We start from the raw sequence: 72,089 nt of genomic DNA on the forward strand, positions 1-72,089 counted from the left end.
CTTGTTCGAATAATTGACTCTACGAAATGTTCTCGTTGTGTGCCTTACAAGTACAACCTTACCCACATATCGTTGTCACTAAAATAGTTTCCAAGAGGATGATGGTCAGCTGGGAAAGTACTCAAAAGTATTAACAAAAACAAATTACCAAAAAAAAAAAAAAATGGAAGTTGGATCGGATAACAGCAGGTCCATAATGTTAGCTCGAACAAATATCAGTGGTTTCAGTTTTCCAGTTACCGAAATATAAGGAATGGACTAGAATAATGTGGAAACTTCCACTGTTTATCTGCGAGTATCTGCTTTTATCGTGTTTAAAAAAGCATCAGATACGTTTCATTAATTGCTTTTATAGGATGGTAGAGTATGATATATAGATCAGTGTCTGAAATGCATTTGAGACATATTAATTTTATTTCCTTATTCATTGGTATTGGAAATTCGTGTGATTACGCATTGGTTGTCGCCTGGAAAAGCATATTCGGGGACGCAAAAACGAAACCCAGGTCATTTGAAACACATTCCAAAAGCACGGGTTTTCAAATTTTTGGTGTTATGGTGCCAGTGAAGCGGTTGGCTATTATTTACGGAATGCATTAAAATAAAAACAAAAAAACACATTGTTATTATCCGAATAAATTAAAGCAAGGCGTTAACATTCAGACGCTGCCATTGTCAAATTTTATCAATGCCGATATTGTTTCTTTGGACATTCACAAAAATAACCAAGTCGATAATAAGTAAACGAATAGCTCGTTTTTCTCACGGATCTCTGAGGCTCCGTATGCAGTACTTTGAATACCTATGTTCTAGATTATGATGCGGTACGTTTTTGTCGGTGGGCCATATCACCAATTTTCAGACATCGAGTTGGGTCACACAAAAAAATTATTTCTTTTGCTTACACAACGAATTACAGTAATAAAGGTATCGGGCAAAATTACGAAAGATTTAACGCAGCGAAAAGAGCAAAAAAATGTACTTTTACCCATATGCCCTATGGGGGGGGGGGGGGGGGATCTGAGTTTTGAGAGGGACCACACAATACGGCTTGGCGAATTGAGTCGTGGCCCACGGGCCGCCTGTTGTCCTGTTCTTATTGGAAAAGAACTTTCGTACTAAGCGTCCTAGATTACCAAAACTTTTGGGTACAATCATAGAAAAAAAGAGTTCAAGTGTTTAGAGAAGTTCATTTTAGTAATAAAAGTATAGGTTCTATTTTTGATAACCCCGTACATAAATTTCACAGCATTTTTTTTTCACAGCACTTTCTTTCCGTGAAATGATAAATCTGCATTGGAAGAACGGGCACAAAAATTTTTATGAATCCATATGAATATATTAGTAATTATACCGGGCTTCTTTATTATATTAATTCAGCCACGCCCATAATAAATCGTTAACAACCTTGTCCTCGATCGTCTTATATTTAAACTCATTACAGCCTTTCCCTGTCTCCAATAATAAAACGTGATATGTAATTAAGCTCATTTCATCAAGATTGTTTCATAGGAAGTACAGTAAAACTAACTATAAAATATTCAGTGTTAAATTATACAATTGTACTTATGTAGGTTATAAAATCACCACGTCGAAAGCATACACTAAACCCGGAGAGAATCGACTCCAACCACTTCTGTGCAACCCACATATTCCATATCCACCGCATTCTCTGGGATATCAAATCAGTTTCAGGATACGTCCGTTGATCGCTTACTCACTATAGTTTTTGGAATTTTACTCGGCATAGTTTTGATGGTTTTGCTTTGGTTGCCGTGAGGTGTTGGTATATTATCAATTTTCGGATCTTTTGCACCAATCCCCCGACAACGCTCAAACTAATAAATTAAGTAATTATCCAGTTACCGTTATGAATGGAGATTGCTCTGGAAATTCAAATGTTTAAATCATTCCCATCCCAATTGGATAATTACTAATTTGTTATTTTAAAACGTTGGGTGGGGGTGGGGGGTGTTTTTCTCAAATCTCACATTTTTGCATTGGTGCCGGGGGCTTTGTACAAAAGATCCCGCTGTTCTTTTTCCCCAATGATGCTTATCCGTTCAATTCAGGTTCTCAACCAGTGGGCCACAGACCTATTAGAAAATGCTAGAGTTGTTGATAAAGTTAGTTAAAATTGATGATTAGTAACAATTGATGATGATGTTTTTTGTTACAGGGTAGTTTTCCCTTACTTATTATTAAAGTGAAAGTGTCTATTTTTGCAGGAGGAATTCTATGTTTTTCTTAAAGTTTTTTTCCAAACTCGAAAGAGTTAGTTGGCCACAGAATTTTTGTCCAACGAAAATGGGACACGAAAGAAAAAGGTTGAGAACCACTGCTAGTTTTAAGTAATTGGAACTAGTATATGATATACGGTGCTATATTTTGCCAACATTATAGGATCAAATAACATCGCATTAATATTGTTGTTTCTGTAACTTACCTGTACGGTGATTATGCCTTACTTTAATTAAGCAAAGTTTGATTGAAACCCGAATATCAGATTTTGATGTTGGGCGTTTTTTCTTTAAAGGAGTAAAAGGTGTTATATCTATTATTAAGAACAGGATTGTTTTAAATATCATATTGTAAAATTAACATTCTCTATCATACGTATGAATAGCAATCAGATATTCTTGAATTGAATTAGCAACTAACCTTGAAAGCGTGTGCTGTGTGTTGCAATAAAATTACTATTTCTTTATTCAGATGCCAAATGGTCAATCGCCAATTACAAATACTGCAAAATGAGAAGCATGGACAATCTACAAATATGGAAACAACGGAAGAAGGTGAAAATCGGCACTCATTCAAATTAGCCTGACCCACTGGTAGAATAAACTGCTCCGAAACCAGCAACGTTACAAACCAAAGAAACGAACATACAATTTATAGTGTTATTAATAAACAAGCAAAACAAAACAACGTGAAATCTGAGCAAAAGATTGTTGTCAACGAAATATATAATATGTAGTGAGGCTGGGTGATCGCAACAAAACACCATAAATTAGAGGTGCACAAAATGTGGCACTCGTGTCCAATATGGCGGGCCATATTTTAGAACGTGGCACGCCACATGTTCGAACGTGGCACGCAAACGGCTTGGTAAAAAATCATTCTAGTATTTATAAAAAAAATCCTATTATCTCACGTTTATACCAAAATAAACTTATATCACCATCAAAAACGTTTTTAAGGCAATAGTTTTAGAGGACATCGAAACTACCGGAGTGATGGTAATTCGTTTTTGTTTGTTCGTGTTTTACGGAAATCCGTATGCAATACGAACAATTATTCAAACGTGGCGTGGCACGCAACAAGATAGTTTTAAATAATAATAAATCTAAATCCCCCGAACTATATGCGGATTGAAGTCAAACAGTAATTTGAATAATTGGCGAAGTGGAATTATTAAAATTTTATGTATATTGTTACAGTTCAATTTTAAAAGTTGGTAAGCGTAATATCGGACTATGCATGGTTGCCCTAAACGTCAGTTTCAAATATATGAGTCAGCGGGACATGCGATGAATATCATTCTCATTATATTGTTTGCGCATCTTTCCTGAAACACAATTGCCTCATATTTTGAAGTTGCAATACCAAAATGTTGAATTACCATGCTATAAATTCAAGGGCCTACTACTTGCAAAAGAGCTAAGAATTAGGTAACTCAATTACAAACCATCTGTATAACATGTGAAACATATCAAAGACATTAGTGAATAAATGTTATATATTGACTTGAATATGAACAATTATCTTGCATTTCTCTTCTATTAATTACAATTTTATAAGCAGGTGGAGTTTGTGAGCAGTTGGGTTTATTCATTTTCATTTCACATGCTTCTTTGGCACGAAATGTATATTTGGATAGTTTTTTATTAGTTTGTTTTGCTGTTAGTATTTTACTTCTTATTGTTATAAAAATATTTTCTCTTCAACTACTGGGGTGATTGCTTTAAAATTTTTAGTGGTTTAGGATCATATTTCTCGCTAAAGGGCTATTATTTTCATTTATTTCAAAAATTTCTGTGGTCTCTATGGATTCAGTTTTATGTGTAAGATGATCGAAATTAAAAATTGCGCACCTTGTGGCGTTCCGCTTTCGCGAAAGTTGATATCTGGTACCGGTAGTCTACTGTGACAGATTGCATACCCGTATTACTTCGTTTTGGGGTTTCGTGTCCATAAATTTGAGCATCGCTCTCTTGTTTACAACGACTGCTATAACACTTTAATGCAAATCACATTATCTGCTCATTACTTTCTATGTATTTTTTTACAAGTATACTGTGAATCATTTTTGCAAGAATCTGGAACGCTCAATTGAGGACGAATTTTTTCCTCAGGAGATCTGACACTGGCTGCTAGCTAAATGTATAAATATTCCAAACATTTAATTCTGGTTCTATGGCACACACACTAGAGATGCTATATTAAGTTGATGGCATTCATTTTACAGTTTTATAGATTGCTATGTTTTATCGAGCAAAATTCTACTTTGCGTATATTTAATGAGAGCCTACGGTGGAAGTGGAACGCAGTGTATTATACGAACATTCGAATCCAATAGGTGACGAATTTGATCTATTATATTTCCATAGACACAACATCCACATGAACTGTGAATGACTTCCACGTATCGCAAACTTCCTTGTGTGATGCCACCGCTCAACGTTTCTAGTGTTCTCATTTTACTCGTTATATTGATATTCGTTGTATTCCAGTGGTAAGGTTAAGAGATGTAATATGTTTTTGATTTATATCCAAGGGAAAATGGTACCAATAAGACAAATAGAGGAGCACTGTATTTTGTCGGCTTACGAATTCGTCCGAGTATAGCATTATCGCAATAGTTGAGCTTTATAGTTTCGTAGGCGTAAGAGCTGTACTTTCATTTTTTGAAACGGGTAATGGCACAAATTGATGGCTTACCAATTTGTCCGGATATAGCAAGAACTAAATCATAGAACATTACAGTTTCATAGACGTATTGTACCTTCATTTTTGAAAGGAGTCCTAGTATCACTAACAGTGTTGACCAGTTTTGCAAATAAAAAATGTCGGAGCCAAACTTTATGGAAATGGCAACTACCGTGTTTCCCCGAAACTAAGACTTGCCTAAACTTTAAAAATGATTTTATTATTATAAGTCCTCTCCTAAAAATAAGACCTAGTCGATAACGCGATTTTTTTTTAAATAAAACTCGTAATTATCTACTTTTTAATTTTAAATTTGATAAATGAAAATAAAAAGCCATCCCCTAAATTAAGCCCTAGTGTTATGTTTCCGAAGAAAATTGAAATAAGACTTGAAGTGTCTTTCGGGGAAACACGGTATGTCGGTCACATGATTTAACAAATCGTAAAAGGCTTGTGCACTAGATTCGTAAATTATCAAAAAGAATGTTACAAACCAATGATTGTTACTGTTTTGCTATCAAAATATCAGAACCGGATACCGCGCGTGAGGTGACATCCACGAAGAATAATCTCACCTAAAAGGCGGCAATAGCTTTTTGTTTTATTGTTTTAATTAATATACGTTTATATAGGATGTCCATGAGGTCCTGAAAAATTTTAAAATAGCAAAGGGTATTTATCCATACTATATATTGTTTTGGCCTTCACAGATGTATTAAATGAATTAAAAATACTTTAACAATTACTGATTAAAAAACAACAAACCTGGTTAAGATAAATGGAGAACTGACTTCGTAACAAAATTTGAGTTCAAAAGGGACTTTATAGACACTCTGTATTTATTACTAAAGCTGTTTCAGTGCGTTGAAAAACAAAACAGGGTGCTTCGGATAGTTTTCATGGTCTGTAAATTGTATATTGGACACGATTTTACCGAACAGTAACTAATGGACTAGTGGTTCCCAACTGACACACATGCTACCTCAGGGATCGACAGAAGCATTTTGGGGTTCATGAGCTGGTACTCCCGAAGTGTGTGTACCAGGTTAGGGTTAGTGCAGTTCTATGACGAGTTCGGGTATGGTTTGTGTTAGCCAAGTGAAATATACCCCCTATCCATATGTTTCAGTCCCTTTACACAATTTGATGTAATATAGGCAAACAAAATTAGTTACCTCCATATTGATACACACCTTTCTGGAGAGCCCTTATTCACGAGAAACAACATATATATATATATATATATATATATGAACGAACAGTTTTAAGCACTTGAAAGATTATAGGTTATCATATGATTGTTCTTGAATATATTACATTGGGGCCCATCTTGTTTCGTTCTCTATCTAGCTTTACGGGTTCTCAACACATGACTCGACATAACCAACTTATATTATCAGTTAACATAAAAAGCACCGCACAGTAGAACAGTTACAAAATGACTACCACGTTTTACAAGGACAATCAAAGACATCAAACACAGGTGGCGCTATAGGGTACATTACGTCATATCGTAACACATCTATGAGCTCCGAAAATGTATTATGAAAACAGATAGCAAAATGAAACTATTCTCTGTTGTTTTCTAATTTAGACGGCAAAACAAATCCGACTCTAGAAATCAGAGCATTGGGCAACACGATATCTCATCATATAAACGAATGGTTTTAATCACTTATTCAAAAATTATTCAAGTTTTTGACCAAGTTTAATTGGACATTTGACACTGGATTGTTCTTGAGTATATTGGATGTGTGAGTAATTTTTGACAGAGTATTTCACATCATCCTACAAAGACGGTCAAGAGTGCAGTTTATGAGAAGCATTGTCCCGAGTACATAACACCATTAAGTGGTACAGTTCAAAGCAATCAATAGGGGGCGCTCCAGAAGTGTGTGTGTACCAATATGGAGGGAACTAATTTTGTTCGCCTACTTCACATCAAGTTGTATAAAGGGACTGAATCCTATCGGCAGGGGGTATGTTCATTTGGCTAACACAGACAGTCCCCGAACTCGTAAATGAACTAAAAAAAAAAGGAAAATCGGAATAAAATTATGACCTAACACACATTACGGGAGTACGCAATAGGATTTATGACCCGGGTTGAGAAATTTGGGAACAACTGTCATAAACGAAACTCGTCCAATACTATATTTAGTGACAGTACACATTGTACTGATACTGAAACGCGGGTATATGAAACATTCGAATTCAGTAGCTGACTATACTCATACTCCTATTGCTTACACCCGACTACATTGAGCGCCTATGACGCATTCTATTATTGCGCATTGCAAAGGATGAGCATTATATTACCGCAAACACTCCCCGTTTGATTTTGAAAACCGATGCACATAGTATTGTCGCATTATTCAGAGCGCTTGTACCACAGGAGGTATTTGGTTATGCGATCTAAGTGGTTGTGTTATTTTAGTTAAACTAGGATCGGAATTCTATGAGGATATCTTTATAAACAAGTGAACACTTTGAGCAAGTGAGGTCGCGTACCAAAGTGACACTCTATCGATACTATAGTATATACTGGGGAAAATAAAGAGGATATGATTTTATGTTTACCTAGAGGAGAGAAAAACCGCTAGAGAAGCCAGATAATTTGGCAATCACCTGTCTACTGTTGTTTTACTAATTCCGAATCGGAAGAGATACATAGTTGAATTGCCCCTTTTGTCGCGGTAATATAATTCTTCGTAAACTATGTAGATCTTCGTGTGTCCATAGGTGGATTAATTAAATATTCCAACACTTACAAGGCAAAGATTTTTCACGATAAAAGTGCCTAAAAGCAAGTAAATATTCTTTTTAAAGGTTAATACCAACTAAATATTGACGCGTTGACTAACTGCTCCGACGACCCGAGTGATTCTACCTTCATAACTTCGCTGTCGTGAAACAAGGGTCATACTTCTGCATTCTCCGATTTGAACGATGCAACCACCGTTGGATAAAATGCTTGCGATGATTCTCTTGATAAGTAAGCATTCGTTTTTATTATTTGTCGCGCATATACCCCGACAAATTTTAATACAATGTCGCTAAGTGAGCCCGCACATAAAATAGGTCTGATGAATGATCGATTACAAATTTGCTATGCTGCCCATAGCTCTCTAACTGTAAATAAGAAATATATATATTTAATTGTATCGGAAAATATAATAATTTTTTAATATTTAGAGAATATAAATATTATCATTTATTTTGTCATTTACATTTATCCATTCCTTCTATTTTGGCGCAGTGGCAAATGCTTGTCTGGGTGGCGATATTGATAAAACAATTGATATGTGCGAGAACAACCGTGAAGAAATCAGTCACAAATATGTAAGATGGACATCGACCGCAACATGGACTTTGAGGGGAAATGACTGTGCTTACCCAAATAGCATGCTTTTACTGAAACTCACCGAGATGGATCTTTACAAGACTTCATATTGTTACGGTTATTTGCAGATATCAGGTGAAATAATTATAACTTGACCTATTTTTGTATTACACATTATTTCATCCACATTGATAGCAGTCCATGTAAGCAAAGACATGGTCATATTTTATGCGGTACATGTAAGCTTTTGAAAACCTAATATATCCCAATGTCTACTGTGAATCAGAGATAAATGAAGCTGAAATAAGTGAATATGTTTATTGATTAATAAAACTATCTCTCTAATACTTCGTCATATCAACATTGTAACTGGAATAGTTGAACAAATTTTTCACGAAAAATCATCTGAATTTCAGCATTTCGCTCAAACATAAATATTTGCGCCGTATATGCGGGCTGTTGCTTCCTAATAACAGCAAACTCTTCATCTATAAACGGTTTCTTCGTGCAAATGTCTGACTGCAAACGGATTTACTGGATTTTTCGTGATGATATATTTCCTGTAACAATTACATACAGTCGATATGAGTTGAATGACCACAGTTTCAAAATAGACGTTAGATATCTTTCACAAAGAACTGAAACTACTACAGCAAGTAAGTGTTTCTATATATTCTTTTAGTCTTCAAGAAAATTTTTTATTAGCGGCATTGGCATTATATTGCTTATTACTTATATTGCCTTTTCGTAAGACTTTTTTATCATTTTTATTTGAGTGATGAAAGTTGGAATATGTTCAGTATGAGAAAAAATCAGAATTTAATTACAAGAGAGCTACGCCCAAATGTATGGACACGTCTGTTCGCAGTACAGTACGGTTTACCGTATCGTCAGATCACAGTCTACAAATATATTCACACCAAGCGAAGCAGTACAGTCGGACACAAAATGGCGTCCGCGAAGCAGTACAGTCGGACACAAAATGGCGTCCGATGTCCGTAGAACGTTTAGTGACGTCATAGAAAACAAATCTCACAGAGCTAACAGAAATATTTGAAATAAATAAAAGTAATAGCCTTCTGGAGAAAAACTTCATCTTTAACCACTAAAAATTTCAAAGCAATTGGTCCAGTAATCAAAAATAATAAGATTTTCCACTAGGTGTCCAAAAAGTGTCAAAGAACAACAAATCGATCGTTATGTCCACTACGTGTCCAATAATTTTAAACTAATGCGTAAATCATCCATTTAGTTGTGAAACTCTTTATTTCCACACGGAAAATATTTATAGTCTTAACTTTATAGTCTGTACTTTCCATTAAAAAATGCTGCATTGTATGTAACACATATTTTCATTTTATTTTACGCGATTGTACCACCGACAACAGCTCCCACACAAAGTTCCCCAATCGAGCGCACTCTCAGCATCATACTTGGAATCCTAACAGGAATTGTGTTGGTTGCTTTATTGGCTGTCATCATAAGGTGAATACAATTATTTGAACTAGGATGTCGTATCTTAACAGAACAATTGGAAAAAATTGACTGATTACTAGACAAAAAAGATAGATACCAGCCAATAATATGTGGCTATCGTAGAGGAATACAATTCGTTAAGAACAAAATTTATTTAAAATAATATTATAATATTATCCCAATTAACTATTAGACATAACGTATTTTGACCGCAAAGTTCCAATTACCTATTTTCGTCCTCGCTGTGTTTCTATGTCCTCTACTCTCCGGCTTGAAGTAAATACCTACCGATACCACATTCAATCTCAAAACAGTAATAAACCTATTATTATTCAAAGGTATCGAAGCATTATACAAAAACTCCATGCAAACTCGGACGCTCTGAACGCAACAGCAACCTTAGAAACCGCAAGGGGAAGTGGCGAACAGAATCCGTACGACTTTGCCAATGAAGAAATCGCAGGAACAAGCAACAACGCTTCCGCAAACGTACCGGATGCGGTTTACAGCGTTGTAAACAAACAAGCAAAAAAGAGCGCGAAGCAACAGTGAGATTGTATCTCACTGAGACAAAACAAACTTGCACAACTTTCTCGGGAGAGAATGAGACAACGAGATAGCGATCGGAGACCGCCGACTTATCGATCTAGTGGCGTGTATCCTTCGCTTTGACTCAATAGCGAAACCGCGTCTCCCATCACTAATTAATTAATAACTCGCTAAATATACGACATAATTCATCCAAAATCAATAGGCACATGCACAATTTGGAGCAGATTCAACCTCGCTTTCGTGAGATATCGCGTGTATCTAACAGACAGACAAACAGACAAATACCTATCAACATACTTACCGATCAAAATCGATGGGTAATAATGGACAAAAAATAACTTGCTGAACTCAAATTTTCTCGAAAACTCACTAAGTATATTTGTGTTTTAAGAACATTATAAATATTTTGCGAACACTTATCTAGTATTTTTGCACTACAAAAATTTTGATATTTGATAATTTTGAAAATGATGATATAAAACAATGTCGGAAGAAAAGTCGTCCAATTGCACGTTTTGTAACCTTTGTTTTGTAATTTAATTTTGATGGGTCTGATGAGTCAAGTTAGAAATGGTTAAATAAGTTCAAAAAGGCTTTTGTAGTCCCTGACTAGATTTAATTTTTAAGTTTTTTTTTTGAGTTTTTTATTTTGACTTGGTGTCGGAATGGCAGTTTTTAGGCTGTTGTTTCGTTACTGCGGCCATAAATTTACAGACTCAAAATGCCATGATGTGGTAAACTTTCTACACATATTGGTTGTTTTCTTGTGCGTGCACAATTTGAAGGTATTTCAACAAATAATTTAAATTTTGACTATCTTGAATTGGCGGGTATTGTACATCCCGAGACATAATCAACTTTTCATTTATTTTATTAATTTTTTCATTATCGAACCCTTATTTGTTAACATTTGTTTCCCATGTAAAATAAAGAATTTATGTATATATGTAAGACCTCATTGTAGTATGACTTTGTGTGGATTTGACGAAACAGGCAAACATTTTTTTTTTACCGGGGAATCTTAATAATAACAGACAGGCATGTGATTACTGTTACTAACAATGTTGGTTGAAATTTCAAAGTCCAAACTTTATAAAAATGCATCGAGATAGCGATCAGAGACCGCCGACTTATCGATCTAGCTGCGTGTATCTTTCGATCTGACTCAATAGCGACACCGCGTGTCCCATCACTAATTAATTAATAACTCACTAATTATACGACATAATTCATCCAAAATCAATAGGCTTCTGGTCCGAGATATGATGAATGCACATGCAAGCAGATTCAACCTCGCTTTTGTGAGATACCGCGTAACATACGAAAGTGTCTAACAGACAGACAAACAAACAAACAGACAAATACCTACCAACATACTTATCAATCAATCAAACTGAAAAAGACTCGCCACACTATAACATCTATTAACATACCGACTGTGGATGGATTTTACGGAAACAGAATTGTTACAAAACTCGACCCCACTACTATTAACGTCCTCAAAATTCAGCATATAAACTAGTGCTTTTAATAGCTTCAAAAAATTATAATTATATGCTATAATGCGATCAATTTTAATTTGACACTGATTGTTCTTGGGTAAATGTTATATGCGAGTAATATTCCATAATCCTACAATTGCCAGGAGGGATTGTATCTGGTAAAGATCACTTGTACATAACACCATTAACTAGTTTTATTCAAAAGGGTCCATTACCCCGAAGAGGTTAGAAACCTCTGTGATAACCGTAACTCGTTCTATACAGTATTTAGTAAGAGTACACAGTGTACTGATACTGAAACACAAGCATCTTGAGCTTTCGAATTCAATAGCGGACCATAGGATAGGATTTATATATTTATCCCGGGGGAGAAAAAATCCGTTAAGACGGCTTAATCATATGACGAATCCCGGCTTCTCATCCGGTTACCAGTCGATGTCGGATATGGTATTAGTTAGTTATTTTCTTTCGCAAGCATGGACTTGACCACATTTCTGCTTCTATTGGTCAAACCTGGGTGAGTTACTGTTGTTGTGAGGGTCTATGACCCTAGTTGAAATGTTCGGGAACCACTGACATAAACGAAACTCGTCATATACTATATTTAGTAAGAGTACACAGTGTACTGATACTTAAACATTCGACTTCAATAGCTAACCATACTTCTATTGATCAAACCCAGATGAGCTATAGTTGCAAGAGTCCATGACCCTAGTTGAGATGTTTGGAAATCACTGACATAAACGGAACTCGTTCTATACTATATTTATTAAGAGTGCACGGTTTACTGTTACTGAAACACGAGCATCTGAAACATTCGAATTCAATAGATGACTATACTCATACTCCTATTGCCTACAACTGGAGATTGTAGACATTGAACGCATATCTATGACGTATTTTATTATTGCGCATTGCAAGGGAAGACGTATTATATTGTCTCCTGGACTTACCGTTTGATTTTGAAAACCGATGCAAGTAGTATTGTTGCTTTATTCAGAGCGCTTGTACTATAAGTGCTATTTCGGTATGTTATCTATGTCTTTTCCGACAGACCGAATTTTTTATCATCCTACACAAAGCGGTCTTAGCGTGCAGTTTTGATGAGAAACATTGTCTTAAATGCGTCGTTGAGCGTCCATGACATATTCTATTATTGCGCATTGCAAAGGAAGGGCATTATATTACCACCTACACTCACCGTTTGATTTTAAACCCGATGCACGTAGTATTGTCGCATTATTCAGAGTGATTGTACTCTTGGTGCGCTACCTCGGTATGCTACTTCAGCGATTGTGTGATCTCGGTAATTTTTGCTCGGGTTAGGATCTGAATTCTATGAGAATGTCTTTATGAATTAAGATTACGTCAAGTGAAGTGAGATTGCGTACCAAAGTGGCACCCTATAGTAAATATAAGGAAAATGAATATGATTTTATATTTACCTAGAGCAGAGGGAAAACGATAGGGAAGCTACTTCATTTTGCCCGTTTATTCCGAGTGAGATGTAGAAAAGCCAAACAGTTAAACATTGCATGAACGGAGACGTATTACATTCACTATGTGTTAGTAGTTGTTTACTTCACTTGCTTATACTATGTAGATCTTCATATGCCCACACACGAGGCAGAAAATATAAATGAGAAAAATGTATAAAAGCAAGTAAATCATCTTCTTTTTAAAGATAATACTAACCAAACATTGACGCGTTGATTTACTGCTTCGACGACTCCACCCATTCCACCTTAATAATATAGCTGTCTTGAAAATCGTGAAGCAAGTCTCTTACTTTTACATTCTCTTATTTGAACGATGCAACTACAATTTGATAAAATGCTTGTAATAATTCTCGTGATTGGTAAGGATTCGTATTTTTTAATCACGTAGAAAGCAAACCCTTTTTAATAAGGCAAACAATGCCAAAGTTGAATATAAATTATCAAGTGAGTCCACATAAAAAAGTCATACAAATTGCCCTGAAAAGGACGACTAAAAAGTGGTTATGGCGCTGAATAACTTCAAATGTGAGGCATAATTTTATATTTACATCTAATAAATCGTACATTTTAAACATATAAAATATAAATATTTCAGTCATTTTGTCGTTTATATTCAACCATTTCTCTTGTTTTGGCAAAGTGACAAATACTTGTCTGGGTCGAGTTACTGAAAAGACAATTGATGTGTGTGCGGAAAATCATGCACATATCAGTCACAATCCTAGTGGATGGGGGACTTGGGATTGGAATTTGGATGGGCATGGCCGTACATACCCTAATAGTATGCTTTTACTCAAACTCACGGAGATGAATCTTTACAACTATCAACATAATTTTTGTTATGGTTCTATGAAGATATCAGGTAAAACAATTATTGATTGTGGTAATTTGAAAGTTGAAGTACGATCTCTGGTATTGTAAACTGATATCGTATGGAAATATTAAGATCGACATGCACTAAGCTTCACCTACAATGATAGAAACAAAGTTACCGTTCACACTTCATACGGTGCATGTAGGCTATAGAAAACTCAATATATACCAATGTCTACCTGGGAATGTCCACACAATTTGTTACAGTAATTTGAAAATACCGATGTTCATAAAATGTACAAAAATTGCTTCAGTGGTTAGAATATTATTAGTGGATAGGCAGGCATCTGTATATGACTGAGAAAATATCGCACTGATGATTTGATCGTGTGCTTTATCCTATCAACATTGCGAATGAGCTACGTACCCAACTGAAGCCAATTTTTAAGTCTCATCATCATTTCAGCCTCTGAAGAAAACACGAACATTTGTTGGTATAGCACAGGCGGTTGCTTTTTAATCACAGCAAACTATCCAACCAATATAAATGTTACCTTCGTACAAATGTTTGAATGCAAATGGATTTACCGAGATGATATATTTCCTGTAACTATTAGCTACAAGAGAACATAGAGTAACCACCACAATTTCACAATGGACGTCAGATATCTTCTAGAAAGAACTGAAACTACTGCAGCAAGTAAGTACTTCTATTATCTTTTATTCCTCGAGACATTTTTGCGTAGATGATTATTTTATTAGTTGCTTTGGTGTATATTACCTTTTCGTAATACTTTTTCAGTATTTTTGAGTGATGAAAGTTGGAATATGCTTAGTATATGAGAAAAAAATCAGAATGTAATCATAATTTTAAACTATTGAGTAAATCATTCATTTAGTTGTGAAACTCGTTATTTCTACTCGAATAATATTTACAGTCTTAAAACACCAATAAAAAATTCTGACTGTCTTCCTTATTAAAAAATGTATTTATCACATATTTTTATTTTACGCAATAGCACCAACGACAACAGTAAAAATCACAACACAAGCCGCAACCAAATCTTCGATCAAAACAACAACAGCCAACGAACTTGTTTCAATTCCTCAGCAAATACCCCAAAGTTCACCCATCGAACGAACGCACTCTCAGCATTATACTTGGAATCCTGCTAGGAATTGTGTTGGTTGCTCTATTGGCTGTCATCATAAGGTGAATAAAATTATTTAAACCAGGATTTCGTATCTAAACAGAACATTGAAGAAATTTGACTGTATACTAGGAAAAAAGAGACAGAGAGCAGCCAAAATCGAACTGGCTAGAATTTGTTAACAACTTGATTTGATATAAATATGATCACAATTCACTATACATCAAAATATTTTGACCTCAAATTCCCAGCTATATATATTTTCGCCCTCGTGACTCTACGACCACTATTCTGCTTTCAGTAGATATCGACCGAAACTACACTCAATCATAACGATAATAACAAACCTATTTTTATTTAAAGGTATCGGAGCATCGTGCGCAAACTCCGTGCAAACCCGGACTCTCAGAACGCAACAGCAACCTTAGAAATAGCAGGTCGAAGTGGCGAACAAAATCCGTACGACTTTGCCAATGAAGAAGTCGCAAGAACAAGCAACAATGCTTCCGCAAACGTATCGGATGCGGTTTACAGCGTTGTCAACAAACAAGCAAAAAAGAGCGCTATGCCGCAGTGAGATTTTAACCAACTGAAAATTTATTTAATTAATGGACAAAAATAACTTACTGAACTTCTTCAACTCTCATTTAGTAACTTTGCGCAACAATAATTCAGCACATATTTGATAATTTTTAAAATAATAATAATATAAAAGTAAGATATTGTCGAACTTTTGTTTCGTAAGTTAATTTTGTTGGGTCAAATTAATAATTTAATGAGTCCAAAACACGCTTCTAAAGACCTATTGACTAGATTCATTTACTACAAATACAAACTAAATACAAACTAAAAATGTCATTTTATTGTAATTCTAAATTTTTGCACAACTTGTTTTTTTGCGCATTCGCAATTCAAAATTATTCAACGAGTTTGAATCTTGGACTATCTTGAGTCGGCTAATATTGTACATAGCTTGAGACATAATCAACTTTGCATTAATTTTATTAATTTTTAATTGGACCATCTTGAGTCTGCGGTTATTGTACATAGCCCGAGCCATAATCAACTTTGCATTTATTTTGTTAAATTTTTTATACTTGCCCTCTTATATGTAACAACAATTGTTGCACTTGTAATAATAAAGATTGAATGATATTATATACATTCTCTTCGTATTATTTTAATGCAATGTATTTGTGTGGGTTTGGCGAAACAGGTTACTCCATGCTGTGATCTGGGCAGGTTAATTTATGGATATCCCTGTTCCGTGGGGATGAGTTTGAAGGGTGGTGTATATTACCTTGTTTAGAAGTAAGTGAATCTTCGGCTAATTCAGAGTAACACCAGAAAAACTATGGAAAAATAGGAGTGACAAATCTTCACCGGAACACGTCCTACAAATGGGAGCTATAGACAGCAGATTTGGTATTCAGGCAGCTTTATAAAGTGTGAACTGACAAATGTGATTTATATCCAGAACTTTACTTCAAGTATCAAGTAGTCTGAATATTTGTTCAATCTCCGGGTAATACATCAATTTGTCTACCAAACCTAGACATTATTCACCTTGTATTATAACGTTGAGCAAATTTTCCTCTTTCGCAGTTTCATAGCTGGAATTTCCATGCGCAATTTCCTATCGCGCGAAACAAAGACAAAGTACCCGAAACTAGCACTTATTAAAACCCTCTTTTGCATTTTGCTAAATCTGCTCGTTGACAAAAACAGACTCGCGTCATTGCGCTTATTTTAACAATGTGACATTGCCAATGCTGACTAGTTGTAACTTTTCATTACTCTACAAAAAGTGTGTCAATATCATATTGTTATTATATTCTATGGACATGGTATTATATTCATATTATATTCTATGGCCATGGTACATAGATAAACTGCACTCAATTTGAACGTTTTACCATGTAACCATACTTGGCGGAATTTATACCATCGCTTGTGCTATCGACTCTATTTAATATATATTTACCTGCTGAAAAAGGTAGCCACGGTATTGTAAAATGTAAACCATAGCGTCAGATAATTTTTCGAGCTTGTTACACAGATAAAATGCGCATAATTTTAACTCGTTATACTTTAACCAAACTTCGCAACAGACTCAGACCCTTCCCTTGAAATTGACGCTGTCGATGGTCTTTTAAAACGCCGATTAATTTGTTCGCCAATAAAATGATAAACTCTTTCAAAAATTGTTAAGTAATTATGTAAGTAAATGTTGGAAACTCGAAAATATATACAACCATAACGCTGAAAATTATCTGACGCAAAAATGTGTGTAAATATGCAAATTTCATTAACTATAGTCCTGAAGGAACGTAATTCGTCTTGCTATGGTATGCAGAATACTATAACATATGGCACAACCGATATGACTGACGTCCATTCTTGTAAAACGGTTAATATGAGCCTTTGATGTTTGATATCGACGCTCAACGATAATTTTTATTCCATCTGTTAAATAGAAATCAAAAATGTATAATACATAAATACAAATATTATAGTATAGGTTGCTTTTACGTCTTCCATTCTTCCCAGGTAATTTGTTTATTAAAGAAAAATGCCCAAAATAATTTAGATCAATTTTAATCAACACTAAAACAAAACTTTCTCGCTTTACTAGACAACTGTGAAATGACAATCATAGACAAATTGTACCTATGTTTACACTATCACGTGGCTTGCATAATTATTGATCTCCAAAACAAGAACTCCAAGTGACTTAATTACTCGAGTATTTGTACTTTTTCAGTGAGAAAATTCTCCGACATCGTAGTATTATAGCGGAAATTCCTTGTTGTTCAAAATGAAGATATATTTTTAGAATTATTCAGCTCGAGAATATGTTATTTTTCATTATCCTCCATCTGTTTGTCTTATGCAATGGGCTATATTTTGCGTCATGGAATTTCATTTTAACAATTTGAAGCCGTAAATACTGACTATTTATAATTTTATTCACCAACACGACCATCATGAATTGATGGGAAAGCTAGATAATTTGGCAATCACTTGTCTTCTGTTGTCCTATTAATGCCGAGTCGGAAGAGATAAATAGTTGAATTGGCTTTGTTTGACGCGTCAGTATAACTGTTTATGTATTTTCTTGCGTATACTATGCAAATCTTTGTGTGCCCTAGATTTCAGTATTTACGACACTCTCGGAAAAGAAATTTTAGAGGAGAAAAATGTGTTAAAGCAAGTAAATCATCTCTTTTTGAATGCTAATGCTTATCAAACATTGACGCGTTGATTAATCGCCCCGACGACTTCCACCGATTCCACCTTTATAATAATCTTGCTCTCGTGAAATATTGTGAAGATAGTTTTTGACTTTCATATTCTCTTATTAAAACGGTGCAAAAATTCTGAAAACGTTGGATAAAATGCTTATAATAATTCTGATAGGTAAGGAGTCGTTTTCTTTTTCTTTATGAAAATAGTATAGTCTTTTTAATAGGGCAAACAATGTCAAAGTTGAATATATGTTATCAAGGGAGTCCACATAAGAAAAGTCATACAAATTGCCCTGAAAAAGACGACTACACAGTTGTTATTCCGCTGAAATACTTTAAATGTGAGGTATAATTATATAATTACATCAAATAAAACATATAAAATATTGCATTTATTTTGTCGTTTATATTCATCCATTTCTCTTGTTTTGGCAAAGTGACAAATACTTGTCTGGGTGGAGTTACTGGAAAGAAAATTGATATCTGTGTTGAAAATCATGAACATATCAGTCACAATCCCACTAGATGGGGGACTTGGAACTGGATTTTGGATGGGAATGGCTGTACATATCCAAGTAGCATGCTTCTACTAAAACTCACGGAGATGAATCTTGAACGTAATTATTGTTCTGGTTCTTTGAAGATATCAGGTAAACAATTATTGATTGTCGTATTGATGTCTGTTTTGTGAGCTGATATCGTATAAAAATATGAGAGTCGAATGTATTACGCAGCACCATCCTTAGTCATATCAACTTTGTCACATGCAACTAGGATACCTAAACGATTGAATCCAAATTTTAATTCTAATAGAAAAAACATCCTTATTACAGCATTTGAAGAAAACACAGAGATTTGTTGGTATAACACAGGCGGTTGCTTTTTAATCACAGCAAACTATCCAACAAATATAAACGTTACCTTCGTACAATTGTCTGAATGCAAACGAATCTACTGGATTTTTCGTAAAAATATATTTCCTGTAACTATTACCTACAAACGATTACGGAATTCTTACAACAGTTTCAAAATGGACGTCAGATATCTTGTACAAAGAACTGAAACTACTACAGCAGGTGAGTGTTTTCATAGCCTTTATTCCTTAAGACATTTTTGCGTAGAGGATTTTTTCATTAGCTACATTGGTATAGAACACTTACATTGCCTTTTCGTAAAAAATTTTCATCATTTTTATTTGAGTAATGAAAGTTTAAGTTTGCTTAGTATATGAGAAAAAAATGCAATCATGATAATAAACTAATAAATAAATCTCACATTCCCACAAGTATTATATTTACAATATTATACACCAATAAAAATTTATGACTGTACTTTCCATTGAAAAATGCTGCATTGTATTTATCACATATTTTTTTTTATTTCACGCATTTGTACTACCGACAACAGTAGAAATCACGACCAAAGCTCTGATCAAAACAACAACCGACATCGAACTTGTTTCAAATCCTCAACAAATACCGCAAAGTTTCCCCATCGAACGCACTCTCAGCATCATACTTGGAATCTTATTAGGAATTGTGTTGGTTGCTTTGTTAGTTGTATTCATAAGGTAAATACCATTATAATATTTAACATAGGGACATATCTTAACAATTAAAGAAATTTGACTGAATTCTAGACAAAAAATATGGATATCAGGCAAAAATATGTGGCTATCGCAGAGGAATACAATTCGTGAAAAACCACCTCAAACAAAAACAGTTGAAAACTGTGAGAAAAAGATAGCAAATCAATTTTCTTGAAATAAGATTATGGTATCTCAATTTCCTACAAGGCAGTAGGCAGCTGACCAACTACTACATTCAATCTCAAAATAGTAACAAACCTAATAATATTTAAAGGTATCGGAGCATCATACGAAAACTTCATGCAAACCCGGTTTCCCAAAACGCAACAGCAACCTTAGAAATTGCAGGAGGAAGTGGCGAACAGAATCCGTACGACTTTGCCAATGAGGGAGTCGCAGTAAAAAGCAACAATGTCTCCGCAAACGTCCCTGATGCGGTTTACAGCGTTGTAAATAAACAAGCAAAAAAGAGTGCGATGCAGTAGTGAGATTATATCTCACCGATACAAAACAAACTTGCTGAACTTTCGGCGCTCCAGAAGTGTGTGTAACAAAATGGAAGTAACTAATTTTATTCGTCTACTTTATTTCAAGCTATGTGTAGGGACTGAAACATATGGGCAGGGGGTATATTCACTTGGCTTACGCAGGCAGTCTCCGAACTCGTAAATTGAACTAAAATGATGAAAACCGGAATAAAAATTATGCCCGAACCTGTTACACACACTACGGGAGTACCGAACTTTCTCAAGAATGGGACATTAATGGACAAAAGTAACTTGCTGAACTTAAATAATCTCGAACACTTATTTGCGTTTTAAGAACATTATAAATATTTCGCGAACACTTATTCAGTGTATTTGCAAATTGAAAACTCGGGTTTTGATAATTCTGAAAACAATAATATATAACAATGTCGAACGATGAGTCGCCCAATTGCGCATTTTACAACTTTCGTTTTGTTAATTTAAATTTGATAGATTAAATTAAAACCGATTTAATAGGTCCATAACACGCTTCTAAAGCCCGATTGGCTAAATTCAGTTAACACCATGGCTTCAATTCAAACTGAAAATGTCATTTTAGGGTAATTCTAATTTTTTTCACAAATTGGTTTTATTTTTTGGATCTTCATAATTCAAAAATATTTAACGAACTTCAATATTACACTATCTCGAGTCTGCGACTAGTGTACATAGCAAGAGACATAATCAACTTTGCATTTATTTTATTAGTTTCTTCATTCTCGAACTCTTGTATGTAATAACATTTGTTGCACTTGTATAATAAACATTGAATGATATCAAGTACATTCTCTTTGTATTATTTTACAGACACTGTGTGGACTTGGGTGAAACAGGTTACTTCATATTGTGATTTGGGCTGTATAATTTATGGATATCACTAAATCGTGGGGATCAGTTTAAAACGTGGTGTATATAACGTTGTTTAGAAATAAGTGATTCTTCGGTCTAGGGTAACACCAAAAAAACTATGGAAAAATAGGAGTAACAAATCCTTACAAATCCACAAGTGTGAACTGAAAATTGAATGTGATTTATATTCAGGACTTTACTTCAAGTATCAAGTAGTTGAAATATTTGTTCAAGGTCCGGGTAATATATCAATTTGTTTACTAAATCTAGACTTTATTCGCTCTGTATTATTACATTGAGAAAATTCGCAATTTCATTGCTGGAATTTTCATGCGCAATTTCCCATTGCGCGAAACAAAGACAACGTACCCGAAACTATCACTCAGTAAAACCCTCTTTTGCATTTTGCTAATACTGCTCGTTGACATAAACAGACTTGCGACATTGCGCTTATTTTAACAATGTGACATTGCCAATGCTGACTGGTTGTAAAATTCCAGTATCCTACAAAACGTGTGTCAATATTATATTCTACGGGTATAGTACATAGATAAAATGCGCTTAATTTGAACGTTTACCATGTATCCATACTTGGCACTCAATCCGTATTTATTTCGGAATTTACCATCGCTTATGCTATCGACTCCATTTAATATATTTACCTTCTGAAAACGGTAGCCACGGTCTTGTGAAATGTAAACCATAGCGTCAGATGGGTTTTCGAGCGTGTTACACAGATAAAATGAGCCTAATTTTAACTCGTTATTACTTTACCAAACTTGGCGAGAGACTCAGATTGACGCTGTCGATGGTCTTTCAAAAGAGTATTTTCATCGTCAATAAAATAATATACTTATTAAAAAATTAAATTTAATTATGAAATTAAGTGTTTGCAACTCGAAACTTTATGAAACCATGACGTTGGAAATTATTGGACGCAAAACTGTGTATAATTATGTAAATTTCAACAATTATGGTCTTGGAGGAACGTAATCCGTTTTGCCTTAGTATGCAGAATACTATAAAATATGACACGGCCAATATGATTTATGACCATTCTGTTAACGCGGTTCATATGAGCCTTTGGTGTTTAATAATCTGCCACAATATCGGCGTTGAACGATAATTGACATTTTATTTGTTAATTTGACATCATAAATGTATGATACATAAATACAAATATTATAGAATAAGCAATAACGGTTTCTGATTACCTATTCCATTCTTCACAGGTATTTTGTTTATTAAAGAAAACCGCCCAAAAATAATTAGGATCAATTTTAATCAATACTCAATAATTATGCTACTTTAAATTATACGCCATCTTTTTGATGTATGCAATGGCAGGCAATATTTTGGACCGTAGAATTAAATTTACTTCAATAAATGGACGCCGCAAATGCTGAGTATTTATAATTAGGCCATTAACATTTCTTAAAAAAAATTCCGAATCATCGTTGGAATTTGACACCACCGATGCCACTTACTTGAAACTTTATCATTTAAAGAATATCTGGACCTCCAGAAGTATGCGCACCAGGATGGCGCACAACATGAAAATGCTATGTGTGTACCGGTTAGGATTCAGGTTGTACGACATCTTGGTGCGCATACTTCTGGAGCACCGGATATCTTGATAGTTACATAAAAACGTCAGATAAACTTTTTCCAATATCATACACAGATAAACAAACCATAGTTAGCACTCGGTTTTAATTTCTTATTCAATTTAATTTTCTTTTCACCGTATTTTGATGAAACTTAAAAATTTAAATTTGCGTGAGCGCAGATAAAGTCCAGCACAAAAGCTTGTGACTGGGTAAAATATTTGTGGCTCATAGCTCATACACATTGCTCAGACTGAACTTATCAATCAAACTCATCAAATACCTGTTCGCTGTAAGTCCAAAGCGTGTCATGACAAATAATAATTTGACGTGGTTACTATACCATACGATTTCGTTCTATATAATTTGACAATTTTTCATTGAAATTTACTTATTGAGAGAAAGCCAAATACGCAAAATACGAAGCGAAATCTAAATGCACACAGTTGAAGAGAGAAGTTTTTAAGTGAATATATCTCATAAAATAGTTGAATAAAAATGTATTTGGATATTTAAAAAGTGTCTCATATGCCGTCGAAGATGACCACATTTCTATAAACTACAAATAGTTTTATCCCCAATAACAAAATATCCCCCCCCCCCCCCCTAGATTTAGACCCCCCCCCCCCTCTAATATCAAAAACTGGTAATATACTGTCTCATGTACATGAGCAGAAAGGCATTCGTAACCGAAAATAATAATTTGTCATTTATTATATGCGCGTGAAACCAGATAAAATCGCGAGAGTTCCTCCACGCGGATAAAACTATGCTCACGTTCTATTTGTATGAAGCAATAGAGGAAACAATACTGCAGTATTGTGAAGGAAGTGGAGTCAGATTACTAACGTGCCAGAACTTCTAACGAATGAGCTAAATCAGTGGTTCTCAAGCCACGCCCCCTGTTTGGAATTTCAAGTCAAGTCTTGCCCCCTTAACTAGCCAACAATAAGCTACAAATAACAGATAGTAAAGCAAAAGTGTGTTTTATTCAAAAAGACGTTGGAAATACGTCGATAGAACGTAAATATTCAAAATACAGAAATGTGAATATTCAAAATAAGGCCGACAAGATCAAATCTAACAATTTTATTATTTTTAATTAGTTTCACGCACTCTCAAAAAAATTGTTTACGCAATTGTGGGACACGAACCACTACTGGAGAACCACTGAGCTAAATATTGCAGGTGACGGATTTTTTTGCGGAAATATTGTATGAGCGAAAGGTACGTAGAAATAACGTTGTACGAGTCTTTTTCATAAAACCGTACCGATAACTGCATTAAAATGGTATTTTTTGTTTGCTATTTGAAGCAGCACAAAGACATATTGAGGTAAGGAGAGATGGGCACGCTCGCGAGGGGACCCCTATCGCGGCTTCATTTTCTAACAAATTAATAGGGGAGTCTGAAAACGATGGATGACTCCGAGAAAAATTTAATTATGCAGTTTTTGTAAATGTTCATTCCCATTTAATTGACTACATTTAAATCTTACTTCCAAACCCTGTGGTTTTCTTTATGAATTTGCAAGATTCTCTAATTTCCATGTTTAATTCGAACGCTGTAAATTGGTTCGGCTTTGTGATTTCAGTTGTCCGTCCCTTATGTGACGTAACAAATTGACTTATGATCAAAAATTTCGCTGTCATTCTGTAGGCTCTTTCAGCAGTTTATGAATTGCAAGAAGGCTGGCAATTTTGGATTTAGTTGTTTATCCTATTTCAGATGAGCCTTGGGCGGTGTAGTTTGCACGATCCCGTTCCGGAAAAGTCGTGATAAACAACAAACCCGTTTTTTTTTATTTAGATGTTGCAAGGCAAGCCGTTTACCAAACTGCAGTTGTACGTCTCAGTTGCAGTCCGATGAGGTAGGCCGAAGCAGAGCTAACCAAAGGCGCTTGTGAGTATCGCCCGCGGTTTGTACGTTTACGTTCAAGGTATTCTACACTAAACTCTAACACAAATATGCAGCTATAGAAACCGCTGGTTAATACAAAATTATAACAGCCCGGAAGTTCAATACATTCGGGTCTCTTATGTTTGATTAGTTCCGGCCCATGCATCGTTTTACTGGGTTTGTGTTTTTTTGTAATTTATTTTTGTATGTGTGCTGGTATGCGGGCACATGATATCTATCATGTTTTAAACTTTTTTAAAGGTATTGCTCGCTCTCCAAAATTCTCCTTTTTAAATTTGTTTATATTATGAAGTATTCAAATAAACTATCTATTTATATATTGTAGCACTCTATCGAAGGCGATACAGTAACACGACATTTCTAAAAAAACGGTAATATCTCGCCTCTGCTTGCAAATTAAGGATGCGCACCCACGTGATATACTAAAAATATGATCATGCGCATGTCTCCGTCGCGTTACACAAAGGACATGTACGTAACTCACCTTTCGTTAATACTAATGCTACCGTGTTTCTTCGAAAATAAAAACAGCGTCCTATTTTTATTTTTTAAAAACAACACAGAGCTTATTTTGGAGGAATGTCTTTTATTTCTATACATAAAAAACAAAATTACAATAGAGAGAATTACAAGATCTTCAAATATACAAAATATAAAAAACCGATATCTATTCAAATTGCTCGTTTTTATTTACTATATCTGCTAAACATAGATTATTAATCCCTTGAAACAAGTGAGAAAGATTTCTGGCTTTCGACTAGGTCAAAAAAAATTTTGCGCTTTCGACTAACGACTGGCCAAAGGGATTTGGAAATCAAAAGAGTCACGCGAGTACAAAAACAGTGCACATGGAATCAAAAACACGTATTCAACAAACGTATGCATTTGGTCATTAGTTGTTAATAATTTGACTTCATACTTGCTCCAAATGACATCAATTCTGTTCAATTAATAGTCGAATATTCAAATCATTTTACATCAACGGCATTAGCAGATTTTCAAATCTCGGTTGGGGTGGGTGTAAGTATAACCCAGTGATATGGTGTTAATTTCGAAATTGTATAGTTACTCCGGGCGAAACTGAAAAAACACGGAAGTGCTGAGTGGTAGAAATTAAAAAACAGACATCAGAACTGCCCAAACCCATTTATTGCGCTCTGCCAATAATAAGATATATATTTGGGATAAGATATATTTAAGTTTTCTGAGTATAACTGAATAATTAATTTCTGATTATGCAGCACGACATCACCCAAGAAATACAACTGTCCGTAACCTCAATAGACAGTTTATATGCCGTATTAACATTAAAATCCTCCGAACGTTCTGGGTTTCAAGTTATAGTGTAAAGTTCATTAAATACAGTTTCACTCTGCGCTGCTTGAGCTGGATTTCCCACGGTGTGGTAGATTGGATCAGAGCCAGCACCATAATTATTTTCGAGAACAGTAGTAGAAGTAACAGTTTTTTCTTTAGTTTTTCGGAAAGCAGATCCTCTTTTTCTGTATCTGTAAATATATACAAAAAATCTGAGTTGTTTTGTTTGACAAGTTTTAGTTCGGAAAGTTTCAAGTCCAGTGCCAACGTTATCTACTGAATCTTTAGTAGGTCGATATATTTTAACCGTAAAGGTGGTACATTTCAGTCATGTAAGTACTTCCCATCGTGATTTGAGCATGCATTATAAAGATGAACGTTGTCACACTATTCGTCTAATTAGTTAGCTTAGGGGTATGCAACCTTTAACTCAGGGAGCCAGATACGAATAACTAGGTGACACCGCGAGCCGCACCTGTATTTAATATATGCTTTCTAGTAGTTGCGGACAGAAAAATTTTATTTATTGGTCCTGGAACATGCGTTGTTTGCCTCGCACAAGCTAGCTGTTGGGAAATTATAACGTCATAGGCGCAGATGATAAATTAGGGATTGGAAATACTCGCACCTACCATATTAACGAGATTTTAAAAAAACTAGTTTCGCGAGCAACAAACTATTTAAAATTTTCATTTTTCTGCGGGCCGCGCCATTTTTTCTCGTGGGCCGCGGGTTGCACACACCTGAGTTGGCTTATTCAAATTTTGCGTTTGTATTCTTGCTTACTGAACGGATAACATATATGCTTAATCTAATTTCCGTGATAAAATATTCCAGCAGGGTTTCAAACGCTCGTTCAGTAAACAAAACTCGCTCCAGAAAAAATCCAGAGTGACTACTGAAGCTCCGTATCAAATAATACCAACCTTCTAACGGCAACTGCAACCAAGAGCAATGCCTCTAGTGCTGAAATAATTCCAAATGCAATTGCAGCACCCACGGAACCGAAACTAGTCTGGTCTTTGCTTCCTGGAATTGGATAGGTTACGAAAAGGTTATTTTCGGAATACGTAATCATTGATAATAACAGAAGAGCAATGTATAAACGAGATATCGTCGGCATCTAACTGACAAACAAACAAACAAGCAAACAGACAAAAACCTAATAACATACTTACCGATCAAGATCAATAGGTAATAAATAGACCTGCAGGTCGCAATTTTATTTTTTTTAAATCACTAGTGAGTTATGTCAGAATTTGACGAAAAATAAGAATTCTAATAACCTTTATCAAAAAACTACAGAAAATTTGTTAGGTTATATTGGTCTAGTAGTTGACCGGAAGACCATTATTCTCACAGCAACAGCCTCAAACCATTTAAAAAACGATTAAATCCATATTTGTATTCAAATCGTACCAAAAACTGTACCAAAACAATATCAGATTACAATTTTCATTCATGTCAATATTTCTTGAGGTAAGATTAAACAAGACTCCCCATGTATATGATGAACCGAAAAGAGAAGGAGTCAAGGTTTCTTGAGTATGAAACACACAGTAAGCTGTTTTAAAATATTGAAGTATTAAAAAACTGTTGGGGGTAAATGGCGTGAACAATCACCTTTCTAGGAATACTAAAGCATACATATATTCATGTTATGGCATACATATATATTTCACAGAAGCGAAAATACCTACAAACTGTTAAATCGGAACATTGAGGGCTTACCGGAGCACAATTTGTATTCATAGCGCAGCTTGAACCGTCTTGGCTTATATTTCATAATATGACTGATGTTGAATGTTATTGTAGGGTCCGAAAGAGCTTCATAATGGTGCAATTTAAACAGGCATTGACTAAAGTTATCCAGATCGTTTGAACAGGTGCGAGATGTTGGGTGAAATATCAAACATTCTCCAGGTGATAGCTGAGCGAGGCTGTGACCTGGATGTAGAAACTTCGATGAATGAGAAATCAAAATCGCAAAAAAAAAGGTGAAATTCAACGCGAGCGCCTAATAATTGTATTATTTGATCAAAATTTTACTTGTAACGAAAATTCGAAGCCTTTATTTTTGATGATACATAATTTCAAAACATTTGTACCTGCGATCGTAAGGTTAGCCAGAGAATACTCGAAGGTTTGATTTGTAATACTTGGCATTTCAGGTGGCATTTTATGTCTCAATATCATGTCAATCACAGATGTCACCAGGGCGTATTTTTTTGAATACTTTTGGTGAGGGAGAATCCACTTTTTGCAATCCGAGGGGTTGAAGTCTTTTGGATACAATGGTGAGCTTATGACGCCACTAGATTTTTTCAGATCTACTTCTTCTGACGCTGTCGCAGGGCATTGCTTCATTGCAACTAAAGGAATTGTCACTGCAAACAAATGAACAATATAAGACCGTGATTTGACAAAAGCTTTTTGCATGTCATCTCTCTTTGGCCAACATATTGCTTTCGCAAGTATAAAAATATTAATCAGTTTAGTTGTTTTTTCTAAAATATAAAAGTTTTGCTTTTTGCTAGATATACAGGATGTCCGTGAAGTACCTTCACAATTTTGATTTTGTTACAAGTCAGTTCTCAATATATCTTAACCAGGTTTGTTGATTTTAATCAGTAATTGTTCAAGTACTTTCACCTCATTTGATACATCTGTGAAGGCCAAAACAATTTATGGTATCAATAAGTTTCTTTTACAATTTAAAAAAAAATTAAGACTTCATGAACACCCTATAAAACTAGTACATAAATACCCTTTGTCGTTAGATTAGAAGTTCCCGAAGTCACTTCCGAAATTGTATTTCAGTCTTCATATTGCCCATGCAGCCAGCAATGATAATACGCTTTCTTGGAAGGGTGTATTTATGTAATTGTAGAAAAATAATATTCTAGTTACTTGCTACTTACCAAGTATTAGAAGTATACTAAAAGCGTAATCCATGACTGTGTGGCGGGACTGGAGTTGTACTATTTTTTATTGCTTATTATTTTATTTATATTTCTTGTCTGGTTATTGCATGTGCATTGGTGTGTGGAGTCTGAGCCCTAATTCGCCCGATAGTTAGATTCGGTTACTCGACTCCAACCACCACTGCATATGTGTACTGCGCTTCGGATTCGCAGTGTCCCTCTTCTTGCTTCTGCTGGCGCTGGATGTGAACCGTATTTTGTCACTCTTATTTTATCTGCTTTAAGCGTGGATTTTACACCATTTTAAAAAAGTCTCTTCGTTTGCATCGTGAACTTCGAACCTATTAATGTGTCTTTGCAGCACACTGGATCTTCTGAACTAATTGTTACAGTATTACTCGACTGTATTAGTGGCGGGCACCTACCGGTATTCCGGTTAACCTCTTGAAGCCGGCTTACCGGCTTGTTTGAGTACGCTCTGTGCCCCCGGCAAGCCGGTTTACCGGCTTGTTTTTCGTGTCGGAGGGAATCAACTTTATGATCTCGTATCTCAAGAACCACAATGAGTATTTAAATAAATTTTATATTGCATGAAAGCTTGTTATTGGGACTAATTATATTGTAAATATCGGTGCTCTAATATACGATGTTTTAGTAAAATTGGCAATTTAAAAGTGCGTATGAAATTATTATATGATAACAAATATTCAATATAAAGAATTTCGACTTCTTGCCTAAATAGCCACATATTCGATCGACAGTATATGTGGAGAATTTGAATAGCTTTTTATATACGTATCCAAAACGATTTTACGATGAGCCATTCAAATTTTATGGCCAAATATATTAGATTATCTGTAGATTTAACAGCGACGCTGCGTCAAAATGATACTCTCATTGAAGAGAGGCTACGTCTCGTCACGCACAACTTTACGTATATTACCCAAATGCAACAAAACGTTGTGATATCCGCAATAACGTTACGTCGAGATGTTATTATTTAAATGTCCGCAGGAAGTAACTAATTAACCCGATGATACGCATTTAAAATTCGCACTACGCTTTGACTGCCTGCTCAAGCCCCATTAAGTTGTGGTTACGTGTACGCAATATGAACAAGATTGTGATTTTTTTAGCAAATAACGGAACAATAAAGACCATGAAAAATGTATGTACATAAAAGACTGCTTGCTAAAAATTTTAAATTGAATATTGCACTTTGTTGTGCCCGGAACAATGAAGAACATGAAAATATTTTGCAGATAAAAGACACATTCTAAATCCAATATTGCACTTTGTTGTACCAGTTATACCAATGGTTGTTGGTTTCGTTACCTATACATAGATACTCATTACAGTATTTCCACTTATATACGGTCTCGCATCGTTTCAGCAACGCTTTGTCTTTAGCAGCTGGATTGTTTTTTTGGCAATAATGTAAATTTTGCTGCATACATCGCATCTATTATTAGAACTGGCGTTTTGCGGTGGGGTATCTAGTTCTGGCGACGCATAAGATCTTGTTGGAATAGGAGGTTGATCTTTCTGCATTATTAGTTCTCTCAGATATTGATTCATGCACTTGCTTCGCCTAACATTCGTACAATCAGATATTTTGATCTGCAGAGCACGCAAGTACTTATTTTGGTTGATATTTGGACAAATACTGATGGGCGAATAAAACATTTCCCACGTGAAATTTTATATGACGATATTAACTTCCCTTCACTTCGCTATTACTGCACGCATTACTCGACGTCGGACTTCAATTCATACAGAGTTGATATCATATCGCAACTCGGCGACCGATGTCCGGCTGAGAACGTCGTCGTGAAAGGTATCTTGCGCATTTTGCCACGCAATACGTTTCGAACGTACTTATCAACATCTTCATGACGTTAGTCACGTGATCGGCTTTTGTGTAACTGCGTAATCAGTGCGTCATGGCCGTTTATCGAAGTTGTTCACCCGACACAATGATACACAATCGAATATTTAAATATAAAATTGGTTATATGGCAGCCACAATAGTAATTCGAATATCAACAAAAAGCTTATATAAATCTCTTTATGAACATCAATTATTGGCAGTATATTTTGTACCAAAATAACAAAATTTCAAGCCAAAACTCACGTACATGCAGAAAAATCACTGTTAGATTAGGGTCAATTTTATTAATTTTGACAAAATGTATTTCGAAAGGGAAAATACATTCTGAATGCAAGATAAAATTTCCTTTCGATTGAAATGCCACACAACGTGCTACCTATAATTGGTAAAAAGTTATAAGCGTGCCAAATAGCCAGTATTTAGACTTATTTTATTGTTCTACCAATACGGCGCCGCGAACCTTCAGGGTGAACGAGTAACTTCGCTCAGAGCCGTCAGAGTTCAAAGTGTTAAGTCGTACTGTTGCACCTGTCTGTTACATTTTTTCTCAAATCTCAGCTAGCGATTATATTCCAGTGAATTCAAGACTGGAGCATTCAAATTATACAGCTACTGTACGTTATGTCGCTTATACTAACATAGCAGTATTGCATTATGTATTGCAGTGCATTGCTATTATGAGGAAATTACCATACGTACGTTGTTTCACAAACAGAGCAGGTAGCAGGATTATACACACACTCACCTCCCACGTTATATTCAGAGGTCAGATGATTAGATAAGAAGCTTTATTGAGTCTCTTTGTTTCCAAACGATGCGCTACCAATCGGCATGTACTGACAAATATGTGTTACCTTGTATAGTTTTGTTGGCGCTCCCAAAAATATGTGAACCAAGATGGCGTTCACCGTAGTATGTGTACCAAGTTAGGGTTAGACCATAATTTTATTCCAATTTTAGCTCTCGAGTATCTCACGTAGTATATGTACCTGAAATTACTCGGTATAACTCTAAGCTGGTACACGCACTGCGTTCAGGTTCGCGAATACAGTTTTGTTGGCGCTCCCGAAATATGTGCACCAAGATAGCGTGCACCGTAGTATGTGTACCTGGTTAGGGTTAGACCATAATTTTATTCCAATTTTTCTCATTTTAGTTCTCAAGTGACTCACGTAGTATATGTATATACCTGAAATTATGACATAACCCTAACCTAGTAAACGTAATGCGTTCAGGTGTACGGTTAGGTGAAGATGACCCATTGCACAGTTTTAACACCTCGACTCGAAAGAGTTTTACACGAGCATGCAAGATTCTGGAAGCACCGCTTTTGATTCAGCCGAACAGCGCATACTTCTTTTTCTTTAAATTGTCATGGTAATCTACTAAGGATGTTTATCACAACATCATAACGAGGAAAGAATACCGAGCAGGCAATGAACTATGAGACGTCAAACGCACAAATACACGACCTTTGCTCAGTGATGAGCTGGGAAAATCGTAACAACCGGAACGCAGCTAATTCGTGAAAATTCGTAATATATATTTACATCACGACGCAGACACTACCACAAATTTTTGTCTGTCCTAAGATAGAGCCGAAGGACTACAATGAAATATAAAGAAATTATCTGGTATATGTCTGTTTAAAATTACAAGAATATTTTTACCAATTCAATACGAATGTGTATATTAGAAAGACGGGGTCAAAGCTCGGCGAAACATCCATTACACGTTATTGCTGTGCACTAAATATTTGTCTGCTGTAATGTAAAAAGAATTATGGCGTAAAAAAACGCAAGTTAATAGGTAAGTTCACAAGATGTACTAGAACTAGACTTTCTATGACATAATTTTATTTCAACAACCGGAACGCAAATGCAATAAAATGTCTAACAACCGGAACGCCGTTCCGGTTCGTTCCGGGTACAGCTCATCAATGCCTTTGCTTGAATAATAGCGAAACGCTCACTCAGATAAGGATCATGTGCGCCACTCATAGGTTAAAGGAAGGACGTATTCGTAACGTGTCTTTCGTTCATATTAAAGTACAGTAGTATTATTGAATATATAGTTAGTACTGGTTGAGATGATTCCTGGTTCACTTGAAATCTTTTCCTGGGAATAACAATCCTACAAAGTACATGGGATCAAAAACATTTTTTTCAGTAATTGAAAGGCTTTTATACTTGATCATTATATGCTGATTTGTGATCTGATAACCGATTGAATAGCATTGGTACATTCAGGCCCCCTCTCCAAATGTTTTCAACATTTTTTTTCAAATGCAGTTTTACGGCATTACGCCCCCCCCCCCCCCCCAATTTGAGGGCTGACCGCGGTCTTGCTTAATAAAATAATTTCCACTTAGTTTAGAGTCTAAGCATTTGGATTAACTTTCAATCCCTTTACTATTAGATGAGCTTAGGCGACACAGAGCACTTTTCCCTCCTTCTTTGTGCTTGTTTAAGTATGCTATGGCGAGAATGAAGATGATTAATTTATTTGATACAAAACTCTTGCTGCAAACCAACTTACCGCACGTGTGCAGTAGACTTCTGAATTAAATAAAACTAATAATTTTTAATCCTGCCAATACAAAACTCGTTTTGTCGCTTATTTAACTCTAACCTCACATATTTGCTAGCATGACCATACTTTCTTGGTAAAACATAAACAAGTAATACACAGGACTTATATTGCTGACCTGTGATGTAATAATAAACATAATTGAATACGTTACAGATATTTTGAACAATTTAATAACGAATAGCAATTTAAATGATGTTTAATTGATAGACGCACTAAAGGTCGATTAAATATTTTTTCTCTGACGTGTTGACAAGAATTTTTTATTTCAATTTAGATTCTGTGTTTAAACAATTTGACTGCGAAAGACCGAATTATTTTCCAATTGTTCACTTTTAATAAAAGCATGAAATTCAGAGTTCGAAACTGCTTAAACATTCAATAAAAACAATGATTTTCTGATAGAAAAAAAAAAACATACATTTCATCAATTGATCAAAACCAAATTAATTCAGATGATCGGTAAATTAAGATAAAATTTAATAAATTTACATATAAAGTTCACAACCCTCAAACTTTCAATTCATTTGAAGAAAGAACAGCCTTTTAATTTGGGCCAGTTATTAATTGTGTTTGACGGATAATAGTCAAATAGATAGACAATAATAGTCATAGATTATAACTTCCTGTATCGCTTTGGTATTTGTTCAAAAGTCAAAGTGTCAGATAATACTAAGTGTCGGATTATACTATCTTGCGCTTCATGGTATATAATGTAATAAATACACGACTCGGTAGAAACTTCAATTTTTCAGGCTAACTGAGTCTATAATATTTATTAATTTATAATTTCCACTGAAATATTCGGTGTTTAGATAGGCAAACTCACTTCTCAGATTCCCATAAAAAATCGCGTTTTTATCGTTTTAACGGTTAAAATATAGAATACAAAAAATTCTACGATAATAATATAATAAAGAATTGTTTATAGCAAGCTAAAATCACAAAAATTCTATACACATCCTCCTTTTATAAATTGAATTCCTAATTGGAATAAATACGATACTCCCGTAGTTTATCAACCAGGTTAGAATTAAGGCAATATTTTATTCCGATTTTCCTTATTACGAGTTCTATTACGACTGTCTGTGTTAGCCAAGTGAATATACTCCCTGCCCATAAACTTCCGTTCTTATACACAACTTGACGTAAATTGGGCGAACAAAATTAGTTATCTTCATATTGGTACACACACTTGTGGAGCGCCCAAAACTGTTTGAAGCAAAAATAAAATAACCAAAAGTCTATACACGTTCTCTTTTGCTTATCTCAGTATGATAAATTAAACGCTTAATTGGGGTATATACTCATGTCTTTGATGAAAAAGAAGATAGTCTTTGTCTTTCAAAAAAAATGAAAATCTCAAGTCATGGTATAAAGCTCGTTCACAACAGTTTCAGGTTGTCTTTCAGCACGTAGATTTTCAACAGTGTGGTAAACTGGATCAAAATCCAAATCTCCACCACAATCTCTTGCTTCGTGTGTGTTGGTTGGTGGAGCGACAGTTGCATTGTTGCCACAGGCGTCAATGTTTTTTTCTTTTTTGTATCTGTGAATAGTAGTAATACGTGGTGACACAGTCTTCATGGAATATATCATAGCTACCGTATTTTGAGGCGCGCTTTAAATCCTTTTTCCTCAAACATCAACTATGCGCGGTATAAGTCAATGCGCCTAATGTTAGAATCAGATAGTGCTTTATGGACCTGACTAAAAACGTAGGAATCACAGGTATTAGTGACTAAAACGGTAGGTAGCAGTAGTAAAGTAGTTATCACGTTCACATGTATCCTTGACTAGGAAGGTAGGTATCAGTAGTAGATGACTAAAAATGTAGGGTTAGGGTTACTGATATCATGACCCTACCTTTTAGTCATCTACTACTGATATCTACCTTTTTAGTCATTTACCTACCTTTTTAGTCACTGATACCTGTGATTCTTTGTAGTCGGGTCCGTTTGCCGCTTTATTTCCTACACTCAAACCCAGTCCTAGTGCTGAGTGCGCTTTATAGTTCCGGTGCGCCGTATGATCCGTGAAATAGTATATTTGTATATTGCCTTACAATAACTGTATACCGAAGAATGGGTCTTCATATAAATCAATTCAAAAGATATCGGACATGAAACTTTTAAATATTACAACAGTATCAGATTTTCAAACAACAACGATTTACGACGCTGGCAATATTATACATTCCGTTTCTATAGATGTTTTAATATCGTTATTTTAGGAGTCGAACATAATAATCAGAAAAAATTATACAATTTAATACTAATATGTATACAATGACTATGTAGAGAATCGTAAGGTATGAATTTCGGTACTCCCGTTGTGTGTGTACTGGGTTAGGGTTAGGCCATATTTTGAACCCGATTTTCCTCTATTTTAGTACTATTACTAGTTAGGGGACTGTCTGTGTTAGCCAAGTGAATATCCCCCATGCTCATAATTTTTATTCTCTATATGCAAATTGATGTAAATGAAGCGAACAAAATTAGTTACTTCCATATTGGTACACACACTTTTGGAGCGCCTGATTTTTTTACTAAAAAAGAACAAATAGTTTTTTCACACATGTTGTATTATACTCTTACTGACTTTAGTGCGACAGCAATCAACGCCAATGCTTCCAATCCAGAAATTATTCCAAATGCAATTGCAGCACCAACTGCGCCAAAGTTTTCCTTTCTGCTATTATATTGATCCGCTGCTGTAGATTGTGTTTCGTTTGAAGTCTTTTCTATGATTCGCATTGAGTTGCATAAATATAAAAAATAAATTATTTGAAATTATAAAGCATATATGAAGACTGGGGGACTGGCATTAAAAAGTGGCGTTTGCTCTAGATCAGTAGTTTTTAACTTTTTTAATTTCGTGACTCAATTTTGGTGCACAAAAGATTCTGTGGGCAATTAACGTTCTCATGCACAGGGTAAAATACAAGAAAAACAAGAAAATTGTTTCGCAAAGATGGAAACTTTAAATCAATAAAATGAGAACTACCACCCAAAGCCAAAATGCAGCAGCATGATTTATTTCAATTCATCAATAACTCTTGCAATTTCTATTAGGTTTGTGGCCCATCTGAAAACGTTTTTGTGGCCCAGAATTCGGCCATAGTCGACTGGGTGATAATCGGTTGTGGACAGTTGGGTGGAGAAAGCGAAGCTAGGACTATATAATTTTCCAAGTGTTACTTGGTATATAAAAGACTGCTGTTCATAGCAGGTGATAATACATGTCAAGTCATCGAAGGCTGAATTAATAAACATTGAAGTTTAAATTTGCACGTGTGAAGAATGCCCGTACCTTGACATTTTATGTATTCATATTTGATTTTGAAACCCCATATCGCGGAATTTCTGTTGTTCTCCCTCGAAGGCTTGTACTCGATTTTGACATTGTCGCCTATATCCCCATGACGATGCCAAATTGATTTGCACTGCGTCAATATTTCTCCAGAAACGGAACAGTGACTCGCTTGGGGATGATAAATATGGCAATCACCAGTGGAATTATCTGCCACGTTTCCGCCTGTAGAATTGTAAATTGATTGATAGCTGTTTTCTAAATTTCAATTACCGTATTGTACAAACCATAAGTCTATAAATTGCTTGGGATGTTTTTTTTAATTATATATAAGGCGCATCAGGCTTTTCGACGCAACGATTTTTGAAGCAATACCGGTATTGGAGTGTTGGCACTGTCCAATCCATACATACCATACATTGGACCTATGCCGCACAAAATCGATTTTTGAGAAAACTTAAGTATTTATAGTGCGCCTGATGGTACGTAAAATACGGCCAGGGTGTTAAAAAAGTTACGCAAAATTAAGATGAAATTTTCGTCATGACAACGTTGAAAATGTAACTGTTAAAAAGCGTCAGTCGTGAAATGTTTTAAGTAGCATTTCATCTTAACTTCTGTTCATTTTCCGTTACTTTTTTTAACACCCTGATATAATCTATTAACTTAATAGTCAAGAGCCGAAATTAAATGTTCTCAATACTTTCAGCAGCCGCATGCATATTTGTGACTGCTTGTCCAACGTATGTTTGCCGAGAGTTTGAAACAATTCGAAAGAATTTCAGTCACATATCCATATTCTTTCTGTACACACACTTTCATGAGTTCATGAAAATTTGTAATGTATTTTACGCTTACCAGCAACAGTGATAAGGCCCGCTGATTGGTACGTTATGCCACTTGTCCAATATCCCAAATTTAGCTTTACCATTCGTATAACGAGCGCGTAGTTTTTTCCATATTTCGAGTGTGGGAGAATCCATTCAGCACAATCATAATATCCATCCCTGTGCTTATCAGGTCGTTCAATCAGGTCAGAAATAGCTCCACTTGGATATTTATTTTTGCAGTTGCACAATACTCCGTGGACGAATAAACAACCTGTAAAAAACGAGTTGTTGTGCAGTCTTTAATTAAATTTGGCGCAAATTATTGCTCGGGGAAGTGAATTTAACGGTTTTTTTCCCGACAAAAACACTTGTTTCAACGCATTGGGGTTGACGGTAACGACGTTTTCTATTGTTTTTTTTTTGTGTGCGATTGTAAAATTACTACAGCTAATTTTTGATCGAAATTTGATTGTTCTAATTTGTTTTAGTACTGGTTTCATTGTATTAAAATCATTGTATTATAGCTTTTATCTAGAAAATTCGGTACTCCCGAAGTATGTGAACCAAGATGGCGGACATCGGAACGTAGTATGTGTACCGGGTTAGGGTTAGGCCATATTATTATTCTAATTTCCATTATTCCAGTTTTATAAAAATATGACCACAAAAAGGATGATTGCAGCCTACATAAAAAAATGTATTTACTGATCTTCATTAGTCTATAATAGTTTTTATAAAAATTATTATGAGTCTACGAATAATAATTCATTTTAAAGTATACCTTATGCCAAAAGCAATTTTTTAACATTAAATTAAATATCAATAAATAAAAGACTCGAATGTTTCAACTCTAATTGCTTGCTAAGTGGGTTGCTTAAACATGATCAATCCTTTTGAATCCAAGCCATTCCAAATATTCAAAATAGCTCTAAATTATATCATATTCTGTCACTTTACTTGCGTCATAATATTTTCATCTGTGAGTGTTTGTTACAATATATTTCATAACTATAATTTGTACATTTTACTTACCGAATAGTAATACTAAAAGGTAAGTGTAATCCATTCCGTCTTTTTTACTTTTATCTCAGATAGTTAACCTAGTATTCAACTGTGATGAAACGAGAACTCAAATTATATGGCTAATATTTGCCACGCAGCATGTAACCTTTACTAATATAACAGCATTGCAGCATTAGCTATCATGAGGTAATTACCATACGTGCGCTGTACACACCTCAACTCCCACGTTATATTCAGAGGTCAGATGATTGAAGCTCTATTGAGTCTTTTTGTTTCGAAACAATGATCTGCCAATCGGCATGTACTGACATCTATGTTACCTCGTCTACAGTTTTGTTTGCGTTATCCTAACATTTAATGTTTAGTCAAGTATCCAAAAAATATTCGGTGCTAATATATTGAAAAACGAATTTGGTAACGAAACTGCCTGATATTTATCCAATTGGCCAAGTTTGTATGAGTGACCGTGGGGTGCAGATGTCCTGTTACACAGTCGTAACACCTCGCCTCACAAGATTCTGGAAGCTTTGCTTTTGATTTAGCAGAAAAGCGCATACTTCTTATTCTTTCCATTACCATGGAAATTTATTTAGAATGTTTATCACAGCATCAAAACGTCGAAACGACGCTATAGAAGTTTGTGTACCAATAGAAAGGTAACTAATTTTGTTCGCCTACTTCATATCGAGTTGTGTAAAGGGACTTGAAACCTATGGGTGGGGGGTATATTCACTTGGCTAACACAGACAGTCCCAGAACTCGTTATTGAACTAAAATAAGGAAAATCGGAATAAAATTATGGCCTAACCCTAACCTGATAAACACACTACGGGAGTACCGAGAAAATAATACCAAACAGGGAATGAACTATGAGTCAATAATCGCACAAACGTATGACCTTTGCTTGAATAATAGCCTCTAACGCGCACTCAGATAAGGATCATATGCTCCACTCATAGGTTACACGAAGGACGTATCTGTAACATATCTCTCGTTAGTTTTAAAGTAATATTATTGAAAATATCATATAATAAGGACTGGTTGGATAGATCCCAAAATCACATGAAATCTTCCCCTAAAGATAAAAATCCCTGGTTTTTCAATTACAGCAACAAAGTACTTGGAATCAAAAACGTGTTTCCAAAAATGGAAAAACCTATTGTGATATAATAACTTATTATGATATGATATAATAACTTATTATTATGTATTTGGTCATTGAAGGTTGATTTGTGATCTGATAACCCACTGAATAGCATGGCGTAGCCAGCAAAACCAATATTTTCAGATTTTTTCCAATGCAATTTTGCGGCATTTGCAGGGAGACATAAATTTCTACGTCTCCTCCAACATCATTTTACTCTATTCTTTAACTATTTACTGAAAACTGACTTTTCCTGGCTGGCTTATCCAGCCGAGATAGATGAAAATGCGCGCTTGTACATCTTGGATAACTTCAAAGGCGAATGAGAGATCTTTTGAGATATTGTAAGATATATGTGGCTCCTTTTATCTAGCCTTGTTCGGAGCAAAATGCACGAAGTAGCGACGTATTACGTCATTATACAAAGAATGAAGATGAATATTTTTTTTGATTTACGATCTTGCTGCAGACTAACTTACAGTATGTGTGCAGTACACTCTTGAATCAAATAAAACGTTAAATAAATAGTTTACAAATTCACGACACAACCTGTCAACAATTTAACGCTAACCTCGTGTGTTTGCTGTCGTAGGGATGTAAGTTTCAGAATTTCGAATCGAATCAACATCAATTCGAATCGATTCGGAGCAATTTAAGAAAAAAGGGCTTGATTCTATTTGAAAAAACATTAATAGATACCAGCACGACACAGCGGCGTTACCGTTATATCGACCAAAAGTGTTTATTATCCTTGCGTTTAGAGCTTTCCAAAGCCGGGACACTCCCAGGGTCGTCGTATTTCATATTGGTAGCAGCTTTCGAGGGACCAATGGTTTCGCTCAATTTTGTTCCACTATTTAAAATGTTACAAAGTTTCACAAATATTTTGAACGTTTCTTCAAATTATCTCCATAATATTATTATAATAAAACACCATTGCTTCATACCTTATTAAAACATGTATGTCTGCGATGCTTGCCTCGCCATCATTGCTTCTTTTAAAATCATGGCGCATACGGTACTAACTAGCGATTATAATTTGGATGAATTTTGAAGGTCAATTTTAGAAAAAACAATCGTTATACACCCGCTATTATTTGTAAACATAATTGTATGTGAGTGAATATCTAACTGAGTATACCTTTATGTGACAAAAAATAAATCTTAGCCGTAATATATTTGGTAGTTGATACATCTTCTGGTAACTTTCTTAATTCTTCAAGCTCATTATTGTTACTTTATCAAAATTTATACTATATTTCTTCCAAATTTGAGAAAAGTTAACACTAATATGATTATATACTAAATAGAATCAAATTCGGAAATATTCGAATCGGAACATTGTAATTGGATTCGAAAAAAAAATATTCGAAACACACATCCCTAGACAAGACCAAGACCATACTTTCTTGGTAAAACAAAGACAAGTAATACACGGGACATATATTGCTGTGATGTGATAATAACAAGCATAAATAAATACGTTACAGATATGTTAAACATTCTAATGGAGTTTTCTTTCATTGAGATAAGATAGCAATTGAAATATATGTTGAATTGATAGACGAACCAAAGGTCGATTAAAAATTTGTTCTCTAACGTGTTGACAAAAATTCTTGATTTTAATTTTGATTCCGGGTTTAAGAAAATTTGACTACGGAAGACTGAATTTCTATCCAGATAGTTCACTTTGATAAAAGCATGAAATATAGAGTTCAAAACTGGTTAAACGTTCAATAAAAAAAGATTTTCTGATGAAAAAATAAAACACACATTTTATCAATTAATCAAAACCAAATTAATCCAGATGACAAGGAAATTGAGATAAAATATAACAAATTTACATATAGAGTTCACAACCCTCAATTGTGGGTTTAATTGTGTTTGTCGGATAATAGTCGATTATACCTTCCTGCGTCGATCTGGTATTTGTTCAAAAGTCAAAGTGTCAGATTATACTAAGTGTCGGATTATACTATCTTGTGCCTCATGGTATATAATGTAATAAATACACGACTCGGTACCCCCTTAAATTTTTCAGACTAACTGAGTCTATAATATATATTAATTTATAATTTCTACTGGAACATTGGGTGTTTAAATAGGCTACCTCACTTCTAGGATTCTCATAAAAAATTGCGTTTTCAACGTTTTAACGGTTAAAATATAGAATACAAAAAATTCTACGATATTAATATAATAAAGAATTGTTTATAGCAAGCTAAAATCACAAAAATTCTATACACATCCTCCTTTTCTTATCTCAGAATGATAAATTGAATTCCTAATTGGAATAAATACGATACTCCCGTAGTGTATCAACCAGGTTAGGGTTAAGGCAATATTTTATTCCGATTTTCCTTATTTTAATTCTATTACGAGTTCGGGGACTGTCTGTGTTAGCCAAGTCAATATACTCCCTGCCCATAGACTTCCGTTCTTTTACACAACTTACGTAAATTGGGCGAACAAAATTAATTTGGAGCAAAATAAAATCACAAAATTCTATACACGTTCTCGTTTCCTTATCTCAATATGATAAATTAAACGCTTGATTGGGCTATATACGGGATATATTATGTCTTTCATGAAAAAGATGGTCTTTGTCTTTTAAATAAATTAAATCTCAAGTCATGGTATAAAGCTCTTTCACCACAGTTTCACGTTGTCTTTCTGCACGTGGATTTTCAACAGTGTGGTAAACTGGATCAGGATTCAAATCTCCACCACAATCTCTTGCTTCGTGTGTGTTGGTTGGTGGAGCGACAGTTGCATTGTCGCCACGGGCGTCAATGTTTCTTTTTTTGTATCTGTTAACAGTAGTAATACGTGGTGACACAGTTTTGGAATGGAATATATCATAGCTACCGTATTTAAGGCGCGCTTTAAATACTTTTTCCTCAAAAATCGACTTAGCGCAATATAAGCCAATGCGCCTAATGTATAAATCAAATAGTGCTTTATGGACCTAACTAAAAAGGTAGGAATCACGGGTATCAGTGACTAAAAAGGTTAGTATCAGTAGTAAATGACTAAAAAGGTAGGTATCACATGTATCCTTGACTAAAAAGGTAGGTGTCAGTAGTAGATGACTAAAAAGGTAGGTGTCAGTAGTAGTTGACTAAAAAGGTAGGGTTACTGATACCCTAACCCTACCTTTTTAGTCATCTACTACTGATACCTACCTTTTTAGTCAAGGATACATGTGATAACCTAACCCTATATTTTTGGTCATCTGCTACTGATACCTACTTTTTTACTCATCTACTACTGATACCTACCTTTTTAGTCTGATCCGTGTTTTATTGCTTACACTCGAACCCTATCCTAGTGCTGGGTGCGCTTTATAGCCCCGGTGCGCCGTATGGTCCGTAAAATATTATATTTATATTGCCTTACAGTGACTGTATACCGAGGAATGGGTCTACCTATAAATCAATTCAAGAGATATCGGACATGAAACTTTTAACTATAACAGCAGTATCAGATTTTCAAACGACAATAATTTACGACGCTGGCAGTATTATACATTCCGTTTTTATGGACATAAGCATAAGTTTTAATATCGTTATTTTAGGAGTCGAACAAAATAAACAGAAAAAATTATACAATTTAATACTGATATGTATATTATGTAGAGAATCGTATGGTTTGCATTTCGGTACTCCCGTTGTGTGTGTACTAGGATAGGGTTAGGCCATAATTTTTATCCGATTTTCCTCATTTTAGTTATATTACGAGTTAGGGGACTGACTGTGTTAGCCAAGTGAATATACCCCATGCTCATAGTTTTTATTCCCTTTATGCAAATTAAGCGAACAAAATTAGTTACCTCGATATTGGTACACACACTTTTGGAGCGCCTGATTATTTACTAAAAAAGAACAAATAGTTTTTTCACACATGTTGTATTATACTCTTACTGACTTTAGTGCGACAGCAATCAACGCCAATGCTTCCAATCCAGAAATTATTCCAAATGCAATTGCGGCACCAACTGCGCCAAAGTTTTTCTTGTTGCTTTTATATTGATCCGCTGCTGTAGATTGTGTTTCGTTTGAAGTCTTTTCTATGATTCGCATCGAGTTGCATAAATATAAAAAATAAATTATTTGAAATTATAAAGCATATATGAAGACTGGGGGACTGGCATTAAAAAGTGGCGTTTGCTCTAGATCAGTAGTTCTTAACTTTTTTTAATTTCGCGACTGAATTTTGGTGCACAAAAGATTCTGTGGTCCATTAACTTTCTCATGCACAGGGTAAAAATACAATGAAAACAAGAAAATTTTTCTCGCAAAGATGGAAACTTCAAATCAATAAAATGAGAACTACCACCCAAAGCCAAAATGCAGCAGCATGATTTATTTCAATTCATCAATAACTCTTGCAATTTTTATTAGGTTTGTGGCCCATCTGAAAACGATTCTGTGGCCGAGAATTCGGCCATAGCCGACTGGATGATAATCGGTTGTGGACAGTTGGGTGGATAAAGCGAATCTAGGAGTATATAATTTTCCATAGTGTTACTTGGTATATAAAAAACTGCTGTTCATAGCAGGTGAGGTTCAATTACATTTGAACCCACGTACATTTGAACCCATGACAATTGCACCTGTATGCTATTGCACCTATGGAATTTTTTTTGTTTCACGTATAGTTAAACCCATACTAACCCTAACCCATGGGTTTTAGCAGCCGCATATAGATTGAACCGTGGATATACGCATGAGTTCAAATGTACACGGGTTCAAATGTACGTATAGATTGAACCCGTGGATATACGCATGGGTTCAAATGTACATGGGTTCAAATGTACGGTCACCAGCAGGTGATGATACATGTCAAGTCATCGGAGGCTGAATTAATAAACATTGAAGTTTAAATTTGCACGTGTGAAGAATGCCCGTACCTTGACATTTTATGTACTCATATTTGATTTTGAAACCCCATATCGCGGAATTTCTGCTGTTCTCCCTCGAAGGCTTGTACTCGATTTTGACATTGTCTCCTATATCCCCATGACGATGCCAAATTGATTTGCACGGCGTCAATATTTCTCCGGAAACGGAACAGCGACTCGCTTGGGGATGATAAATATGACAATCACCAGTCGAATTATCTGCCACGTTTCCGCCTGTGGAATTGTAAATTTATTGATAGCTGCTTTCTAAATTTCAATTACCGTATTGTACGAACCATAAGTCTTTAAATTGCTTAGGATGTTTTTTTAATTATATATAAGACGCATCAGGTTTTTCGACGCAACGATTTTTAAAGCAATACCGGTATTGGAGTGTTGGCACTGTTCAATCCATACATACCATACATTGGAACTATGCCGCACAAAATCGTCGTGAAATGTTTTAAGTAGCATTTCATCTTAACTTCTGTTCATTTTGCGTTACTTTTTTAACACCCTGATATAATCTATTAACTTAGTAGTCAAGTGCCGAAATTAAATGTTCCCAATACCTTCAGCAGCCGCATGCATATTTGGACTGCTTGTCCAACGTATGTTTGCCGAGAGTGTGAAACAATTCGAAAGAATTTCAGTCACATATTCATATTTTTTCTGTGCACACACTTTCATGAGTTCATGAAAATTTGTAATGTATTTTACGCTTACCAGCAACAGTAATAAGGCCCGCTGATTGGTAATTTATGCCGGTCAACCAATATCCCAAATCCAGTTTCACCATTCGTATAACGAGCGCGTGATATTTTCCATATTTCGAGTGTGGGAGAATCCATTCAGCACAATCATAATATCCATCCGTATGCCTATCAGGTCGTTCAATCAGGTCAGAAATAGCTTCACGCGGATATTTATTTTTGCAGTTGCACAATACTCCGTGGACTAATAAACAACCTGTGAAAAACGAGTTGTTGTGCAATCTTCAATTATATTTGGCGCAAATTTTTGCTCGAGGAAGTGAATTCGAACGGTTTGTTTCCCGACAAAAAGACCTATTTCAACGCATTGGGGTTGATGGTAACGGCCTATTCTATTATTTTTCTGTGCGATTGCAAAATTACTACAGCTAATTTTTGATCGAAATTTGATTGTTCTAATTTGTTTTATTACTGGTTTCATTGTATTATAGCTTTTATCTAGAAAATTCGTTACTCCCGAAGTATGTGAACCAAGATGGCGGACACCGGAACGTGGTATGTGTACCAGGTTAGGGTTAGGCCATAATATTATTCTAATTTCAATTATTTCATTTCTTTATAAATATGACCACAAAAAGGATGATAGCAGCCTACATAAAAAAAATGTATTTACTGATCTTCATTAGCCTATAATAGTTCGTATAAATTACTATGAGTCTACGAATAATAAATTCATTTCAAAGTATACCTTGTGCCAAAAGCACTTTTTTAACATTAAATTAAATATCAATAAATACAAGACTCGAATGTTTCAACTCTAATTGCTCGCTAGGTGGGTTGCTTAAACATGATCAATCCTTTTGAATCCAAGCCATTCCGAATATTCAAAATAGCTCTAAATTATATAATATTTTGTCACTTTACTTGCGTCATAATATATTCATCTGTGAGTGTTTGTGACAATATATTTCATAAGTCCTATAATTTGTACATTTTACTTACCGAATAGTACTACTAAAATGTAAGTGTAATCCATTCCGTCTCTTTTACTTTTATCTCAGATAGTTAACCTAGTATTCAACTGTGATGAAACAAGAACTCAAATTATAGGGCTACTATTTGTCATGCAGCATGTAACTCTTACTAATATAACAGTATTGCATTAGCTATTATGAGGAAATTACCATGCGTGCGTTGTTTCACAAACAGATAGCAGGATTATACACACACTCACCTCCCGCGTTATATTCAGAGGTCAGATGATTAGGTAGGAAGCTCTATTGAGTCTCTTCGTTTGGAATGCGCTGCCAATCGGCATGTACTGGCATCTATGTTACCTCGTTACAGTTTTGTTTGCGTTAACCAAGCAATTAATGTTTAGTCAAGTACCCAAACAATATTAGGCGCTAAGTTATTGAAAAAAAAAATTTAGAAACGAAACTGCCTAATATTTATCCGATTGGCCAAGTTTGTATGAGTGACCGTTAGGTGCAGATGGCCTGTTGCACAGTCGTAACACCTCGTCTCAATGATCTTCGTGATAAGAATACAAGATACAATTGGAGCAGATTCAACCTCGCTTTCGTGAGATATCTAACAGACAAATACCGATCAAGACCGCTAAGTAATGAGAAAAATCGGAATAAAATTATGACCTAACCCAACACGATACACACACTACGGGAGTATCGAGGAAACAATACCAAACAGGCAATCAACTATGAATAATTATTCGCACAAACGTATGACCCTAGCTTGAATAATACCGAAACGCGCAGTTATATAAGGATCATATGCTTCACTCATAGGTTACACGAAAGACGTATTAGTAACATACCTTTCGTTCATTTTAAAGTGATATTATTGAAAATATCATATAATAAAGACTGGTTGGAAAATCACATGAAATCTTACCCTAGAGATAAAAGTCCCCAGTTTTTCAATTACAGCGACAAAGTACTTGGAGTCAAAAACGTGTTTCCGAAAATGGAAAAACTTATCATGATATAATAATTAAACTTATTATTATGTATTTGGTCATTGAAGGTTGATTTGTGATCTGATAACTCACCGAATAGCTTAAAAGTAGCCAGCAAAGCCAATATTTTCAATTTTTTTTAATGCAATTTTTTGCGGCATTTGCAGTGAGACATAAATTCTTACGCCTTCTCCAACATCATTTTACTCTATTCTTTAACTATTTACTGAAAACTGACTTTTCCTGTCTGGCTTATCCAGCCGAGATAGATGAAAATGCGCGCTTGTACACCTTGAATAACTTCAAAGGCGAAGAGTGATCTTATGAGATATTGTAAGATATAAGTGGATGCTTTTATCTAGCCTTGTTCGGAGCAAAATGCACGAAGTAGCGACGTATTACGTCATTATACAAAGACGGAAGTTGAATATTCTTTTTGATTTACGATCTTGCTGCAAACTAACTTACAGTATGTGAGCAGTACACTCTGGAATCGAATAAAACGATGTTCAGTTTACAAATTCACGACCCAACCTGTCAACAATTTAATGCTAACCTCGTGTGTTTGCTGGCAAGACCATACTTTCTGGAAGAAATAAAGACAAGTAATACACGGGACATATATTGCTGTGATGTGATAATAACGAACAAAATTAAATACGTTACAGGTATTTTGAACCGTGTTGACAAAAATTTTACATTTTAATTTTGATTCCAGTTTTAAGCAAATTTGACTGCGGAAGACTGAATTTTTATCCCAATCGCTCACTTTTAAAATCATGAAATTTAGAGTTCTAAACTGTTAGGCATTGGTTAAACATTCAATTAAAAAATGATTTTATGATAGAAAAAAACACACATTTCATCAATTGATTCAAAAGCAAATTAATATAGATGACATGATATTTAAGTTAAAAATAATAAATTTGCATATAGAGTTCACAAGCTCAAACATCCAATGCCTTGACACAGGCAAACTACAGCCCGCGGGCCAAATTCGGTCCGTTCGGTAATTCAATCTGGCCCACCTGATGCTGCCACAACCAAACTAAAACCAAATTACAATGTTTTAGCCAAAAAAGGAATTTGTTGATATCGCGATAAAATTTAGTTTTGACACGAGGTTTATTGTTTTCCCCGTTTTGATCTTGTGACACTGTATATAAAATTCTGTTGTAAATTGTTAAACTTTTTACGTCACACTTTCATGGCCCGCCTGTCTAGGTGGGCAAAATTTTTGGCGTGTAGTCCAATAACCTATCCCACCACTGCTTTAAAAGAACGGAGTAAAGAACAGCTCCTTGATTTGAATCAGTTATTAATTGTGTTTGACGGATACGAATCGATTATAACTTCCTGTATCGCTCTGGTATTTGTTCAAAAGTCAAAGTGTCAGATTATACTAAGTGTCGGATTATACTATCTTGTGCTTTATGGTATATAATGTAATAAATACACGACTCCGTCAAACTTTACATTTTCAGGCAAACTGAGTCTATACTTTCAATCATTTAGATTTTTTACTGGAATTTTTGATTTTCTAAATATAGGCAAACCTCACTCGTGGGGTTCCCACGAATAAAAATGGAAAAAACTTTTTTTTATCATTTTAACGGTTGAGATACGGGGAGTGCTAGGATATTAGTATGATACGAAATTGTTTAGATCACAAAACGTTTATACACATTCTCGTTTGCTCATCTCAAAATGATAAATTGAATTATTAATTGGAATAAATACATTACTCCCGTATTGTATGTACCAGGTTAGGGTTAGTGCATAATTCTATTCCGGATTTCCTTATTTAAGTTCTATTACGAGTACGGGGACTGTCTGTGTTAGCCAAGTGAATATACTCCTTGCCCATAGACTTCCGTTCTTTTACACAACTTGGCGTAAAGTGGACGAACAAAATTAGTTATCTTCGTACATACACTTCTGGAGTGCCCAAAATTGTTTGAAGCAAAATAAAAATCACAATAAGTCACACATTCTCGTTTTCTTCCCTCAATATGATAAATTAAACGCTTAATTGTGATATATACTTATGTCGTTGGTGAAAAAGAAGATGGTCTTTGTCTTTTAAATAAATTAAATCTCAAGTCATGGTATAAAGCTCGTTCACAACAATTTCAGGTTGCATTTCTGCACGTGGATGTTCAACAGAGTGGTAAACTGGATCAGGACCCAAATCTCCATCACAATCTCTTGCTTCGTGTGTGTTGGTTGATGGAGCGACAGTTGCGTTGTTGCCACGGGCGTCAATGTTTCTTCCTTTTTTTTATCTGTGAATAGTAGCAGTACGTGGTGACATAGTCTACATGGAATATATCATAGCTACCGTATAAGGCGCGCTTTAAATACTTTTTCCTCAAACATCGACTATGCACCTTATAAGGCAATGCGCCTAATGTAAATATCAAATAGTGCTTTATGGACCTAACTAAAAAGGTAGGAATCACGGGTATCAGTGACTAAAAAGGTGGGTATCAGTAGTGAATGACTAAAAAGGTAGGTATCACATTCACATGTATCCTTGACTAGAAAGTTAGGTATCAGTAGAAGATGACTAAAAATGTAGGGTTAGGGTTACTGATACCATGATCCATGACCCTACCTTTTAGTCATCTACTACTGATACCTACCTTTTTAGTCATTCACCTACCGTATTAGTCACTGATACCTGTGATCCTTTGTAGTCGGGTCCGTTTGCCGCTCTATTTCCTACACTCAAACCCAGTCCTAGTGCTGGGTGCGCTTTATAGTTCCGGTGCGCCGTATGATCCGTGAAATAGTATATTTTTATATTGCCTTACAATAACTGTATACCGAAGAATGGGTCTTCATATGAATCAATTCAAGAGATATCGGACATGAAACTTTTAACTATAACAGCAGTATCAGATTTTCAAACGACAATGATTTACGACGCTGGCAGTATTATAAATTCCGTTTCTATAGACGTTTTAATATCGTTATTTTAGGAGTCGAACGAAATAAACAGAAAAAATCATACAATTTAATACTAATATGTATACAATGACTATGTAGAGAATCGTAAGGTATGAATTTTGGTACTCCCGTTGTGTGTGTACTAGGTTAGGGTCAGGCCATAATTTGAATCCGATTTCCTTTATTTAAGTTCTATTACTAGTTAGAGGACTCTGTGTTAGCCAAGTGAATATACCCCATGCTCATAGTTTTCAATCCCTTTATGCAAATTGATGTAAATGAAGCGAACAAAATTAGTTACTTCCATATTGGTACACACACTTTTGGAGCGCCTGATTTTTTTATTAAAAAAGAACAAATAGTTTTTTCACACATGTTGTATTATACTCTTACTGACTTTAGTGCGACAGCAATCAACGCCAATGCTTCCAATCCAGAAATTATTCCAAATGCAATTGCAGCACCAACTGCGCCAAAGTTTTCCTTGCTGCTATTATATTGATCCGCTGCTGTAGATTGTGTTTCGTTTAAGTCTTTTCTATGATTCGCATTGGGTTGCATAAATATAAAAAATAAATTATTTGAAAATATAAAGCATATATAAAGACTGGGGGACTGCCATTAAAAAGTGGCGTTTGCTCTAGATCAGTAGTTTTTAACCTTTTTAATTTCGTGACTCAGTTTTGGTGCACAAAAGATTCTGTGGTCCATTAACTTTCTCATGCACAGGGTAAAAATACAAGAAAAACAAGAAAATTGTTCTTGCAAAGATGGAAGCTTTAAATCAATAAAATGAGAACTACCACCCAAAGCCAAAATGAAGCAGCATGATTTATTTCAATTCATCAATAACTCTTGCAATTTTTATTAGGTTTGTGGCCCAGAAGTCGGCCAAGCTAGGAGTGTATAATTTTCCATACTGTTACTTGATATATAAAAGACTGCTGTTCACAACAGGTGATGTCACATGTTAAGTCATCGAAGGCTGATTTAATAAACATTGAAGTTTAAATTTGCACGTGTGAAGAATGCCCGTACCTTGACATTTTATGTATTCATATTTAATTCTAAATCCCCATCTCGCGGACTTTCTGCTGTCCTCCCTCGAAGGCTTGTACTCGATTTTGACATTGTCTCCTATATCCCCATAACGATGCCAAATTGATTTGCACGGCGTCAATATTTCTCCGGAAACGGAACAGTGACTCGCTTGGGGATGATAAATATGGCAATCACCAGTAGAATTATCTGCCACGTTTCCGCCTGTGGAATTGTAAATTTATTGATAGCTGTTTTCTAAATTTCAATTACCGTATTGTGCAAACCATAAGTCTATAAATTGCTTGGGATGTTTTTTTTAATTATATATAAGGCGCATCGGGCTTTTCGACGCATTGATTTTTAAAGCAATACCGGTATTGGTTTTGAGTGTTGGCACTGCCCAATCCATACATACCATTGGACCTATGCCGCACAAAATCGATTTTTGAGAAAACTTAAGTATTTAAAGTGCGCCTGATGGTACGTAAAATACGGCCAGGGTATTAAAAAAGTTACGCAAAATTAAGATAAAATTTTTTGTCATGGCAACGTTGAAAATGTAACTGTTAAAAAGCGTCAGTCGTGAAATGTTTTAAGTTTTTTTTCTGTTCATTTTGCGTTACTTTTTTAACACCCTGATATAATCTATTAACTTAGTAGTCAAGAGCCGAAATTAAATGTTCTCAATACCTTCAGCAGCCGCATGCATATTTGTGACTGCTTGTCCAACGTATGTTTGCCGAGAGTTTGAAACAATTCGAAAGAATTTCAGTCACATATCCATATTCTTTCTGTGCACACACTTTCATGAGTTCATGAAAATTTGTAATGTATTTTACGCTTACCAGCAACAGTGATAAGGCCCGCTGATTGGTACGTTATGCCACTTGTCCAATATCCCAAATTTAGCTTTACCATTCGTATAACGAGCGCGTAATTTTTTCCATATTTCGAGTGTGGGAGAATCCATTCAGCACAATCATAATATCCATCCCTATGCTTATCAGGTCGTTCAATCAGGTCAGAAATAGCTCCACTTTGATATTTATTTTTGCAGTTGCACAATACTCCGTGGACGAATAAACAACCTGTAAAAAACGACTTGTTGTGCAGTCTTTAATTAAATTTGGCGCAAATTATTGCTCGAGGAAGTGAATTTGAAGGGTTTTTTTTCCGACAAAAACACTTGTTTCAACGCATTGGGGTTGACGGTAACGGCGTTTTCTATTATTTTGTTTTTGTGTGCGATTGTAAAATTACTACAGCTCATTTTTGATCAAAATTTGATTGTTCTAATTTGTTTTAGTACTGGTTTCATTGTATAGCTTTTATCTAGAAAATTCAGTACTCCCGAAGTATGTGAACCAAGATGGCGGACATAGGAACGTAGTATGTGTACCGGGTTAGGGTTAGGCCATAATATTATTCTAATTTCCATTATTCCAGTTTTATAAAAATATGACCACAAAAAGGATGATTGCAGCCTACATAAAAAAATGTATTTACTGATCTTCATTAGTCTATAATAGTTTTTATAAAAATTATTATGAGTCTACGAATAATAATTCATTTTAAAGTATACCTTATGCCAAAAGCATTTTTTTAACATTAAATTAAATATCAATAAATAAAAGACTCGAATGTTTCAACTCTAATTGCTTGCTAGGTGGGTTGCTTAAACATGATCAATCCTTTTGAATCCAAGCCATTCCAAATATTCAAAATAGCTCTAATTATATCATATTCTGTCACTTTACTTGCGTCATAATATTTTCATCTGTGAGTGTTTGTTACAATATATTTCATAACTATAATTTGTACATTTTACTTACCGAATAGTAATACTAAAAGGTAAGTGTAATCCATTCCGTCTTTTTTACTTTTATCTCAGATAGTTAACCTAGTATTTAACTGTGATGAAACGAGAACTCAAATTATAGGGCTAATATTTGCCACGCAGCATGTTTTACTAATATAACAGTATTGCAGCATTAGCTATCATGAGGTAATTACCATACGTGCGCTGTTTCACAAATAGCGGGATTATACACACCTCACCTCCCACGTTATATTCAGAGGTCAGATGATTGAAGCTCTATTGAGTCTTTTTGTTTCGAAACAATGATCTGCCAATCGGCATGTACTGACATCTATGTTACCTCGTCTACAGTTTTGTTTGCGTTCTCCAAGCGTCTAATGTTTAGTCAAGTATCCAAAAAATATTCGGAGCTAACATATTGAAAAAAGAATTTGGTAACGAAACTGCCTGATATTTATCCAACTGGCCAAGTTTGTATGAGTGACCGTTAGGTGCAGATGACCTGTTGCTCAGTCGTAACACCTCGTCTCAATGATCTTTGTGATAAGAATATAAGATTCTGGAAGCATGGTTTTGATTCAGCCGAACAGCGCATAGCCTACTTCGTATTCTTTAAATTACCATGGTAATTAACTTAGAATGTTTATCACAGCATCATAACGTGGAAACGGCGCTATAGAAGTTTGTGTACCAATATGGGGGTAACTAATTTTGTTCGCCTACTTGATATCGAGTCGTGTAAAGGGACCTAAACCTATATTGGGGGGGTGTGGGGGTCTCAGACAGACAGTCCCAGAACTCGATATTAAACTAAAATAAGGAAAATCGGAATAAAATTATGACCTAACCCTAACCTGATACACACACTACGGGAGTACAGAGGAAACAATAACAAACAGGGAATGAACTATGAGTCATTAATCGCTCAAACGTATGACCTTTGCTTGAACAATAGCGAAACGCGCACTCAGATAAGGATCATATGCTCCACTCATAGGTTACACGAAGGACGTATTCGTAACATACCTCTCGTTAATTTTAAAGTAATATTATTGAAAATATCATATAATAAGGACTGGTTGGAAGGATCCCAAAATCACATGAAATCTTCCCCTGGAGATAACAATCCCTGGTTTTTCAATTACAGCGACAAAGTACTTGGAATCAAAAACGTGTTTCCAAAAATGGAAAAACTTATTATGATATAATAACTTATTATTATGTATTTGGTTATTGAAGGTTGATTTGCGATCTGATAACCCATTGAATAGCATGGGCGTAGCCAGCAAAACCAATATTTTCAATTTTTTTCCCAATGCAATTTTGCGGCATTTGTAGTTGGACATAAATTCTTACGCCTTTTCCAACACCATTTTACTCTATTCTTGAACTATTTACTAAAAACTGACTTTTCCTGACTGGCTTATTCAACCGAGATAGATGAAAATGCGCGATGCACACCTCGGGAAACTTCAAAGGCGAATCAGGTCTGTAGAGAGATCTTTTGATATATTGTAAGATATATGTGGCTCCTTTTATCTAGCCTTGTTCCGAGCAAAATGCATGAAGTAGCGACGTATTACGTCATTATACAAATAAAGAAAATGAATATTCTTTTTGATTTACGATCTTTCTGCAGACTAACTTACAGGATGTGTGCAGTAGACTCTGGAATCAATAAAACGATGTTTAGTTTACAATTTCACGACACAACTTGTCAACAATTTAACGCTAACCTCTTGTGTTTTCTGACAAGACCATACTCTCTTGGTGAAACAAAGACAAATAATACACGAGACATATATTACTATGGTGTGATGATAACAAGCATAAATAAATACGTTACAGGTATTTTAAACATTCTAATGAAGTTTTCTTTCATTAAGGTAAGAGAGCAATTGAAATATATGTTGAATTGATAGACGAACCAAAGGTCGAGTAAAAATTTGTTCTGTAACGTGTTGACAAACATTTTTGATTTAATTTTAATTCCGGGTTTAAGAAAATTTGATTACGGAAGACTGAATTCCTACCCAGATTGTTCACTTTTAACAAAAACATGAAATTTAGAGTTCGAAACTGCTTAAACATTCAATAAAAAAAGATTTTATGATGAAAAAAACACACATTTCATCAATTGAAAATTTGTTTTGTAACGTGTTGTCAAAAATTTTCGATTTTAATTCCGGGTTTAAGAAAATTTGGCTGCGGAAGACTGAATTTCTATCCCGATCGTTCATTTTTGTTAAAAGCATGAAATATAGAGTTTGAAACTGTTTAAACATTCAATATAAAAAAAGATTTTCTGATGAACAAAAACACATTTTTTCAATTAATCAAAACCAAATTAATCCAGATGACATGAAAATTAAGGATAAAATATAATAAATTTACATTTAGAGTTCACAAGCTTAAACATTTAACCTTTAAAACAGTGGTTCCCAACCCTTTTATATCGCGACACACTATTGAGCACTTCAAATATTTGCGGCTCACCTATCACAAAACATGAACAGTCCAAGTTCGCTCCCAACAAAAACGAAAAAAATAATTGAAATTATCCGCCCCTGGCGCACACTTGGCTTACTCTCAAGTTATTTCCAAGTTTTAAATTGAAATGCGCGTCTGTAATTCGATATGCTAACTTTCAACTGTCTATTGGAAATTGGAATCACTTGAAACAATTTCAAAAATGAAATCTGTTCGCGACACGGTGGCTGGTAACTTTAAAAGAAAGAATAGCTTCTTGGTTTGAATCAGTTATAAATTGTGTTTGACGGATAATATTCAATTATAACTTCCTGCATTGCTCTGGGAGTGTCGGATTATTATAACCTTTTTTCCTTATGGTATATTATATAATGTATACACGACTCCGTCAAACTTTAAATTTTTAGGCAAACCGAGTCTATAATATTTATTCATTTATAATTTTCATTGAATATTTGGTGTCTGAATAAGCAACCTAACCTCACTTGTAGAATTCCCGCAAAAAAAAGGCGTTTGTATCGTTTCAACGTTTAAAATATAGAATATAGAAAATTCTACGATATTAATATAATGAAGAATTGTTTACAGCAAGATAAAATCACAAAAATTCTGTACACATTCTTCTTTTCTTATCTCAGAATGATAAATTGAATTCTTAATTGTAATAAATACGATACTCCCGTAGTGTATCAACCAGGTTAGGGTTAGGAAACAATTTCATTCCGATTTTCCTCATTTTAGTTCTATTACGAGTTCGGGACAGTCTGTATTAGCCAAGTGAATATACCCTCTACTCATAGCTTTCAGTCCCTTCACACAACCCGATGTAAAGTGGGCGAGCAAAATTAGTCATCTCCATATTAGTACATGCACTTCTGGAGTGCCCACAATTGATTGAAGCAAAATAAAAATCACAAAAAGTCACATTCTCGTTTCTTTATCTCAGTATGATAAACTAAATGCTTAATTGGGATATATACTTTTGCCCTTGTCTTTCATGAAAAATAAGATAGTCGTTGTCTTTTAAAGAAATTAAAATCTTAAGTCATGGTATAAATCTCGTTCACAACAGTTTCAGGTTGCATTTCTGCACGTAGATTTTCAACAGTTTGGTAAACTGGATCAGGGTCCAAATCTCCACCACAATCTCTTGCTTCGTGTGTGTTGGTTGATGGAGCGACAGTTGCATTGTTGCCACGGGCGTCAATGTTTCTTCCTTTTTTGTATCTGTGAATAGTAGTAATACGTGGTGACACAGTCTACATGGAATATATCATAGCTACCATATTTTAAGGCGCGCTTTGAATACTTTTTCCTCAAACATCGACTATGCGCCTTATAAGGCAATGCGCCTGAGGTAAATATCAGATAGTGGTTTATGAATCCGACTAAAAAGGTACGAATCACAGGTATCGGTGACTAAAAAGGTAGGTATCAGTAGTAAATGACTAAAAAGGTAGGGTTAGGGTTACTGATAATAATGACAATGGCAATAATATAGATTCCGTTTCTATGGACAAAATCATAAGTTGTTATTTTAAGAGTCGAACAAAATGAACAGAAAAAAATAATTCAATTTAACACTAAAATGTATATTATTACTATGTAGAGAATCGTAAGGTATAAATTTCGGTACTCCCGTTGTGTGTGTACCAGGTTAGGGTTGGGCCATAATTTGATTCCGATTGTCCTTATATCAGTTCTATTACGAGTTCGGGGACTGTCTCTGTTAGCCAAGTGAATATCCCCCTGTCCATAGGTTTCAGTTAGTTATCTACATACTGGTACACACATTTCTTGAGTTTCTCCACATATGTTGCGGTGTCTCGAAAATGTCGTGTCCCAATTTTTCCAACTCGCCCCACGTGGGATAAGTGAAACACGACATTTTTGAGACAACTGTTGTATTATAACCGACTGACCTCAGAGCAACAGCAATCAGCACCAATGCTTCCAATGCAGAAATCATTCCAAAGGTAATTGCAGCCCCAACTGCGCCAAGGTTTTGTTGATCCGCTGTTGTAGTTGAGTTGCATAAAAAGGTATGAAAAATAAAATATTTAAAAATATAAAGCATATAGATAAAGACCGGGGGTTACTGGCATTAAAAGTGGTCTTACCACAAGATCAGTAAGTCTCAACTTTTTTTTTTCGTGGGCCACTTTTGGTGCACAAAAAAAGCCGGGGCCCATTAACTTTTTCATGAGAGGGAAGATACAAGAAAATTCTTTTCGCAACGATAGAAACTTTGATACTCCCGAAGTTTGTGAACCACGATGGCGGACGTTTGAACGTAGTATATGTACCAGGTCAGGGTTTGGCCATAATTTCAGGTATAAATACTACGAGAGTTACTTGGCTAGTCCCCGAACTCGTAATATAACTAAAATAAGGAAATTTGGAATAAAGTTGTGACCTAACCTGGTAGACATACTAGGTTCCGGTGTCCACCATCTTGGTTCACATACTTCGGGAGCGCCAAATTGAGTACTAACACCCAAAGCCAAAATGCAGCAGCATGAATCATTTCAAATCATCAATAACAATAGGCTCATCTGGAAATGTTTATGTGGCCCAAAAATCGGCCACAGTCGAATGGTTGAGAACCGGTTATGGGCAGATGGGTGTAGAAAGCAAAGCTAGGAGTATATAACTTTTTCGTACTATAGGGCTGGGTTCTTCGAATCGAATCGTGAATAATTCGAATCAATTCAAACAAAAATTTCGAATCTTCGTCATCTTGTTTTTTATTTGGACGCTTAAGGTTGAGGAAAAATTGTAGTAAAGCAATATTTTTGAAATACAATTATGACGTATGACTCGTTTCTTATTAGCCATTTATTGAAATGTGTTTTTTATTGTGTTTAAACACTCAGCGAACTGTCTGAGTGATAGATCCAATGTTTTCAGTAATTTGGGCCTTGAGTTATACAATTACATATCTTTTAAGTATTCGACATTCGATTCGAAAAACTCATTCGATTCGATTCTGAAATCATCAAGTATTCGAAAATGCAGAGCCCTAAGTGTTACTTGGTATATAACAGACTGCTATTCACAGAAGGATGCTACGTGTTAAGTCATCGAAGGCTGAATTATTAAACATTTAGAATTAAATTGCCACGTGTGAAGATTGCTCGTACCTTCACATTTAATGTATTCATATTCAATTGAAAAATTCCATTTCCTCGATCGTCTGCTGTTCTTCCTCGAAGGCTTGTACTCGATTTTGACATCGTCTCCTATATCCCCATAATGATGCCAAACTGATGTACACGGCGTCAATGTTTCTCCGGATACGGAACAGTCACTCCTTTGGGGATGATAAATATGGCAATCACCGGTCGAATTATCTGCCAAGTTTCCGCCTGCGGGATAATAGGATAGAATTTACATATTTATCCCGGGGGAGACGAAAGCCGATAAGACGGCTTAACCATATGGCGAACCACGGCCTCTCGTCCGGTCAGGCAATCTTCTCGCACATACCTACCTCCGCATGGGACTCGAACCTGCGAACCCACGCAGAGTAATCAGAGGTGGCGTGGCGGGGGTATTCCTGACGCTTAGAGCGATGAGTAACATCGCAGCGCCGCGTAAATTTCTCAGTAGCTGTTTTCTAAGTTTCAATTATCGTATTTCAAGGACCATAGGGTGCATTGTCAATAAATTGCTTACATTGGGATTTCATTCATATATAAGGCGCATCAGGCTACACGACACAACGAGTTTTAAAGCAATACCCGTATTGTTTTTGAGTGCACTGCCCGATCCATACATTGGACCCATACCGCACAAAATCAATTTTTGAGAAAATTTAACTATTCATTTAAAGAGCGCTTATAGTATGTAAAATACGACCAGATAGTTAAAAGAGTTACCTAAAATTAAGATAAAATTTTTCGTCATGGCAACGTTAAAAAAGTAACTGTTAAAAAGCGTCAGCCGTCAAATATTTAAATGGTATTTAACCGCAATTCAATATTGTTAAAAGGTGTCAGTCGTTAAATGTTTTAAGTAGCATTTAAATTACTTCTCTTAATTTTGCGTTACTTTTTTAACACCCCGATATAATCTACGAACTTAGTAGTCAAGAGCGGAAATCAAATGTTCCCAATGCCTTCAACAGCACAGTGGCTGCATATCTATTTATGGCCGCTTGCCTTCTTCGGTGAAAGTGTGAAACAACCCATGAGAATCTCAGTTACATATCCATATTTTTCTAGTGCACACACTTTCGTGATTTAAGAAAATTATTAATATACTGTATATAGGGAGTCCATGAAGTCCTTTTTTTTTTTTTAATTGCAAAGGAAATTTATCGATACCATTTATTGTTTCGGCCCTCGAAGTTGTATTAAATGAAGTAAAAATACTTACAAACAATTACTGATTAAAAAACAGCAAACCTGGTAAAGATATGTTGAGAACTGACTTTCTAAAAAATTGAAACTGTAAGTGACTTTAAGGACACTTTGTATTTTATACGCTTACCCCCAACAGAGATGAGGCCTGCTGATTTGTAATTTGTGTCATTCGTCCAATATCCCAAATTTAGTTCCACCATCTGTATAACGAGCGAATGAGTTTTCCCATATTGTGTGTGTGGAAGAATCCATTCAGCACAATCATAATCCCCTTCAGCATTCTTATCGGGTCTGTCAATCTGGCCAGAAATTGTTTCACGCTGTTTCTTCATGCAGATGGCACATACACCGTCGCTCAATAAATAGCCTGAAAAAAGTGTATATCCTTTTCAGAACAAATATCAATTTTGCTTGAAGTTACTAGCGACGAGAAACTTTCGTGTGACTGAGCGTGAGACGTTCGTGTTTTTTTTAAAACATTTTATCATTATCCCAATTCTATCCTATGGAAACCAATAAAAAGTGTTAACGAAACGCACTTCAATATTTGCAATGACAATAATTAACTTGACATTGGTAACACCACTGTATTGATATCAGAATGTTTTATGTTGCAAAAATAGGAATTTGGATACTTCTTACTTACCAACCATGCCAAGCAAAAGGTATGCGTAGTCCATTATGTCTCTCGTCTTTGTTTCTTCTTATTGCTCTCAAAAATCATCTCTATATTGAGCCAAATAATAATTGGACAGCCTTGCTATCGACTATACCAAATTGCCAGTCGTTTTATCTAAAAAAAAAAAATTAATGTAACAAAGATGAGGGTTATAAACAAAAGACTACATTTCTTTTCATAAGTCAGACGATTTTATTCGAATCTCGTTTCAAAACGCAAATTATCATCGTTTTTGTAGTCTCTAGTTTCTATCAAGTTTTGTCGTACTCTTGGAGAAACAGATTCATAATCTAACGGCATTGCCCATATTTTTTGTTGTCAGATATTGGCGCTCCAGAACTGTGTGTGAGTAATTCACGAGTCTTTCTGCACACTAATACGATTATATTTCTCTTTTTTAACTGACTTGTTAAATCTATCGGCGCCCAGAAGTGTGTGTACCAATAGTGAGCTACCTAATTTTGTTCGCCTTCTTTACATCAAGTTGTGTAATTGGATTGAAACCTATGGGCAAGGGGTATATTCACTTGGCTAAAACAGACAGTCTCCGAACTCGTAATAGAACTAAAATAAGGAAAATCGGAATAAAATTATGGCCCAACCCTAACCTGGTACACGCACTACGGGAGTACCCACGTAGTTGTGAATTATTACTTTAACCCCTGTCCCACATCTTCCCATCGTAATCATGCTAAACAGGTTCACACATTCTTTAGGTTTTTCGACTGTAGAAATACTGAAGCCCGCAATTTTTTTTCAGTCAACACAAACGTACCTGCTTGCACCAGCAGTAACATTGGCTGAATAACAAGGAAATAAAAACGTAATGGAAATTATGCCCAGCAAAAGATAGACTTTGGTAGAGATGCGTTCCAGGTATACGGGGTAATTCACATTGTCATTCAAATGACTGAATGGTAAGGGTTACGCATGGTTGTGCCATATGCGGTGAGTATATAATTCTACTATTTCCCGATCGAGTATCCCCGGAAGCTCTCTTCTGTGTGGTGTTGATGTTGTGTATACTAACGCTATAATTATGAGGATTTGATAATTAAGGCCTTGCTTGGGATACCGATGTAGCCCAGATATGATGCTGATCAGACATGACCGTTTTCAAGTTATAAACAATTACTATTTGTAGGGAACGGCAATATTGTTTTTAGTCCCTTTAGGTACTGTATATATTTTGTATAGTACTTAAATTTTAGTAGTATTTTATGTCAATTCTTCATATTTAAGTCTGTATTTTACCATCTGATTCGAAGTGTTTCTGTAAATTCATCATCATTCACTGATAATTTAAATCAGGGGTGTGCAACCTGCGGACCAAATGCGGCCCACAAGAAAAATTGAGCGGCCCGCAAAGAAGAGCAAATTTTGAATGGTGTACGGCCCGCGAAACGAGTTTTAATTTAATCTAGTACGTGCGACAAATTGGAATCTATTTGTATTGCAAAGCCTTCAAATTATTGTTAACAGCTAGCTTGTGCGAACAACAAATGTCATATAATCAATAACCAAAATTTTTGTGCCTGCAACTACTACGAAGCTTATGTTAATAAAGGTTGCACACCCCTGATTTAAATATTTGTAGGAAACAGATCCATGCTTTATTCAATCAGATAACTATTTGGTAATCTATCATTACAGGTTATGCGCCGTAAACAAATTGCAAGTGTCTTCTATGACCAGAACTAGCGGGCCGATGTCTGACGTTTTTATAAGTTGCTAGTCGTGTCTACAAACTGCCCAATGCTGGAATTTGGAAGTCAAAACTCATGTTCGTATTTATAGGAGTATTTAAGTCGAAATTGTAAACTTCGAATTGGAGCAAAGAGTTGTGTCAGGAGTCAAAAATTTTTAACCCTGTCCGGTGCCAATTTTGTAACAGCGCGGAATCGAAGGTAGAATTTCTCTGGCTTCGCAAAATGATACATTCATAACACGCCTCGTCAGGGCCAGGGCTGGGCATTTGGAATCGAATAGTAAATTATTCGAATCGATTCAAAGGAAAATTTCGAATTGCCGCCCGCTTGTTTTTTACGCCTGTGGTCGAGATGAACTCCCTATTTATTTTATTGCAGCCTTATTTTTTCAACGCAATTTTGACATATGACCATTTTCTTTAGTGAGATTTAGGTGAATTGCGTGTTTTTTATTGTGCGTGAACGCTCGGCAATCCGCCTGAGTGATGTATTCTATGTTTTCAGTAATGCATTTGTTGACAGGACCATTTACAATAAAAATACAATTTTTATACAATACATACAATTTCTTATGCCCCACTGACTCCCAAATATTCAAAATTCGGTTCGAAAAAATATTCGATTCGATTATGAAATCATCAGGTATTCGAAAATGTCCAGCCCTAATTGAGGCAGATCATGACGTAATATCTTATATTTGAATTAAAAAAAAAATTCAATTCGATTTTAAAATTATCAGGTATTCCAAAATGCCCAACCCTAGTCGAGGCAGATCATGACGCAATATTATATATTTATAATACGTGACATATATTGTTCATAGAAAAGCCACTCGATCGAAACTGCAAACTCGAGTACGCGGAATAACATTTTATACATAGCACTGTACAGGCACGAGTATATCGTTGAGTTAATTGTCAAAATTATAGAGTGTCGCTATTGGTCGTAGGCGTCAGCCTTGGTTCCTATTCGGCTATTTATATAATGGACGTGGTCTGTGTTCAAATTGATAGTACATATAACTCATAGAAGTATACTATGTAGACCACGTTCCCATATACTTAGTATAAAGTATATTTCAGAACGTGATAAATTGAACCTGGGAACTAGATGAAGTTACATATAATTTGTGACTTCCTGTGCATCTAAAACAGGGGTGTGCAACATTTTTTGTCGTTGGGCCAAATAACCAACTTCAAACATCTGGCTGGGCCGCACAAAAAATAGTTGTACACCGCGAATTAAAAACTTCTAAGAATCAAGAGAATATTACTTAGCCATACAGTAATAAAGGCACCGGGCAAACGGCGAAAGATTTAACGCAGTGGCAATAGCAAAAAAACATTGTGTATTTTACCAATGGACTTTTAAAACATAAACTGTCTGGTTAGGATTTTATGCTTTATGGGGAGTGTTGGAATGGGTCACACTAAATGACTTGGCGGGCCGGGCCGCTTGTTGCACATCTCTAATTTGAAGGCTTGAGAGAGTTGGTATTACAACTAATTTTTAAAAACATGACGTTGGAAAGGCAAGACTTAAAATGATAATGGAAAATATGAAGCAATAGTATTTCACGAAGACACAAAAAGCTATGATTAACGTACGCCATTTCAGTGTGCTTGCATTATTGTCCAGTTCACTAATTTAATGTAAACGAAAAGCCGTTTGCCAGTTGATAGTTTCAAATACAACTATTGATAAATTCCAATGACAAATTACTTGTCAAAGTTACAAGCTCTATTTGAAATTAAAAATGATGAATGCAAAAAATAAAAAAAACACACATGTGGTGGCGGCGGATCATTCTTTCTTGAAGAAAACCGTACAAGCGGCGATTAGTGGCCATATATGAGCGGTGTACAACAGGCGGCCCGAGGGCCACAACCCGGCCAGCCAAGCAATTTGGTGTGGCCCTTGTTATGTCAAAAATTGTCTCTAATGTATTTGCTGCGGTATTTTGTTATTATATTTTGTTGTGTACTTTAAAAAATCTATTTTTTGTGTGGCCCAGCTAAATGTCTGAAGTTGGTTATATGGCCCACCGACAAAAAATGTTGCACATCTCTGCCATATATTCACCATCTGTATCAATGTCTTTATCAATGAACATACACGAATTATCAGTAATTTGACTATTGTTATTTAAATACCGTCCAACTTTGTCAGAACTTGAATCAAACAGTAAAATTTATTGATATTATCACTCACTACACGCGACCAAATATGGATAAATAATAGCCCGTGGGCTGGATCCGGCCCATCGAAAAGTTTTATCCAACCCATTTGTGTCTGCCTTAATTACGACTATATCGATGAAACTCACGCCATAATGACCCGAATGTTACATTGTGCTTCTTCCTATCATATAAACGTTAACCTAGCTGTTGGGAATGAACTCGTTTTTATAGTTTTTTATTGGGTTGTGAGCCTCCGGCCCAGTAACCAAGTGTAATATCTGTAACCGGCCCACTCAGAAAAAGTAATTTCCCACCCTAAAAAAAGCCAAAAATATAAAAAATTGTGTAATTTTAATACTCATTTAAATGCCGTTCAACTTTGTCGAATAGACTTGCTTATATTTACGGAAGTCAACTCCAGACATGACTGTATATAGATAGCGATGATAAATTTTATAAATAGACACACTTTTGCACGTACTTATAAGTCAAATGCTTTAATGCGAGTTGTCATGTATTTATGTACTAAATGTGCCAGATGGTTTTAGTTATCAGGCAGTACGCCAGGATTTCGTTATATGTCATTATATATTTGCAATAGATTCAGCAATTATTACGTATGGGTAAAACTGTCACTTGTTTCAAGGTTTTGAAGCATGACTTGCAAGTAATTTTGTAGAACGGCTTTGGTATTTAGTCATGTCATTGCGTTTGTTTTGTTTGTTGACACAGCAAGTGCGGTTATAGTTTGGAAGATTTGTGATTTGGGACAGTTACTGAAACTGTCATTTGAGACGCAGAAGTTTATGGCTGTTTCAGGGTCACTAGAAAATTGCCAAAGTTATGTGATAGAAAATGGCTTCCAAAACTGGGGGCGCGCAACGAGTTTTAGGGGTCGCAAAGAGTACACCAATTTCACACAAAGTACTATATATAGTGGTACTTTTTTAGGCTTCTGTGAACGTGAAGCGGAGGTCGCGGAAAATTTTAACTTATTGGAAGGGGTCGCAAGCTTACAGGTTCGGTAAGCCATGTAAAAGAGCACGTTGCACCGTAATGATTGCGAATAGTTTTGATAGCTCCTAGGATTTCAATGACGTTCCCGCGAGTGTTCATTGAGTTCTGTTCCTTTCCGAGTGAGAACATATGACCTGGATTCGAGCAAATTCTTATTAGAATGAAGGATTTATGAAAACAAGGGTCTGAAAATAATATTGTTTTTTAAGTTTCGTGCACGTGCGCGTAGTGTAATGTTAAACATGAACATGTACAACGTATAGGGTGTTCAGGAGGTATTAAAAAAATTTCAAATTGCAAAGGGAATTTATCGATACAATATATATATTGTTTTGGCTCTCGCAGATGTGTTAAATAAAGTATAAATACTCAAAAATCATTATTACTTATCAAAAACCAACAAACCTGGTTAAGATATATTAAGAACTTTATATTAAAATTGAAATTGTAAAGGGGCTTTATGGACAACCTGGTATAACCTTTGGTAAATATGAAGCAAAGCTGATTTGGATCATTTCCGTCATCCAACTTTGATTGACAGAATTGAAAAATAACGATAAATTTCTTCGGAACTAAAACCCACTTAATACATTACACCAGGATAGTAATAGACGGAATATATTGATCTAAATCAAAATAACCCCGCCCCACCTACTCATTAAGTTTGCCCATATTGCATTAATTTCACTTGAATAATAGCACATTATTTTAAAGAATAATAGTCGTACAAAATTACTTCTTCTGATTAGAATGAACGTCAATTCGTAGGCTAATCAGAATTAATCAAGTTTTATTAGTCCACAATAAAACTCGAGTTTTTTTCAGGCGATTCATAGTCAGTCAGGAAATTTAGGCAGCGAACATTCTCAAACTGGAGTCATAATTGTACCCGATCCGTTGCGTTTTACAACTCGAGTTTATTGTGTTTTTGTAGAATGAGTTCTGACAAATTGAACACAATTGCTAGGAGTAATAATTCAATTGAATTGTCTTCATAATTGATTTAAAAGACATCATAACATTAAAATGAGATTGTTTATATCGAAAATTAATTATGCGTAATGTATTTTCTATTGTGTTAAGGCCATTTTAAACGAACAATAAATCAAGTTATAATGATTCATTAGGACCAACGTTATTAATTGTTTCACTGAGGCGTATTAGTCAAAAGGAACAAGTTTTATTCACTATCAGTAGTATATAATGAGTTCTGTAATGTACGGTATATTTGACGTCATCAGACGTGTAAAGGATGGGAAACCCAGGACCGAGAAAGTTAATAAAATCGTTGGTCTTTATTATTACTTCAAATTTCGTCATTCCAATGAGGACAAATGCTATGAATCATATATATTCGGGATGGCAGTTAGACTAGATTATATTATGCTGTTAACACAGTTATAAATAGTTATTTTCAATCATAGAAATAATAATAGATTATTACAGACACTTGAGAATATCTTGAGAACGCGACATTTTTCCTTCATCATATGTTATACCCGGATAGAAGTGAGTTCTTTACTGAAGTTATCAATTTATGGAAGGAAGTTGTGAAACTTTGCTCAACTTTTTGTTAGTTTATTCTGAGTTTTGAATGGACAAAAAAACAATGCTTCAGTGGCAATTAGTAGTAAAAGACTCACTATTCAGTAAATTATACTAGTTGCTTAGTTTGAGTTGTATGCTACAGTGGTCTCATAAATACCCCGTAATTTTCCATTTCTGTTGCATAAACCTAATCAATCAATCACCTATATTCGTAATATTGTTTACGTCAATGATCTCAAAATAGGCGAGGATTTTTTTGATTATTTGTTCCATACTAAGTTGAAACGTGCATTTTCTGTCCGTTGGTACGTTTGTAATAACATTCAATATTAATTATTGATTGGTTACGTAATAGGCAAAATGCAAATCAAACAGAAATAATGCACATATAATATTGTGACACGAAGTTACCTGTTAATCGTTTATACCCGCAATTCTTAAACTTTTCAAGCCTTTTTTATAATTTGTCAAGTCTCGTGGCTCGTGCCCATCTCTAAAATAACTAACTAACAATAAGCTACAAATAACAGATAGCAAAGCGTAAGTATTTTTCAATCAAAAAATAAATGTTGAAAATACGTGGATGGAACGTATATATACAAAATAATGCGGCAAGATCAAATCCACGCCCCTTCACGTCCATTCAAAAAATTGCCTGCGCTCTCTTGTGGGGCGCTCCGCATCGTTTGAGAACCGCTGGTTTATATGATTGTTTTTGTTGTTGTTGGTAGGATGAAAAACGCAATCACTGTCCCAATAATTTTGAATTTCCTGTGAGTAAAGATAGATAAAAATAGATTTTCCATGTCCGTCTAGGCGACCACTAAATTTCGCTGATTTCTGAATACCCCATGACCATGCGACATGATAGAATTTACATATTTATCCCGGGAGAGAGGAAAGGCGATTATGGGACAGCTTATTCACGTGGCAAACCACGGCCTCTCGTCCGGTTACCAATTCCATGTCTTGCATGGGATTAGTTAGACAGTTATTTGTTTCAGATGAATGGACTTGACAGTTTTAGCATTAGGCTCATCTGTTCATGAAGCTAGTGGAAGCAGTCCTTAATTTACGTTCGATCAAATATCAAAACACCACGTTCTTATCTTCAATACGTAATCTTACATGTAAAATTATTTATAACACGCGTACAAACGAAGGTACTTTTGATGATTAGATCATATTAGTTGGCACATAATGTACATTAGTTTATTATAATTAATTGAAACGAAAAGTTATAGCCTTAATTGAACCTAATTTGAATTACGTTTGTAGCATTTAAATCTGCAACACATGTGTTACTGCTAGTTTACTGACGTGATGTTCCATTTCAAATCTTTTAGTAATATTAATATTTCCAATCAACCAATATCAAAACGAATAGTCAATTTTTGCATTTCAGTTAAATGTCATGTTGTACAGCAAAGTAGCCACGTTGATAATTATTTAGTGAATATCAGTTTAAATAGAGGAAACTCTTTTTAGAATATGTTCCGGGATTTCCATGTTTATATCTGAGTGAAAGGCCAAATTTTGAATGCTTAAAGTATTGTCTGTGGTACTGGACATTAATAGAGATTTTTCTTTTTTGTTCGAATGCCTACATTGAACCCATGTATTACAGACAAGCATTTGCTGCAGTTTTATGTCATGAAATGGAAACGTTTCCAGGTTGGCGAAGTTGAGTATGTGAATCGTAATGTGGTATTTTTGGCAATGCTTGCAGTAATATATGTTCCAGGATTTCCATGTTTATGTCTGAGTTATTGGCCAAATTTTGAATGATTGAAGAGCTACGAGTTGTCTGAGGTACTGAATATGAGTTCAAAAATGCGATTTTCATTTTTTGCTATTTTTATTTAGAAAGTTCTGATGCGTACACCAAACCGCATATTCTTTAAACTGTATTTTCTGTAGTTTAATGTCTCAACATAATTTAGACAATGTACCCGAATGAAAATATTTCAAGGATAGTAAGTTTGAGTCTGTTAATCGTATAGAAAGAATCAATATACAGGGTGTCCATAAATTCTCTTTACAATTTCAATTTTGTTGTGAAGTCAGTTCTCAATATATCTTAACCAGGTTTGTTGATTGTTAATCTGTAATTGTATAAGTATATTTACTTCATTTAAAATCATCTGTGAGGGCCAAAGTAATATATGGTATCGATAAATTCCATTTGCAATTTTAAAACTTAAACAATCGACATTCGAATGGTCGCCTTCGTAAAGGGCATATTGGGACGCCATCTAAACAACTAGCTTCTGTAAAGAGTTATTTCAATCAATTTCCTTATTATAAACGTGCGTTGACAGCGTTTTCGGAAGTCATGTATTTGCATTGCTTCCTGTAGGACTATAATACTAATTGGATTATAATATTAAAATAACCCTTATTGATGGATTGCACTACTTGATGATTACGCCGGGTATATGTATAGGGTGTTCCTAAAGTTTTAAAAAAAAATTAATTGCAAAGGGAATTTATCGATACCATATTTTGTTTTGAATTTCACAGATGTATTAAATAAAGGAAAGATACTTGAACAATATTTAACTGATTGAAAAACAACAAACCTGGTTAAGATATATTGAGAACTTACTCTAATAAAATAAAACGATGAAATTGTAAAGGGACTTTATGGACACCCTGTATAATGTATATGTACAGTATATATGTGGGTGTCGGTATATGGAGGTTGAGACGACATCGATAATATCAGCTTAAGTAAAAATAATTATGAGGAAAAAAGTTTGGTGGATGAGAATGCCACTACACAAAAGTTTTAGAATACAGAAAATACTTTTAGAATAGACATTTTGTTGTTGACCCGAGAGAGCATTTTAAAAATAAGTTGCGATGTATATGTTATTATGGCTGTTCGATCAAAACTTTTCATGGATTGTGTAGACTTAAGTGTTCTTGTTGATAACACTAATTTAATCTTATTTTACGTTTAAATTTTTTTTTCAATTTTACAATTATTTAGTTTTTAATAGTCACAAAACGGTGTTCGAAAGTGCAATCGGGTTTGCATGTAATTTCTATTCTTCATATTGACATTACCCGAAGCAAATATTTTGTTCTGTTACGTCATATCGTCACCACAAACATGATTTCTGATGTCAGCTATTTCGAAAATAAAGTTCCATACTTGACATGAAAGCGGTAACCATTGTATACGTGGGAAAATGTTTTAGCATTACATTTATAAAAACAGCATTTCCATTGAATTAGTGGCATTTGCGAAAGGACGCCTAAATTTGAGTAGTCAATTTTATTAGGAGGCGTGACGCCAATTATTTGTTAGATTTGATTTTGCCCGCCTTTTTTTAGATATTTACATTACTTTTCTGTTTAAATAAAAACGTGTTATTTATAAGTAAATGGATATCGGCTTTCATAATTTGTATATAAATTTGAAAATTTCTTGATTATTTACTCCGTGAATTTGTTTTATATAAATGGGAATAAAACATCCTTGGTATCCCCCAAAATGAGCCCTAGTATTATTTTTCGAAAGAAAATTTAAATAAGACCATGTCCACGGTCGGTGATCACATTTAGAAGTTTGCTAATAAATATGTTTATGAATTTTACAACATCATTGCCCAGTTTGAAGAGCTGAAATATCATAGTTTCCTTGTAGTTGAGTCGGAGGGGTAACGTGCGAGATTTCTTCCCTGTGCGTCTGCATATCTACGACCAACGTGCCAAGTCATTGCGTCAAATAAACAAGCCAATCCTAATTCAAGACTCCAGGAAATGCTCTAAACTGCGGTGGACTTGTATCATTAGAATTTGCTTGCACGATTGTAACATTAAATTATACAACACTCAAAGTTTGAATTTACATAACTTGAAATTTGAAAAATTTTCGGAATACTGAAATGGCAACACGATGCACGGATATAGTAACTAGACATCGTTTACTTGAAATTAATAGTACACGTGGTAGAACAGGTTAGTTGTGCCTTTGCTCATCAGCGTTCTCTTGCCCTCATTCGTTAAGCGAACAAATCGTGTGTATCGTTGAAGGAAATATCTTTGGAATTTTTTTCATTGTTATAGAAATTTGTTAGTAAAAACATATGTGGTGACCCAAGCAGTTTGTAGTTAGCACTATCTTTATTGGACACGAAATGCATCTATGTATCGTTTTCATATTATGTTTTATTTCTTGGTATTGTTCTTATAATTGTTGTGAATAAATAGCTTTTCTCTTTAATTACTTGTACCAACTGCTTTGAAATTTTTAGTGGTTAAAGATTGTTGTTGTGTCTAGAAGGTTATTACTTTTATTTATTCTGAAAATGCCTGTATGTATGTATGTTTTTGACGTCACAAAAATAAGTTTGCGAGAGATAGAGACCGCGATTTGTACTTCCCATGTAACAACGGATAACTATGTATATATACTACAGCTATGTTTTTGTGTCTAGAAGGTTATTGCTTTCATTCATTTCATATGTATGTTTTGGACGCCACAGAAATAAGTTTGTGAAAGATTGAGACAGCGATTGGTACGTCCCATCTAGTCAGGAGCGTAGCCAGAAATTTTCAAGAAGGGGGGGGGGGTGTCGTAGTTTTAAAATTTTTCATTTCGCCAAGTCAGATCGAAACAGCTAGCGGGTCCGGCCGAACGCCAGAAAA

At 35.1% G+C, this 72,089-nt stretch overlaps 4 protein-coding genes and 1 long non-coding RNA gene across 6 annotated transcripts; 2 read left to right on the forward strand and 3 right to left on the reverse strand.

Annotated features, from left to right (window-relative positions):
- Nucleotides 1-7,446: 7,446 nt before the first annotated feature.
- On the forward strand, nt 7,447-10,992 carry LOC144424630 (uncharacterized). Its single transcript, XM_078114083.1, has 5 exons — nt 7,447-7,924; nt 8,189-8,407; nt 8,689-8,928; nt 9,661-9,757; nt 10,087-10,992. Exons 1-5 carry the CDS (start codon nt 7,879-7,881, stop codon nt 10,298-10,300), a joined length of 816 nt encoding a protein of 271 aa, XP_077970209.1. The 5' UTR covers nt 7,447-7,878; the 3' UTR covers nt 10,301-10,992.
- A 3,701-nt stretch (nt 10,993-14,693) lies between these two features.
- On the forward strand, nt 14,694-16,361 carry LOC144424281 (uncharacterized). The gene is made up of 3 exons (XM_078113414.1): nt 14,694-14,814; nt 15,134-15,327; nt 15,629-16,361. The coding sequence occupies exons 1-3, from the start codon at nt 14,769-14,771 to the stop codon at nt 15,740-15,742; spliced, it is 354 nt and encodes a 117-aa protein (XP_077969540.1). The 5' UTR covers nt 14,694-14,768; the 3' UTR covers nt 15,743-16,361.
- Nucleotides 16,362-25,767: 9,406 nt separating this feature from the next.
- Nucleotides 25,768-29,343, reverse strand: LOC144424279 (uncharacterized). 2 transcript variants are annotated; one of them, XM_078113407.1, is made up of 5 exons: nt 29,243-29,343; nt 28,430-28,708; nt 28,053-28,268; nt 27,248-27,350; nt 25,768-26,512 (listed from the first exon to the last, which is right to left on the reverse strand). In XM_078113407.1, the coding sequence occupies exons 1-5, from the start codon at nt 29,274-29,276 to the stop codon at nt 26,338-26,340; spliced, it is 807 nt and encodes a 268-aa protein (XP_077969533.1). In that variant the 5' UTR covers nt 29,277-29,343; the 3' UTR covers nt 25,768-26,337. The 2 variants fall into 2 exon arrangements, with proteins under 2 accessions (XP_077969533.1, XP_077969534.1); XM_078113408.1 differs by having other exon boundaries at nt 29,089-29,264.
- Nucleotides 29,344-42,726: 13,383 nt separating this feature from the next.
- On the reverse strand, nt 42,727-45,054 carry LOC144424385 (uncharacterized). The gene is made up of 3 exons (XR_013476675.1): nt 44,947-45,054; nt 43,962-44,103; nt 42,727-42,844 (listed from the first exon to the last, which is right to left on the reverse strand). It is a non-coding gene; the product is annotated as an uncharacterized LOC144424385 (long non-coding RNA).
- An 11,879-nt stretch (nt 45,055-56,933) lies between these two features.
- On the reverse strand, nt 56,934-61,803 carry LOC120331973 (uncharacterized). Its single transcript, XM_078113450.1, has 6 exons — nt 61,752-61,803; nt 60,944-61,090; nt 60,425-60,664; nt 59,074-59,298; nt 57,853-57,946; nt 56,934-57,157 (listed from the first exon to the last, which is right to left on the reverse strand). Exons 2-6 carry the CDS (start codon nt 60,975-60,977, stop codon nt 56,971-56,973), a joined length of 780 nt encoding a protein of 259 aa, XP_077969576.1. The 5' UTR covers nt 60,978-61,090; nt 61,752-61,803; the 3' UTR covers nt 56,934-56,970.
- Nucleotides 61,804-72,089: the final 10,286 nt, after the last annotated feature.

Source organism: Styela clava, chromosome 6 (assembly GCF_964204865.1).
Source record: "Styela clava chromosome 6, kaStyClav1.hap1.2, whole genome shotgun sequence".
Classification (NCBI taxonomy): Eukaryota; Metazoa; Chordata; class Ascidiacea; order Stolidobranchia; family Styelidae; genus Styela; species Styela clava.

Coding starts and splice junctions, on each gene's coding strand:
- LOC144424630 (XM_078114083.1), top strand. CDS start 7,879: ATGCAACCACCGTTGGATAAAATGCTTGCGATGATTCTCTTGATAA. Junction 8,408..8,688: donor CGGTTATTTGCAGATATCAG/GTGAAATAATTA, acceptor TCTGAATTTCAG/CATTTCGCTCAAACATAAAT. Junction 9,758..10,086: donor TTATTGGCTGTCATCATAAG/GTGAATACAATT, acceptor TATTATTCAAAG/GTATCGAAGCATTATACAAA.
- LOC144424281 (XM_078113414.1), top strand. CDS start 14,769: ATGGACGTCAGATATCTTCTAGAAAGAACTGAAACTACTGCAGCAA. Junction 14,815..15,133: donor AACTGAAACTACTGCAGCAA/GTAAGTACTTCT, acceptor TTTACGCAATAG/CACCAACGACAACAGTAAAA. Junction 15,328..15,628: donor CTATTGGCTGTCATCATAAG/GTGAATAAAATT, acceptor TTTTATTTAAAG/GTATCGGAGCATCGTGCGCA.
- LOC144424279 (XM_078113407.1), bottom strand. CDS start 29,276: ATGGATTACGCTTTTAGTATACTTCTAATACTTG. Junction 27,351..28,052: donor TGAATACAAATTGTGCTCCG/GTAAGCCCTCAA, acceptor ATCCAATTCCAG/GAAGCAAAGACCAGACTAGT. Junction 26,513..27,247: donor GTTGCAGTTGCCGTTAGAAG/GTTGGTATTATT, acceptor ATATATTTACAG/ATACAGAAAAAGAGGATCTG.
- LOC120331973 (XM_078113450.1), bottom strand. CDS start 60,977: ATGGACTACGCATACCTTTTGCTTGGCATGGTTG. Junction 57,947..59,073: donor TGAATACATTAAATGTGAAG/GTACGAGCAATC, acceptor CAACTACAACAG/CGGATCAACAAAACCTTGGC. Junction 57,158..57,852: donor CTGATTGCTGTTGCTCTGAG/GTCAGTCGGTTA, acceptor TACTATTCACAG/ATACAAAAAAGGAAGAAACA.